At 42.8% G+C, this 72,089-nt stretch overlaps 1 protein-coding gene and 1 non-coding gene across 3 annotated transcripts; one reads left to right on the top strand and one right to left on the bottom strand.

Annotated features, from left to right (window-relative positions):
* Positions 1 to 6,153: 6,153 nt before the first annotated feature.
* On the top strand, positions 6,154 to 30,167 carry jcada (junctional cadherin 5 associated a). Of its 2 annotated transcripts, XM_038723913.1 has the most exons (6): positions 6,154 to 6,420; positions 6,522 to 6,731; positions 14,882 to 15,412; positions 20,721 to 21,662; positions 22,522 to 26,081; positions 27,825 to 30,167. In XM_038723913.1, exons 3-6 carry the CDS (start codon positions 15,039 to 15,041, stop codon positions 27,857 to 27,859), a joined length of 4,911 nt encoding a protein of 1,636 aa, XP_038579841.1. In that variant the 5' UTR covers positions 6,154 to 6,420; positions 6,522 to 6,731; positions 14,882 to 15,038; the 3' UTR covers positions 27,860 to 30,167. The 2 variants fall into 2 exon arrangements, with proteins under 2 accessions (XP_038579841.1, XP_038579848.1); XM_038723920.1 differs by lacking the exon at positions 6,522 to 6,731.
* A 1,678-nt stretch (positions 30,168 to 31,845) lies between these two features.
* trnag-ucc lies at positions 31,846 to 31,917 on the bottom strand. Its single transcript has one exon. It is a non-coding gene; the product is annotated as a tRNA-Gly (tRNA).
* Positions 31,918 to 72,089: the final 40,172 nt, after the last annotated feature.

Raw genomic sequence — 72,089 nt, forward strand, 5'->3', positions numbered from 1 at the left:
TTTGCAGTCCCTGGCTAAATATCTAAGATCCACTGAAACAAGCAATTAACTACATTGTATTGATGCAAACTGCTTCCTCAGTACAGTGCTGTCTTTTTTTCCCCAAGCCATGCTTTTTTCCATTCCAGTCCCGGGTTACATGACCTTTTTTCAGAAAATACTTATCACTCTTTCTCACTGTGAATGGAAAATGTTCATACCTGGTCCTTAGACTATGGTTCCCAATCTTTTCACATCCAACGTACCACACGACAGATGAGCTCATGTTACGCCTTCAGTGACTACTGAATTGATTTTAAACTGAATATTGTTACAGATGTTTCTTCATATGGGGCATACTAATCAATATGCAGTTGTTGAAGTTTATGGTTGGTCTCTTTTGCACTGGGTCTGATGACATTTTCAATTATACAACTATACTTTTTCACCTCTTTATCCATCACTTTTAGATATCTACTTCAACTTCTCTGCACACATGCTAACTAGTTTTCACACAGATTCTCAGTTGCAGCATGAGGTGTTATGGTGTTTGTTTGAGGCGTGTCCGCTGCTGTCAGCCTATTTTCAGTGGTAGTTTATTGGTTGTTGTCACAATTAGAGCTGATCCACTGGCTGTAATCCAAAGCAATAAGCTGTTATTAGCTTATTACAGTATCACCTTGTACGTCGGACGAGAAATGACAAGAAATTGCATTACAGAAACGCCAAAGAAATGCTTGAGGTTGTTTAGAATCAGTGTCTCCATTACATAATTTGTCTTCCAGAAAGCACAGACAAGTTTATTTTTCAATTCTACAGTGTCCCTGTATTCTAAAGGTCAGCATCACAACAATCTGTTATCTTGCTTCTGGGTTTATTTATTGTGTACAAAAATCATTTGCTTATTCGCTCATTCCATACTAATATAATACAAACTAGAATTTATTCTATAGTGAGCAATAAATTCAGACCCTTTGCATCATGACTGAGAGTGTTAAGTTGTAAAATGGTAATTTTTGCGTCCATAAAACGCAACACATTGCATTGTAGGATTTTTAGAAGAAAGTAGCATGGACACTATTTTATTTCATTTAATTGTGGGAATCTTTGAGGGCACTATATAGTGCATAACGTTTAAATCTCTGAAAGTAAATATAGTGCACTATATTTAAGGACTGATGTGGCCACACCCATCGTATCAGAAGTACCCCCTGGTTTACACACACCCCTGGTTGTGAATCACTGCTTACTGTTTAAGAGGATTTTTGTAAGGCTTTCAGGGAACTGTAGGAAGTCACTACTTAGTAGAAATAGCCAGTTTTGGGGAAAGTGAGATGACACAAAAGTGAAACTTTTAATCCCAAAATAACTGCTGCAATGCATGGTTCATGACAAATTTACGTAGTTGTAAGAGTATCTTTTGGTGACAAGGCTTAATATCAGCTGATAAAATCTGGCAACTTCCCTCGGGACTCAGGTTCATTGTGTGAAAATTTGTTCCCTTTTAGTATAAACTAAAATGGGAAGGGTTGAGGTGGTGATGGAGCAGTGGATAAGACACATACCTTTGGTGTTGAAGACCAGGGTTCGAATCCCACTGTGACACGTCCACCAATGTGTCCCTGAGCAAGACACTTAAACTGTAGTTGCTCCAGAGGTGTGTGACCTCTGAATTATTATTATTTCAAACTAAATGATCTTTCATATTTTAATAGTAATAATTTGCTTACATGGTGCATATTTACAAAGAAATCACATTTAATTAGCCTATAACCAAACTAAGTTGGGGAACATGGGGTGCTCTGTAGGGGCTCAGAGCTAATTTCTTGTCCCATGGTCGGCCAGCAAGTTAATCCAGCCCTGGTGGGAGAATATTTCATTTAAACAGGTAGATAATAAAAAACAGGTGAACATCATGTAATTTCCAAAAGCAACTCCCCAACACAATAGGGATACAGTTGTCTTCATGAATCCGGATCAAGGTGGATCAAAGTGAATCTCTGCATCAACACAAGGCAGCTGTTCACACCAGTGGTTCAGAGGTGAGGGGGCTGTACATGATCCTCATGTGTTGAGAGTGGCCCGCGTGCCCTCTTCCCCACAGATCTCTTACCTTATAAAAATAACCACAATCCACAGCCGGACCAAAATGCACAAAGAATCCCCGGTCGGCCCCTCAGATCTCCTGAGCAGATGCCTGTGGGTGGTGCGATACTGCCAGGGAGGCTCAGAGCTCATACAGTCAGGCCCTCTCCACATCTGTCCTGAGTTATGGTAGCCACTTTACTCCGTCAAAAACCAGCTGTTTAGAGATTTGCTTTGTTGTTGTGTAGAGCTGGTTTGCTCATGGCTGTGTTACATGGGGAAGAGGTCTAAAAATTAGATTTGAGTAGATTCAGTGCTTCTGTGTGTGTTAGTATGAGACTGAATGCGTTTCAAAAAGCCTGAATAGCAGTGCTTTTTCTCCAAATTTCACTCTTTCAGCTAGTAGCTGACCAGTTGCTTGGATCACATCCTAGAGAAATAAAAGCTTTCCGGAGGAAGAAACTGAGTAGATTAGATAACCAATGTTGGGACATGATGTAGTGACCTCACTCCTTCTCAGAGTGTATTTGAAGTAATCATCTCGTAGCATGCCATGGCTGAATAACACATTTTGTTTTCAACAGAGTTTCGTACTCAGACATTTTGTAACAGACAGACAACAGTGTCACTGAGCAGTAAACAAGGAGCATATGTTCAGAATCACTGCCCAACAATACCCCCAAATGTTGACAATGGTTTCCTGCTGTTGATTCACATTTTCAATTGAGGCGGTGGTGACAGATAGAGGAATGTAACAGAGAATCAGTTTTGTGTTTATGTTACACTGTGGTGCAATTGTTTGGGTTCAGAACAGCTCCTGTGGCTCTGTGAGATAGATTCAGAGGATGCAGTGACCACTGGATACTCTAGCGTTCCTAAAATAATCCTAATTATAGGTCTACAGATGGATTCTGATGGGAAATGGACAATTTTGGTCCACAAGGCCCACAAATGCGCAGTTATTATAACTGAGCCAAGTTTAGCACATTCTTTCTGTATGAAAGAGCATCCAACTTTTGAAATCAGCTAGATAGACCAGAAGCAGCATAAAATCACTTTCTTTGAGAGTGAGCCATCACAATTACATTAAATAAAATCCATGTAGAAATGGTTTCACATCCAGTGCAGCTTCCAAATGACCTGGCAAGTTTTCTTTTTTTGTTGTCAAGAAAGGTCAAAACATCATCAGATATTTGTCAGAAGTTAACTCAAAACAAATACTGAGCCTGTGAGCCGGCTCCTGGATGACCAGTGACCGTAAATTAGACCGATCACAGAAAGGATCACGTTTGCCAGGTGGCACCGTAGCCCCCGTGTTGGTAATCTGTCTGGCCCATGCCAAGCTTTAAAAGGTGGCCACACGTGCTACTTTAGGATTGCTACAATTACAGCCTTCCAAAGCCCATTACCTGCTGGACTATTTAAAGCTACTGTAACAAGCCACTTTCCACAGCCACCTTTGATGTGAGCCTCACCTCAGTAGAGGTAATTTATACAATATAACATATATTTATACAACACTGATTGGACATAATTAAAAGGATGTCTTTTCAGTCCTCTGTTTTCTTTTTCAGTTTTTCTGTAATTTGTGAATTTTAGCAACCTGGAATAACAACGTTCTAATATTCTGTTTTTAAAGAATCCCTCCAGTATTTCTTTAGACTTAATATGTTTAAAGGTTTCCTACCATTGGGTAGGGAAATAAAAAATAGAGAAAATAACATGTAGGCGCTAATAAATTGAATACAGACAAAATCTAAATGAACTCAATATTTTACATAACTTTTTAACAGCTGGCAAATGCTCTCAGTATCATGAACATCCTCGCTATGTCCCTGTTTTCAGACAATAAATCAATTATGTTAATCATTTACCTACTAAAATAGTAGCTCAACATTTTTGGAAATACACTTGCAATGATTTAGATGAGGTGACCACTATCTATTCATTAAATATGAAACTACAGCTAGTGGGTGGTTAGCATACAGTTTATCAAAAAGAATGGAAATGGGGAAGTAGCTAGCCTGCCTCAAAACCTGCTTTCCAGCACCTCTAAAGCTCACTTTTTATCACGTTGTAGCTTGTTTGTTTAATCTATACAAAAAAACGTGTAAAACGACAATTTTTTATCTTCGGACTGAACCAGGTTAACTTTTTCCCCTTTTCCAGTCTTTATGCTAAGCTACAGTACCCGTCTCCTGGCTGTCAGACAGAAGAAAGCAAATAAGTATATTTTCCCAAATTTCAAACTATTCCTTTAAATCTGTCCCAATTACAAAGGAGGTGATATAAAGCAAATACAACAGAGTAAGAGGAGCATGTTCAAGCTTTGAAACAATTAAAATGCAGGTCTCAATCAAGATGTCCCTGCTATTTCAGTTTAGTTTCATGCATACAAAATGTATAAAACATTGTCCAGGATCAGCTACTCTAAATCCAGCTCTTCTGCCCTGTATTTACTGTCACTCTTAAGATTCATGAATTCAAGTTTTCTTCCAGGTTGTTATTGCTCACTGACTAGAGGAGCAGAGCGATATCCACATAAAACCCCCACACCTCCAGAGTCAAGATGTTAGACCAGAGTTCGGGGGAATTGGGGAGTGGCAACTGCGGCAGCCCACATCGGGCAGCGATACTCACCAAGCTCACAAATGTTCAAACTCAAAACCACAACTGGCAAACGGAGCGGTGACATCAGCGTCTCTGCACCACATTTCAGTGTGTTGCACATAAGCTGCATATGCAACGCACAATTGAAAACAGGCACGACTAGATTGCAGCAGAAGTGATGACCTTCAGTGATACTGAGCAGATGCCAGTAAGTCACAGGCCAAATTAAATGATATGCCTTTTTCAAACTACTGTAACACAGCAGTTACAGTATCTCATATCCCATCTCATCCCAATTGTTCTTGTCAGGTTCGTCACTTTTCTCAGTTTCTTAATTCAATTTCAGTTTCTCCTTGCCTTATCATGTCATGCAGTCCAAAGTCATACCCTCTGCTATCCAAATGTTTCATTCTATTGGACAAACTGCGTTCAAGCTCCGACGAGAACTAAAACATCACCTTTTTGTTATTAAGTCATTATGGAGGGTTTTTTCCCATATACTAGTGACCACGGGATATGTAAAGTCAACAAATGGAACAATGGCTAGCTTTACAGGAAAGGAGATAATCATCAAGTAGGTAATTCAAAGTTAAGGTGACTTCATATAAACATGATTATTACTGTTACAGCTAATTGCCAAGGAGACTCATTACTAGCTGTGATCAGGCAACATGAATAGACAAAGATGCCATTACAAATGAATAAGGGGATGAATTTCTATGGTCACCTACTAGGCAGTCCACTGAAATCATTTCCACTGTGGGAATACACAAGCCTGGGCCGACAGAAGCATATCAGCCTGTCTTAGTTTCAGGGGAATTCAGTTATATGCAACATCTGTGTCAATATTATGGAGGTTTTAGGGTCCTCTGTTCTTTTTAAGAGGTGGAAGGGGTGTACAACTTTCAGCTCTGAAGGCCTGGAGCTTAAAGTAGGTTTTGGCAAATCTTACAGGAGAACCAAAACAAAAAGTGGAACAAAGTTTGATCAACTGCTGTAAATAACTTTTTATAGTATGCCTAATGTTATAAAAACACACATAATTATTTGTGATACATGGTTCATTTTCACTTTGATTGTTTAGGGCTGCAGTTAGCAATTATTTTCATGGTCAGTGAATCTACTGATTATTTTTTCAATTAATAGATTAATTTGATCTAAGACACATCAGAAGACAGTGAAAATGCACTGCTTGTGTTTGCTATGTTTCTTGTATCATTTCATCAGTCTCATTAATCCGTTTGTCCCTGTTATTTGTATACCCTTTATTCCCGTGTATCCCCCCCTTCAGCATGTCCTCTTCTTGCCAGGCCATGGTTGTAAATAAGAATTTGAGATATAAGAATTTTAAATAAATGTGAAATAAAAAACACAAGTTGCTAGAGCCCAAGTGGTGTCAACAAATGTTGATTTGTCCAACCAGCAGTCAAACCCCAAAGATATCCAGTTTATTGTGATGTAGGCTATTACAAGGAAAATCAGCACATTGTCACAAACAACCTGGATGTGGGGAGATGATGGTCAGACCTACATTTTTATTAGCAAGTAGCCTGAGTGTGAAGTGACCTTATCACTGAGCAGCATCCAGCTGCCTCCCCGCTGGAGAAGAGGCATGTTTCCTCAGTGCTGTACTGTGGTGTAGGCTAGAGGGGCTGTTCCTTCAGCAGATCCCAGCTCAGTCCGTCCAGAGCAGCGGCGCGGATGAGCGCTGGGGACTAGGCGGAAAGGCAACAACGCATTTTACAGGTAAGAGTGGCCCCGGGTCGAGCGACATACCGCCTTTAATTCGGGCGTGCGTTTATGGGGGGCTGTTTCCTTTTTTCTCTCTTTCAAATTTCGCGACACAGGCGGTCTGCCGAGGAGGCGAGCAGCTGCTGTGAGGAGCAGACAGAGGTGGAGAGTCGCATCTGCTCTGCGTTCAACATTTCCAGCGGTCCCTCAACTTGCAGCCAAGCCAGCTACCTCGGCGCTCTTCTGTCCGGCTGTCACTGCCTCCTCTGCTGGGATTAGAGGATTTAGGACAACACTGTGCCACTTTAAGGACGCGACATTAGAAGGTGAAGGAGCGACAGGATGGCGGTCTTTATTTTTTAACTTGCAGCGTGTGCGGTGGCGATTGCCACTATCTGCGGACGCGCTCCTTCCAGCTGAAGGTTAAAGATTGCTGATGGAGCTAGCCAGGCTAGCGTTAGCCCCGTTGTGTATGTCGTTCTCTGTGATGAGGAATAGAGGCCAAACTAAAACGCAGTTTTATATGTTCTAGCTTACCAGCAGACTTATATCGAGAGAAACACTAATTATGGACTTACTCACTGCGGCCGTGGCTTGTATTCGGTAGGCATTCTGTGTTACTCCAAACAGCTAATACAATTTTAACTTGTAGAATTGCTTTCCCTTACATTTCCACAGCGGTATTATTTCCACATTGTGTTATAATAGGCACTATTAATCAGTTGGAGTTACAAAACAAAGCTATCACTGAAATGCAGCCTGCAGGCATTCATCCATCGAATTTAACCATTTAACCACTTATCTGTGTAAGGTCTTCAGTCTTGTTGAAACAAGTAGCCTATGCATCTCTTGCTCACTGTAAAGAAACACACAGATGTTGGAACAGAATTTGGCTTGGTTTCTCCCTGCGTCTTAGTGCGGGACGCATCGGGGCTAGGCTAGTAAGCTACGGCAGCAACCTGCAACGGGAACCAGCGGAGCTCCCGTCATGCCAAGCCTGTCAATCATTTCATAACGACATGATGACAACACTCGGGTCCTTTAATGTAGCTCTCGGTTCTGGTCGGATGCTTAGGACGACCAAATGGCGATGGAAATGAGCTGAAAATAGCCTTAGCAAATGGCATGCCAAGTTTAGGTAGCTTTGATGTTGGAATGTTGTCACTTTGTCACACCTGCTGTTTGCATGAAGATGCCGCCTCCCTCCCCGCAGCCTCCTGCACGCACTATAAGCTTGCATGACTATACTGCCAGCTATCCTGCCGTCAGTTTCCTGAAACTGTTAAATAATGACATGTGCTTCAGATTTTCCTTTTAATATTGACCGGGAAAGTTAAAAGGTTTTCCCAGCCTACAAGATCAGATGGATGAAACACTCGTCTATGCTCTGATCTTTAATCACACCTCAAGCTATGTCACAGTGTTTGCAGTTGCTTAATGCCTTTAATTTTAGAAGGTAATAAATTGTGACTGTCACGTAGGGACCTCTAGAGGCCAGGAGCCAAGATTTCACCTGATCACTTAGTTATTGGAGTGTTGCTGCAGTGAACAAATGGAGCACCATCTTCCCATTTTATCTCACCAGATTTGATTAACTCACTCATATTTGGGCCGGCCTGTCATGGCCTCAGGTCTGATTATTTTAGGTAGTGTTATTTATGGATGTACTATTAACATTGCCCAGAAAAGATCTGTTCCCTCTTGCCAATATATTTCATAGCTCAGTGAGCTTACATCAAAAGCTGTTAGCAAAGTTCATTAAGTAGCATTTTTTAGACAGTGTGCAGGATGTATAGATAACAGCAGCTGATTGGTAAAAAAAAAAGGCTAACTAATGGAAAACATAGTCCAGACTAAGATAATGTGCATTTTCACAGGAAAGGGTAAAAAAAATAAGTGTGCGTGGGCGCATATGTGTTATGTAGTAGGTCTTTCACACATCCTTGAGACCGGGATGGTGTGTGAACACAAGGCCCTGCTAAATGCCCTGAGAGGGGGTGTGGATGGGAAGATGGGGAGTGTATTAAGAAGGGAAGCAGCTCATTAATTCCTTCCAGCAGCAGGGGAAAAGGTTGGTCAGCTAAAGTGGAGGGGCCCTCCACGGCCATGAAATGAGTCATACCAGTTCAACTTTCTGGAGTGGTCCAATCAGCCAGCGATAAGTATGGGCTGGGATAACTTCCTGGTGTTGCAGGCAGTGTGGTTATCTCAAGGCTAGACTTTCCCTTTCCAGTAATCGTATGTGTGCATTAGTTGTTTTAGCAGGTTTGACAGACTCTCTTCTTCACTCCGTCTGTCTTCAGCTTTATTTCTAGGTCAAGTGCATCAAGAAAATTAGTTTTTCTGCCATTGGGTAGATAGCCGAATCCTTTGAAAGTCATCTGATGTTTGCCCGGCTACAGGGATCCCCTTCGGAGGTCCTGCCTGATGTCACATGTGATGTCAGAGCAGCGGTGACGCAGGCAGGAGGAGGAAGGAGGCTGGTGGATGAAGCCAGCCAGAAATGTGTGAAAGCTACTGACATCTGCCAGTGTGCCTCTCAGAGCGAGAACGCAGGGCATTGAATCTGAGGCCTGGAATGGAATGCAAATTCAGCTTATATATTGTTATGTCCTAGCTGGATGCAAGCCGGTGGATGTTCATGTGTTTGGCAAATGGTTGAGCTGCCTGCTTTTTGATTTCTGTGTGTTACTTTTATGCCAGTGCAGTGATTAAGCCTTTGAGATAACCCTGACCATTCATTTTCATGTGTTTACGTAGAGGGTTTCCACGTTCATCAGGCCATCCGCAACAACAACACCTTAGTTAAATTGTGTGTGAGAGCCTTTTGAACCCACCTGTGATCTGCAGTCATCAACATAATTCTGATGTCGCCACGTCATTCTTGATGTGTTTAAGCTTTCCTGATGAGGTGTAGTGAGATTGTACGTTCTTTTCTACAACACTGTGCAGAAGGCATGCAGAGTCCATCTGATTTGCAGAAAGCCAGAGCGTGCTTACCCTTTGATCACTGTGTTTCTGTCTGATAAACTATGCCACTGTCATCTCTAGCAAGCCCCGGACCTTGACAGACACTAATTACCATGAAGCCAGTTTGGCATGCTCAGAAGCAGCATGGGTTGGGAATAGTTCAGTGCAGGTGAAGCCTGCTGTGTTGCAGAACATTGCCTTGGTGGATTAATGTGCCTAATAACTTCTCCTTCATGTTTTTTTTTCTCATATGAAATGATCATTTTCAAATGTTGACATGAGCTGTGGCGTTTTGGAGCAAATGCATAGCACTGAATCTAACTCCACATACTGTATGAGTGTTGGGTGCATTCAACTGAAAGAAATCTCATTACGTCAAATTGCTAGATTTCAGCTGAACTGAGCTAAGCCTGCTATCCAATGAAAAATGAGCCCATTGATGTGTGTCATACTGGTTGCTGCACATTTTTGTCTTGTGCGTTAGTGAGCTATTAGCTGTAGTATTCTTGTACTTAAGCCACATTTTCAGTGAAACACTGATAGTGCATTAGACAAATGTTAGACAAATATTTGGCTTGACTACTTTTTACAGTATGGTCTGGTTCTGAAATGAATCAGAACCAGACCATACTGCTCAGACTGTGATGTGTTGGAATATAGTGGAGAAGAAACAACCCCCTTCCACCACACACACACAGACACAGACACACACACACACACACACACCCTCCATTCCATCCTGTCTTTGATTTCGCTGCCAGTGGTGTCTGACTGTAATAAGTTTTGGACTGAGGCAATGCAGCGGGAATATCTTAGCAGCCCACATGCTATTGTCTGTGAGCTGCCATTCACAAAAGCAAAACAACTGTTGCCATGGGATATGCTCAACAAAATAACGAAAGTGGGTGTTTTTTGGATAAACCTTTCCACATGAGCTAATTGGCTCACAATGCACGGGCCCTCCCTGTTGCTACTCTCTCCACCAGGAGGGCGTGGATGCTGGAGAAAGGGCATGGGTTGCAATGTGATGATCTTTTTGTTGTTACCCATCATTAAAACAGATTAATTTGATAGTTTACCAACCTTAATTTTTCATTGTTGCAATAGGTCATATTTACCCTAAACTATAGTTGCATGGGTCCTGAGCCCGGTGGGATTTATTTGACGGATGGCGAGTGCACAGAGGGCAGGTAGCTCCTCCAGATATGCCCACGCTTTATATTGCTGAGTTACAGTCTACCTGAAGTGGAGAACAATGTGCTTCCTAGAGGTCAGCGCAGGGTAAAATATGGCCTGCGGCTGTTTATTCCTCCAGGCCCAGCCAAAAACAGGCCTCCAACTTCTTTCCCCAAGCCAAACAGGAGCCTGCAGAGAGCCTGATTGGAAACATTTGCGACACCGTCGGCTCTTCTCCATCCCCACAACGACGCACTTCCTCAGGAAGAGCGACGGCCCCTCCGCTGGACACAGTGATGTCACATAGATAAACAATCTGCGGACCGTTGCTGTTTGTTGAATGTGATGGGCTGTCATCCCGGAGAAACCCCTGTGCGTGCACAGTCCTAGCAGATGCAGGCCAGAGACAAGCCAAGTACACACCCACTCGGGTCAGTTGTTATAGATCCAAGGAGACTACGAACAATGTGTTGGAGAGGTGCGGCTCTTGTGGAATATTTTAGGAAGCAGGCTAATCGTATTTTGGTTCCAGGCTCTGGTGTATGAGATTTCTTTTGTTGTGGTGTTTTTCTGCTGGAGCCTGTTAAATCCAGATTTGTTTTTGTCTGTAGTTCTTCACTTTAAGGAGGACTGTGCTATTTTAACACATCTGTGTCTTCTTCAGGACAACATTAATCACTGTTACTCAATTTGTTTTGACCACAGTGCAGAAATAATAAGAGCAGAGCACAGACGAGTGTTTCAAGAAGAAGATAATCTTATGGTTATTACAGTATATTTTCATAGTCTTTCATGACTTCTTACTATCCACATAGTCTGTAACCTATGCCTGCAATCTGGACTGTTTACGAACACCCTCTAACTCTGCATTTCTGTACTCCCCGAGGCCTAATCTAGGTCTCTGTCTTACATTGTATGCCACCCATGCTGTCCCTCTGCTTGCCTTCCTCCCCACCTCCCCAGTATGCTCTCATCTCACTTGGCCCATGAATAAGGATCTGACACCAAACTGCCAACCTGCAAGCCGTCAGGCCCCTGCAGCCTGCTGCTGGTGTAACCACCAGTAAGGGCACAGGCCGCCCTAACGCAGCTAAAAAATGCTTGTATCTGTTTTTTTATAAACAAACCGTGACCTTAACAAAAGTTCACATGACCTCAAAAGCGGCGAACTTGCATCTTTCACTGCATAGTAAATGTAGAGTAAGTGAGGTTACAGTAGTAGTGTACAGTGGCTGATTAGAGAAACTGTGGAGGCTGGTGTGAGGGTCGTCTGCAGGGAAATGCCAGCCCTCATGTGGTTCTATTTATTTTTAGCTTACTTTGCAACATATGGTATCCATAAACTATATAACTATATTTCTCTCTTTGAGTGAGCCGTGTCATTAAAATGCAGCAGATCTGCACTTTTTTCCCAGTTGCCAAATTCAAGAGCCTACAATGCCAGTCTTTTTCACACAAGAAGGCATTGTAGCGAAACACAATGTTGTTGTGTTTAGGGGAATGAAAGCCAACCATTGTTGCATACCGTTGCTTGAATCCGAGGTTTTATTTGATATAAATGGGTAATTCCATTGCGTAACAGCATTAGCAGTATTTAAACGGAGCTTGTCATGGAAAGGAAGGACTGGGGGTGGGGTAGAGGTAGGGGACTGAATGAGAGCCGGTCACTTTACAGGAGGAAATCCTCACTTTTACTGATGATGGCGATAATCCTCATTTAGTGATGACACCAAGAGCAATTGCCTCGGATTAAGGGTTTAGCTAGATTAGACAGCATATGGATGAGCACTTAAAACAGGTTCATGTGCATATATCATAACAAAAATGAATTATTATATTAGTGAACATAGTTACCTAAAGCTCACTTAATTAAGGCTTTGTCTGGTTGGAGGGATAGGCTTCATCTTCAGGAAGAAAAGGTGGTGATACTGATCTGACTTTGATCTTGAAGTCTGATATGGGCTTCTCAAATGTTGTAGGGACACGTGGTGTTGCTTCTTAATTTAAAGTATAGAAGCATACTGTTAAAAAAATCTTGTACATCAAATTAGTGTGGTTGAATAATATGTAGTGACAAATTGCCACAAATATGACCATCTTGGATTCCATTTTGCTGGCATTTACTGTATTACGAGGACACTGTGTGACTTATTGAACATCGTCACTGGCCTGTTGCCCAGCACAAGATCAACTACAGATCATGAAACAGCCAATGCTAACCTGAATTTAAAGTGTTCACATGAGCCTTCCTACAAAACTCAGAACTAGCCTCTCCTTGAGGAGATTACTCAAAACGTAAATGGAGAGAGTTCAACTCAACAAAAGTATTAACTGGCTAAGCGCCAAGAGTCAATCCTCCAAAACTAACAGGTTTAAGGTTTTAAATGAAAAAGATAATCGTATTAGGGAACCACACATACAAAGAGAGCAGCATTTCACGGTCTTGGATCCTGTTAATCACCTATTAGGCTATCCTAAGGTTCAGGTATAAGGAGGAGGGGGGAGGGAGCAGGAGGGACTAGAATGGAGTAGTGATGCTGCCCTCTGAGTCAGGACTCTTTTCATAGATGGATTTTAGGAGCTCTATGGGACTATCATGGCTAAACAAATGCTAAGAAGCAAAACAAATGCTAATCTGCTTGCAGCTGAATACATTTCGGTGAGGCTGTGTCTGTTTTATAGAACAGAAAACACGCAATTTGGCTGTGCCATTAAACAATGATAGTGTGATTGGCTTTTAAACTGTCTGAACAGCATTTGATTCTGGCAACGAGTCTCATGCTGCTGTCCCTGAATGCCATTTCTTATTAGGGACAGCCAGGTTGTTGGCAGTCTGTTCCAGTGGAGAGTATTGAATGAGTGGGCTGCAGCAGCATCTGTCCTGTTGACAAGGCAGAAAGCATGACTTCATCAAGGGCATTACATCATGAGCAGATGCACCCTGGGTATCATCAATTCAGTTCCTCATTAGTCTTTGATAATAATACGTATAGTCATGTTTTGGGCCATAATGCTATTTTACCTTTATAATCATTGTTGATTATTTGGATATACTCAGTGTTTACTTATGGCTGCAACTAACTATTATTTTCAGTATTGATACTTTATTTGTGACATACACATACATGCAGCTAAATTCATTCTCTGCATTTAACCTATCCCTGAAGGGAGCAGTGGGCAGCCGCTGTGCAGCGCCCGGGGACCAACTGGTGTGTCTTGTTCGTGGCACTGGCTGAAGAACTTAACATGTTTTTTGATGGTGGTGACCGGGGTTTGAACCCGGGAGCTTCTTACTGTGAGGTCACAGTGCTATCCACTGTGCTGCCCTAATTAGTTTGTCGATTGTTGTTTTCTCTATTAACTGAGTAATTGTGTAGTCAAAACTCTAAAATATATTCAAGTGATGAACATAGACGACAAAGAAAACCACCAGAATTCACATTTGAGGATTAGGAACCACAGAGTTTTTGGCATTTTTGCCTAAACAAATTACTTGCTTATTTTCTGTTGTTCGATTAAGCTGCCAATAATTTGAGCTCTACACACAGACACACACCATACAAGAGGGCATGGTACATGTTGAGTCATTAGTTCAGTTCCTTTCGATTCAAAAAATATTCTATACTTTTTTTCTACAACTTTCTCAACGATTCAGAAAGGAAGGTAATAGTTTTGGAATAGACAAAACATTCTCCAAGCCAGCCATTTTTAGGGCATATAGCTAAAAAAAAATCTTCCTTTTAGACTAACCACAAAAAATACCTTTGAGATGAAGAGAAGATGTCGAAGAGGATATGGAGTTGAGCAGAGAGGAGTACAGTCCCCCAGTTGCCTCATTGATGCAGAACGTGAGCAGTGGTTGGCTGCTAACAGCTACCTGACAGCCACTGTATGGTAGTCAACAGGGAGCCCACTGTAAACAGTGACATTTCACTGCAGCACCACCAGCCTTCTGAAACTCACGCTGCTGATCATCACGATATTGAGGGTTTGCTGTTTACCTACAGTCCTCTCAGTTCTGGAAATGGACCACTTTAGTGCTGGTGATCTCCGAGTGAGATGGAAAGAGGGTTGTTGCTAGGAGGACTGGAGAAGAGAGGAGGGAGGGACAGGCTGCTGGGTAGGCGGGTGATCTCGGTTTTGTTGTGGCAGCTCAGAATTTGGGTTTGGGGGTCTTTTTTTGTTTCGTCCTCTCAACTGTCCACATGGGTTAGGACACTTGACAAAAACTGGACACGGGTAGCGGGGATAATGGTTTTACCGTCACATTCTTTTCTCTGTCTTTCTTCTTGTCTCTTCATGTCATCCCCCTCTTTCTTTTTTTCCCCAGTGATGGCCTCAGCTGCGCAGCTGTGCCGGTGATACTGCCGCTGCACGTAGGGAAGAAGCAGAGACGCCTTGACAACCGACCTACCTTCCTCTCTCTCAAAAAAAAAAAGGGAAGAGAAAGGGAAAAAGAAAACACACCAGCATAAACAAATGCGACCATGTACAGCGTGGAGGACCTCCTCATTTCTCATGGATACAAGCTGCCCAAGCATACCACCTCCTCCTCCACCCCTACCACAGTTCCCGTGTCCTCGTCCTGTCAGGCTTCCTCGTCCTCACCGCCGTCCTACAGCAAACACCATGAAATCTTGGAGAACAGGCCTGGTCCCAGGACAGTGAATGGCTATGAAAGAGGGCCCGGGATGCCCTATGGGAAAGGTGGCGGAACCAGGCTGCCCCAAGCATACAGCGGCGGTTGTCCCAACAACAACAACAACGAACACAAGGAGAGGAGCCAGTCCAGACGGGAGGGCGAGAGCCGGAGTCAAACTGACACCCACTCCTTGGGAGAGTCACTGACCTCAGACAGCGGGTAAGATGTAGTGTGTGCTGTGCCTTGAGACCAGTGATGTACTCCTGTCTGACTGACCCTTTTACATGCCCTATCCTGATTATGGTCCTCATCCTTTACTGAAAAATGACACAGTTATTCATTATTATGGTGCTTTGATGGAGCATATTAATGAAATTAAATAACTCATCAAGGAGTTTTGCATGGAGATTTTGGATCGCATCTCAAATGAAACACTGCAGCTCAATCCCTCCCACCATCTCTCTCTTGCTTCTGTCATTCCACTTGTGTGTAACCTCTCATTTCATCTCTATTCCCCTCTCTCCTCCTCTTCCCAATAAAGTCTTGGGCATGGGAGGAGGGATAATGTGTGCTGGATTCTTAATCTGCCACATGGGACCTTGGAGTTGTAATCAAAACAGGTTTTGGGCAAACCTATATGCCCCATTTGGGAATGCCCTGTCTTACACACACAGGGTGCCAGGTTTGTCAAGATACCCTTTCCCCCATTCTACCCCAAATGTAACCAATATGCCTAACAAGCTTCTTCTGTTTCACAAGCATTATATCTACTTATATAATGCATACCCCATCAATGATACAGATTCATGTAGGGTTTATTTAAATATGTATATGGAGGATAGGCTATATTTAGCTTAGTCTGGAGTTATGCAATTGAAACCCTCTTGGGTAGGGACTGTTGGAACGTATGATATTTCCAGAGATATCGCCAGGCTGCAGCCAATCTGTTTTTTCCTGAAAACAAGACTGTTTAGTTTGCCTATTTGCACCAGTTCCGGGGGTTGGTGTGCTGTAACTGAGACAAAGTCAATACAGCTGTTCCCATGTCCACACATTTAGGCAGACTTGTCAGATTTTTTCCCCCTTTCTCCTCACATTTTCTTTTGCCCACTTTTTCACTAATGCCATTTTGCCACCTGCCAGTGACAAAAATAGTCAAATGACCTTGAATAATGTCTGTGGTTGTGTTAGTGTTTTTTTCACTTTTCGGTTTATTCTTTGAGACGAGTAATCCGCATTTTCATGTCGCTGCTCTGCCAGCATTCTATTGGGAATGGGAATTGCTAAGACATATGTTCTGTGATTTCAGTCTGTTGTTTGTTCATCCTTCTATTTTTCTTCTCATCCAAATCCGTTTTGCCTGGCAGCTTTAGTTTAGATAAGGAGCAGGCCTATCTTGGCTCTCCCATTAGGCAGTGCTACTTAGACCCAATTAGACTAATGATGGTAACTCATCTTACATGAAATGCCCTCAAATTTAGCAGATTGGCATAAGTAGCCCCCCTTCCCCCTGCAAACATTTCTGGCCAGTGATGATCATGGATGGAAATGTCAAGGACGCTCACTGGCCTCGGCCTCGGGGGGTGTACACATGTGCTTGCGTCTTGTTTGCGTTGTCCGTCAGTCAGTCACTCTACAAATAGCCTGGAATGATCAGGCTGTATGCAGAGACCTATTGCATCTTGTTGTAGCCCATCAGGTCTGCCATCAAATATCCTCTCAGAAATATACTGGGAGCTTTCCTTATATGGGTTTATTGAAATGCTGCTCGTTTTGTCAGATTAGGAGCTAAAGAAACGTGCAACAGAAAGATTGTCAATGAAGCGTCCTCTAAATTGTTGATCCGTCTTGGAGGACATCCGGGAATAACAGACACTGTGTGTCGTTGTGTAATGTGTTCATTATGCCCCATAGAAAGTCACAATTACCAGACACTGCACTGCTACTCATGGTCATCTGTCTCCATCTAGTGGGAAATGCTTTAAATTTTTGAATCTGTCCACATGGTAGACCTCTTATCCAATTTGTTGTTCACCTATTTGTTGTTCAGGCCCTGAACAATTGTATTTCAGTATTTTGATTGCTTTAAAGGTGCAAATAACTTTGCTAAAATCTTTCAGTGTGCGCAGCATACCGCATTGCTTGGCTCATCTCTAAATCAGCTATGAACTAAAGGATCTTAAAGGTTGGGTTATGCTTGAAACAAACTGGTTTGCATGACACATACTCTGACCTTTCGTGGAAGGAATTCATAGTGTTGAACACAAAAAGATACAGACATAGTGGTGTAAAGAATGAATAAAGCAAGCTTGTGAGTAAGATTTTTGATAGTTGATTAATCTATCGATTATTGAAACAAATGATCGACTATTATGGATTACGGATTATGAATTGCAAAATTACAGTTTTGTTATTTAGCTATCAGATTTTCAATTAAACTTGAGGTTGTTTCACGCATGTGTGAATGAACAGTCAAGACAGTAAATCTAACATTTCTGCTGCAGCAACAGAAAGTTCTGCTGAAATCCAGTCCTTTTATTGACCAAACAGGTAAATACAGTAATAAATAACTGTGTGTGCAGTAGGGCTGCAGCAAATGATGGTTTTAGTGCCCCCCTGGTAACGGGATAAGTTGTGCACATTTATAGGTGATAGATATTTATTAGTCCTTTTGGAAATTCATAGTGTGTCATACAGCAAACATCAGACCGACAACCAGACAGTTGCTTTACAAACATCACCCGAGTGCTATACAAGATATGCTAACAACTCAGTCTTGAAGTCGTTGTGGCGTTCACACTACGTGACTAATCGGTGACAGGGTGTCACACACTACACGAGCTGACAGCGGCTGAGGACTGCGGCATACTTTGACTAGCCTTCAACTAAACAATCAATCGTGATTTCAGTTAAATGCTAAAGTTGCTGTTACTGTTACCTTGTCTGTGGTTGGCTGCTTTCTGATCAGGCGCCGCCGTGCTGTTGCCGAGGTTTTATGGTGGACGGACGGTAACATTACAGAGTTGTTGTTTTCTTTAGCTTGAAATAATCCCATACTTTTGACACTTTCTTCTTTGTCCCTCGCTATTTTCTCTCTCTTCCTCCACTTTGCAAACAGCTCCATTATTATCATGTTGTGTTCACAGAGTAAGCGCAATGTGCGACAGTAATGTCCCTGCGAAACACTGTGCTGTATAGTTATATGGATCAAATGAAGCATCGATGCAAAGAATTTGCGTCGATGAATTTTATTAATCGATTTTATCGATGAATTATTTAAGCCCTAGTGTGCAGCGCTGTGCGAGCACTCATCTGAACTGCTGATCTGCTGTCCAGTGACGGAGCAGCTTACACGCCGGTACTGAACACATACAGTGGGTACGGAAAGTATTCAGACCCCTTTAAATTTTTCACTCTTTGTTTCATTGCAGCCATTTTCCAAAAATCAAAAAAGTTCATTTTATTTCTCAGTAATGTACACTCAGCACCCCATCTTGACAGAAAAAAACAGAAATGTAGAAATTTTTGCAAATTTATTAAAAAAGAAAAACTGAAATATCACATGGTCATAAGTATTCAGACCCTTTGCTCAGTATTTAGTAGAAGCACCCTTTTGATCTAATACAGCCATGAGTCGTTTTGGGAAAGATGCAACAAGTTTTTCACATCTGGATTTGGGTATCCTCTGCCATTCCTCCTTGCAGATCCTCTCCAGTTCTGTCAGGTTGGATGGTAAACGTTGGTGGACAGCCATTTTCAGGTCTCTCCAGAGATGCTCAATTGGGTTTAAGTCAGGGCTCTGGCTGGGCCATTCAAGAACAGCCACGGAGTTGTTGTGAAGCCACTCCTTCGTTATTTTAGCGGTGTGCTTAGGGTCATTGTCTTGTTGGAAGGTAAACCTTCGGCCCAGTCTGAGGTCCAGAGCACTCTGGAAAAGGTTTTCGTCCAGGATATCCCTGTACTTGGCCGCATTCATCTTTCCCTCGATTGCAACCAGTCGTCCTGTCCCTGCAGCTGAAAAACACCCCCACAGCATGATGCTGCCACCACCATGCTTCACTGTTGAGACTGTATTGGACAGGTGATGAGCAGTGCCTGGTTTTCTCCACACATACCGCTTAGAATTAACGCCAAAAAGTTCTATCTTGGTCTCATCAGACCAGAGGATCTTATTTATCACCATCTTGGAGTCCTTCAGGTGTTTTTTAGCAAACTCCATGCGGGCTTTCATGTGTCTTGCACTGAGGAGAGGCTTCCGTCGGGCCGCTCTGCCATAAAGCCCCGACTGGTGGATTGCTGCAGTGATGGTTGACTTACTACAACTTTCTCCCATCTCCCGACTGCATCTCTGGAGCTCAGCCACAGTGACCTTTGGGTTCTTCTTTACCTCTCTCACCAAGGCTCTTCTCCCCCGATAGCTCAGTTTGGCCAGACGGCCAGCTCTAGGAAGGGTTCTGGTCGTCCCAAACGTCTTCCATTTGAGGATTATGGAGGCCACTGTGCTCTTAGGAACCTTAAGTGCAGCAGAAATTTTTTTGTAACCTTGGCCAGATCTGTGCCTTGCCACAATTCTGTCTCTGAGCTCTTCAGGCAGTTCCTTTGACCTCATGATTCTCATTTGCTCTGACATGCACTGTGAGCTGTAAGGTCTTATATAGACAGGTGTGTGGCTTTCCTAATCAAGTCCAATCAGTATAATCAAACACAGCTGGACTCAAATGAAGGTGTAGAACCATCTCAAGGATGATCAGAAGAAACAGACAGCACCTGAGTTAAATATGAGTGTCACGGCAAAGGGTCTGAATACTTATGACCATGTGATATTTCAGTTTTTCTTTTTTAATAAATTTGCAAAAATTTCTACATTTCTGTTTTTTTCTGTCAAGATGGGGTGCTGAGTGTACATTACTGAGAAATAAAATGAACTTTTTTGATTTTTGGAAAATGGCTGCAATGAAACAAAGAGTGAAAAATTTAAAGGGGTCTGAATACTTTCCGTACCCACTGTATTTATATACAAAGAAAAGAATAACTTAATACATTACATTTGCTGAAATTTACAAGAGGGGACCAATAATAATGATTTTGTAGTAGGGAGTCTGAAGCGGATTAGCCGCTGCCTTGCACATAGAAAGTTTTTTAAAGCACATACTTGTCCAGTGTTGTCTAATCTTGTGCATTGGCCAACAATACGTTGTCCAGCTGTAAACATTGAGCGGTGCATTGTTTATGATTGTAAAGTTAGAGCACATCTGGAATGTAAACAGGACCTTTGTGTATCATAATTATTTGCTACTCTCAGCACTATTAACAATACTTTTACCGTGGAAATATGGATAGAAAGCGTTACAGCTCATAACGTGAAGTAACATGGCTTGAATTTTTAAGCTAGCTTGCTAACTAGCTTACCAAGCTGAGTCTTCATCATCTGGCCAACTTTACGTGTCTCCTCTTCAGGTGCAGACACTATTCCGTCCAACAAGCACTTTGGTTGAAGCATATTTATGTGTTATGTGTTTCCTCACAGGTTCTGTGATGGCACCAGAGGTCCTCAGTCACAGTCCAAGGATGTGTCCTACTGGAGGAGAAGAGGCCAGGACTTCACTGTGCTCCTGGACTATGCTGACTTCAGAGAGCCCCATGGAGGAGGGCAGGGCAGTTACAGCAGGCCGGAGGGGTCTCAACAAGCTAGAGGCCAAGAGTTGTCTGCAGAGGAGCGTCAGAGGGCAGCTCAGGAGAGGCAACGTTGGGCCGCCCAGGCTCAGGCCCAGGTCCAGGCTCAGGCCCATGCTCATGCGCAGGCCCGCTCTAGAGAGAGGGAAGCCGCTCTCCACCAGTGGAGAATGGGGACTGAGAGGAAGTGTCAGAGCCTGGGGACAGATGAGTGGCGTCCAGCTGTGAGCTTTAGCCGCCAGCTGTCACAGAGTGAGGGTGAGCGTTGGGCACAGGAGCAGCAGCGGCTCCATGCCCGGACACCAGAAGGCATGGTAGTCCACCCCAGGACCAAAGCCAAATCCCAGTCCCTGCCCAGGATGCTGCAGCCTGAGAGCCTGCAATATGTGGACATAGCCTCGTCCGGTCAGGAACTGTACAGGCGGGTCAATGGCCACCCACTGTCACACCATGACCTTTATAGGGCACCCCGCTGGCCGGAGAATGGCAGGCCGGCTAGTGCCAACCAACTCTCAATGACACCAAAGCCCCGCTTCACCAGACCCCCCAGACCTCCCTCCTATGAGATGCACCAGCAGATCAGGGGAAGTTGTGAGATGTTGTCTGGAAGAGACTCAGTGATTTCCCAGGCCAGGGACAGAACACCACTTCCTATATCAAGGACCGGTGACTCCCAAATGGAATTTTTTGCACAGGACTCTGGACCTCCAGGATACATCCCTCCCCCATCATATAAAAGAGCTCCTATCATGGGAGGGGGGCGTCGGGGATATGGTGAAATTGCTGTTGACTACAGGTACAATTAGTCTCTTTCTTTGTCTAAATTTAAAAAATTCAACAATTTTTTCACTTTCACATTAATTACCTGTGCTTTTAAATTGAACGCTGAGTTTGTGAGAGCCAACCCCTGGATTTACGTTGTTATTATTATTATTATTCAGTTAGAATTAGTTATCTTCAAGAGGCTGTAATGTTATGTGTTGTAAACTTGAGACTAAAATAACTATTTATTTTAATGAAAGAAATTTACAGCTCAGCATCAAAAAGTTACACATACACCAATCATTTGAATAATTTTCATACAATTATTTCTAAGAATGTGAAAGAATGCTTCAAAGGACAGTATCACTGAATAAGAGCATTCAAGTTATGTCCTGCTTGAAGGAAAATGTACTCAGTATTTGTGACCAGAGATGGTACAGCCACTTAATACTGCATTTAATGTCAAACCTATACATCTCAAATGATACTCAACTTAAAAGTTAAAAAGTGTTACAAAGCATAACGTGAGACTGGCCCAGGCCAGATTATGATAGATCTCTCCAAATGGATTTGTTATGCCGTTACAATGGAGAGGCTCCAGTCTTTTCAGGATCATCGTCTGTTCTTTGTTATCTGGTGATATTTGTTGATATTTATAATTGTATCTGCACAGTGCAACAAAGGTATATTATATGTTGTATGCTGAAAGTGATTGAAGCCATTTCACTTCAACATTTGCAAAAGTACTTCTTAACTCGCTTAATAGATAGTGGAGTGCAGTTAGGTTGGCTAACATCATTTCAGTTATTTTTGAAGCCTTCAATCTCTTTTTGTTCCCTTTTGTCTTGTTGATGTCATTGTTGCTTAGATAATGTGCAACTGTTTGTTTGTAGGTACAGAGGTGATGTATACCAGCAGATACAAGTGGCTCCAGATGGATCTCACTGGTTCACCAGACATCCAGCTGGTTCCTGGCCTGATCCCCAGAGAGAAAGGGGCATGTCTGGGCAGAAGCAGCTTTACCCAATGTATACTACACACGAGCACCCTGGTGGAGGGATCCAATACATCCCCTTTGACGACCCCCGTATCCGTCATTTTTCCTCAGCCCTGGGTGGCAACTCCCTGACGGACGCAGACAAGATCCGCCACATTCGCAATGAGCTTCCCAGCGTCACCGTGTCGGAACCTGCATCCGACGACAGTGCCTTTTTGCCCCCGCCATTGGGGCCTTTCATCGCTGCCAAACTGGCCGATGATTCTAACCAGACATCTTCTAGCGACTTCGACAATGACAATAACAGGTGGCACAGTGACTTGCACAAAGAGACTGTTGATAACTTCCCAGCAACTGACCAAAACTGCAACAACAGATATCCCAAAAACCATTGTCCTCCTCCATCTCCCTCTTCAGCCTTCCAGGTCCCGTTAACAAGGACTTCTTCTCATCAGGGGTCCAGCTCAGATCAGGTCTTTGCAGAAACCATTACCCAAGTGAAGAAAATTGTCCCAGATTCAGGGCCAGAGAACAACAGGAACACAAAGAGAAGAGTGAGTGAAACCATCTTCTGCCTTGTATCTGTTCCTGTTCACACACCGACTAACATTAACAAAGACTTAGCGGCAGATCAGAACAACAATAAAACAATACCAAGCCTGACTGTGACCAACACAGACACTTTCGCTGTAGGCCTCAAGGAGAGGCTGAATGTGCGGAGCAAGTCAGTGAATGAGATGCCCATCAAACACCACTACTCTCACTTTCATACTTGCAGCACATCCTCAATGAGGAACTACAAGAGGGCACCTTTAAGGAAGGAGATAATAGATGCCTGGGCACTTCAAGCCAGTGAAGACAAAGAGATGTGCTATGCTGGGTCTTGGCCTGGAAACCAGTACCGAAACCAAGAAACCCAGACTGGCTCACCCCTGACAGTGGTGAAAAGTCCAGATGCTCAGAGTCCTCCTGGGGGACAAGAGCCTGTTCAGTCTGTCTCAGACACAACCACAGACAGTGGTGTGGGGACAGACAGTAGTTCATCTTATGGTTACCCCATGGCAGGACAGAAAAATCTTCATCTTTCTAGCAACAGCGCCTTCTCCCGTCTCAGCCTCAGCACAACACAACTGCCATCTCTAAATACTTCACAAGACCCATCCTCCACATCAAAGGACCAGGATCAGGGAGACCTGCAGCCATCCTCTCCCAGGAAGAGCAACTCCAGTCCGCCAGAGAGTGCAGAGCAAGTGGCCTTTGGTCAGTTTCTCTTAAAGCCAGTGAACCGACGACCCTGTGATGCCATTGATGAACTGGAGATCATTAATAAGGAGATGGAAGACACAATCAGTAAGAGACCCAGCATGGGTCCGTGCATTGATGATCTAGATGGGGTGAATAAAAAATTAGAGCAGTTTAAATCAGGAGAACATTTCACTGCTGGTCCAGAACCAGGCAGAGAAGCAATCAGTCTTCCACCAATGCACATAGAAAAACCCAACAATATAAAAGTCAGATCAAAGTCCTTTGCTTCTACCACTGATCTAGACTCCATGAACATGAGGAGTGCTTTCTCCAGGCCAAAGGCCAACAACATACCACCAACCAATGACAGTTGCCTCTTGCCCTCACTACCCCAACACAATGAGTCAAACCAGCTCTATAGACAGGACATCCCAGTTCCTCAAGAGTCTTTGCTGAGGGATGTGGGCTTAACTGTCTACACAGAGACTCCTGGTGGTCCCGGGGAGCCAATGCAGCGCTCCCTCTCAGTCCCATCTCCACTCGATCATAAGGAGCTTAGTCAGTCAGTGCAGCTCTCGTGGGAGAGCAGGACAGCACTTGTTAAATATAGTGGTAGCCCTGAGCACAATTCAAATAAAGAGCTTCATGCTGAGGTAGAGACAGAGAGAAAGGCTAAATCGGACAATGTTTTGCCATTCAGGGGTGATGTGAATTTAAGCCTCTGTAGAAGTAGGAGTGAAAGCAGCAGATCACCTCAGAAAGAATGTTCACCACATGCCACCAGACTGAGCAGGGAGGTTTCTTTTGTATTTGAGAATGATGATGTCGATGAGAGATACACCATTTCTGAGCCTCTGAAGTATAAGAATGATTCAACCATAGCAGATAAGCACCTGGAAAACTTACTGATTCAGGAAAAAGCCAATTCTTTACCTGCAGAGGACCTCAGCAATCTGTATGAGGTGAAATGCGCAAAAGGTATTCCTGAAAATGAGTCCATTGAGCAGAGGGCTGCCAGAATCCTGGGTATAGAAGTTCCAGTTGAGGCCTTGGGTATGGCTGACAAACAGTCAGAGGACAACCAGGATGATAAGGATACCACTGTAGCTAAGAGACTACAAAGTCAAGGCGAAGAGACACAGCATGTGACAGGAGAGTGTGAGCAAGTCAAAAAGGAGTTCCTGATTTTCCAGGGAGCAGAGGAGGTCAAAGAGACAGGATCAGGAGTGGACCACGAAGAAGGAGACAGACAGAAGCACAGGAGCAACCACAGTGATGGTGAAGACAATGAGGATACTGACATTCAATCCCAGGTGGTACTGGACCTGCCTGAGTTCCCACCCAGTAAGCTTCCCCTATCCCTGCCTGTCACCCCTGATGAGAAGCTAGCACTTAGCATGTGCAGTGTGGAGAAGAGGGGGCGAGGAGGAGCATGTAAACTAATCGAATCCCTGCAAGATAAGCTAAACTCTTTCGCTTCGTCATCTGCTACATCTTTGGGCAGGTCAAGCACAGAGAGAATGGCCCGTCTGAAAGAGCTGGACTCAGTGTCTCGAATAAGACACCTCAGTCTCAAAGAGTCTGGAGGAGAAGTTTATACTGAGGAGAGGGATGGTGACAGAGAGGAGAGTGAAGTTCAGGAAGATAAAAAGGATGTGGAGCAACAAGAAGAGGAAGAGGATAAGAAACTGGAGGACGAAGGAGGGAAGGAGGAGGAAAACCCAGATGAACATGAGAATGCACATGAAACACATGACAAGTTGGGGGATCCTGAAGAAGACTGTAAACCTAAAGAAGAAGTGAATGAAGTTATATGTGAGGATGAGCAAAGACCAGAAGAGGAGGTAGAAGAGATTAATGATGAGATTGCACTAAAAGTGGAAAACGAAGCGAGTAAAGAAGTAGGTGTTGAAATAAAAACAGAAGCACCAGGAGAGGTGAATCTGGAAATTGTGGAGGATTACAAAGAAAACCCTGCGGAGAATGTGAGAGATGGACAGAATACAGCAGAGGTCAGTAGAGCTGAGGCAACACAAGAAGGTGAGGGAGAAAAATTGCCTAAACCGAAGCAGCGCACCAGGCTCCAGAAGCCTCCTCTGCTTCCTAAACCTCGCAGCGTTCCCAAGAGAGAAATAACCCTGCCACTCAGCTTCAGCACTGGGACCTGTGGCCCCTCGAATACGGAGGATGAAGAAATGCTCTCTGTCTCAGGTGGGTACAAAGGAATTAACATTTGATATCCTTGTTTTGCCTTCAAAGTGAAGCAGCATCATTAGTATAATATATGGTTATTAGCTATGTACAAATACTTTTGATTGTGATTCTACTGTTATAGAGGTTAAACATTTTTCAAAATATTATTTGCTTTCTTTTGTGAGTGTGAGTTGATCGAATTGAAGACTCATGTCTGTGCATTAAGTGCAAAGCTTGAGTGGGTATGGGGTTTGTCTATTTGTGCATGAGCAGAATTTAAAAATTACACTTCTTGGATTTCGGGTGGTTATGTGCTGGAGCTACCGTATTCCATAACGAACTTCTGTGCAGTACTTCTAGCTGTATTGGTGGTTGCCCGATATGGTCAGTTAGCAGAGGTTTTGGTTTTGTCTCTGTCTGAAAGCTATAAACCGCCAGGGTTTTTCCTTCAAAATGAGGCAAGTGAAATTAAATGTCACGAGAGGCGATTTGTTGCAGGAAAACGATCAGTGGAAACAGTGAGTCAGAGTTGGAGAGAGGAGTTTGTTGTGTTGAACAGCGGACTCTTAAGCTTTTGTAGTGGGGCTGGTTAAATTTACACAGTGCAGAGGGTTCGAGTCACTAGCCTGATTGGCAGGTCGCCATGGTAGTGACTTGTCAATCACAATGTAGTCCCGCCGTAAACCATACGCTGCTTTATCGTCTATTTTCTTCTAAATTGGACCATATTTTACCAGATGAACATCATACTGTATTAACGAAGACTTGAAACTAGCTATTGAGACCATAAAAAAGTGTTTACTGAGGTAATAAATCAGGTGAGAAGTAGGGTCTTTTAACCATTATTTCTAAAGGAGCCGGACTTCTTTTTCAACCAGAGGAGTCGCACCCTGCTGGCCATTCGATAGAATGCAGGTTTAAGGGACTTAAATGCTCAGACCCAGAAGTTCTAGCTTGCTAGTCTCTCACTCGATTTCAGAGTGATCATTTTCCTTGAGCAAGACTTCTGTTTCCTGTTAAAAACAAAGGGTGTCACCAGGGGTCAATCTTAGAGATCCTTTCCATGATGTTCTCAGACACCTGGTATAACAGTCTGAGCCTGTCAGTGGGAAAAAGAAGCACATAGGTGGACGTAATTTTGACAGGCATAATTACCCTGAATGAATATGTTGCAGCCATTGCAGCCAGTTGGCAGCTGCCAGCTGAAGCCATCTACTGCACAGATTCCAAAACTTTTTGTACCTACTAGTAATTTGGACCCCAAAATCGGTGAATATAGGCCCCAGGTTTAAAAAAAACAATATTAATTAAATTAAATACAACACACACACTTAACAAACATTTTTACAACATTTTATAGTTAAGGGCCACTTGCAGTGAAGCTGATGAATTCCTGGATATGAAATGTTCATCTGCAATTTTCTGTATTGGTCCCACTAATATTTGTTTTTACTGAAGCATGTCACATGACATGGTTAAGCTCAATTGCTTGTTAAAAACAAATAGCTAATCAGCCAATCACATGGCAGCAACTCAGTGCATTTAGGCATGTAGACGTGGTCAAGCCAACTTGAAGTTGAAACTGAGCATGATACAAACAAAACAGTGACCTACTTGTACAAAGATTGCTTTATAGCTTTACTGGTGGTCAAGAACACCACAGGGTACCTTTAGTTTCCACCTTTTCAAGGGCAAATAATATTGTTCTGACTTGTTTTCGATTGTGTTCTGATCATTTTTCTTTCTCTCTTTTCTCATCAGACTCCTATGACCCCAGTCGAGTGGAGAGAGTATAACATCTGACACTGCCCTCACCACTGTGGAAATCTGTCTTTCTCAAGTTAACAGCTTTTTCCAACAACAAAGGCTTTCATCTCACCTCATGGCTTAGTCAGCTGTGACCCCTCCGATATTGTTACACATTATTTTCACAGAACTGACTGTTCTGGTGCTGCGAGAGCATTTTTACAGCCAAATAAAGGCACCACCGGTGCCGTTTCTCCAGGCCTTTTCAATCTCGACAACCTCTTCCTTCCATTCTCTCCACTTCTCAAAAAGATTAATTTGCTCAAGGAAGCGGACTTCTTGCTTTTGAAGTTGTCTTGTTTTGCTTTTGGAAAAATGCATGTCATTATTCCTGTCCAAACTTGGGCTCCTTATTGAGCTTAGGTGTTGAAATATGAATGTAAAAGTGCTTCTGCTCAACAAACAAAAGAAATGTAACAGAAAAAAACAACAAAAAGGCAACAGTATTGCATTACAATCAGTATTAACCTACACCAAATGTAAATAAAAAAGAGTTATAAGATTTTATTAAGAATATAAAAAATCAATTTAAGACATTTAATTGCTGAAGAAATTTATATTTTCTTATCTATGTTAAGAAAGAAAGATTTTTGGTAGTGTAGTCTTTGGGTGTATTACTAATAATGAACCCCCCATGGTCTATATTCTTATACTTGTGTGATAGAGAATGTACTCAGAGAGCCTGTAATGCAATGAGAAACACTGTGGTCTTTCAATAGTTTCACTCAAGAGCAATATAGTCGTCGTATACGGGACATTTGTGGCATGTTTTGAGTAGCGAGTGTCCATTTCAACCTTTTGGTACAAGTGTTAGATTTGCACTGCTGAGATTATTGGCTTTATGTTATCAGTGAGAACCTGATAATCTCTTCAAATACTTTGAGATTACAGAAGGAGGGATTCATATTTGCACCCTCCCTGTTCTCCTTTGCTGTCAGTGTCAGTGTCAGCATCAGCAATCGCAGCGTGTATCAGAAACGTCTGATTTAAGTGTTATTTTTGTTAATCCTCATATTGTTGAAGAAGAAAATCTATATTTTGTGGCATTAACAGAAGTCTATATTTAACTGTGGAATTTTTCCTTTGTTCACATCTTAGTTTGTGTGGTTTCAGAAGTGCTTTTTTGCAGGAAATCATAGATGTAGCTATATTGATCGCAGTGTGCCTTGTACACACTGTTTCTGTGGAGGACTTCATTTGTGTGTAACACATTCAGAAGTGTCGGTTTTCGGATCCTAATTTAAACTGTACCACACTATGTAATTATAACTTCAATGAAAACTGAAACATTTGAAGTTGTTTTGGCAATAATAATAAAATTTAGCTTAAGAAGCATAATATTGATGCTGTACAGAACATGTTCAGTCATTTAATGTTGACATATCAGTGCTTTATAAGTTGTGGGCATAACTGGCAGTCGGTTTACTTAAACTCACTTCATTTACTAGGGTAGCAATACAAGAAATTAAAAAACATACCAAACCAAACTTTATGCTATGCATTGGACATCTACATTTACTGGGTTAAATACCAAAATTCATAGTTAAAACGGCATCTTCTGGTTAGCTTGTTTGACCCTATCGCTATGTGATCCAGCTGTATTTAATGTGGAACCTGTTGGATCTGGTTATAGACATGCATGGAAATGGCTCTGTCTGGAGTTCAGTGGAGTGGAAGGTCCGTGCGAGGATTTGTCCTGTTACCAGCCCAGTACCCGTACCTCTGTGTTCTAGGTAACGTGTTATCTGGTCATTCTCATAGGTCTTTTTGTACTAAAAGTTCTTTGTAACATGATATAGACTATTGGTGCACATTCTTGCTTTGATATTTTCTATTTTCATACATGTACAGCTTCTTTTGTACGCGCGCAACATCTTTCTTTTTTTTCTTTTTTGTGTGCATGAAATGCGTAAGAAGTCACAGAGACAAGGTGTATTTGCATATAATTGCATTTGGTACTATATAGTCTATACAATAAACAACTGTTATATTTCATAATAATGTATATTTTATTTTCAAAACGTTATGCTACATATTTAAAACAGAACAAGGTATTTTTAGATTATTGTGAAAAGGGAACTGTTTTTGAAGGCACAATATTTGTCTATATTTGAAATGATCATCAAAAAAGATCATAAATAGAGGCAAGTGTGTGCTATTGTACAGTACTGCAGAGTATTCATAAATAAAAGTCTTTGCATGAAACATTTTGTCTCTGACTTTATTACATTCATTATTATTAAACATAATTTGATGCAAAGAGAACATTTGGAAAATAATGCATATATTTAATAAAAAGATCTGCAAAATAAAGAACTACTGTATTTTTTTTTGTTGGAAAGTAGTCTTATGACCATGCCATGTTCACATATGGGGAGCCCGGGTCAACAACTTTGCTGTTGGACCTCCCATCACCTTTTCGTAAACTGTAGATCTACCCCGTCACCACCAAGTTCCCATTAAGTACAGTGCACAAGACCACACATAGCTGCTTCATTACCAGTATACTGTATATGCCCAGAGACCTACGAGTACTCCTATGTTACCTGGCACCAAGGTTACTTTGAGACACAACTTTAAGATTATGCACAATGTGAGCACTATATACAATAAAATATCTATTTGAGCTTGAAATTTGATATAAGTGTTTTCTGGAGCTTCAAAGTTTTTCCTACCAACCTGTATATCCAAATGAGAATTTGGACTTCAAGGGTTGTTCTTCACCACTCAAAGAGTCAGGTTTTGCTGAATAGTTAAAATGAATGACGGACATTGCCTCTTTTGAAGCTCATCACATCAAGACTGATGATGATCAAATAATTTTTTTTAAGTTTGATGTAATTTTTTAAAAACTTATGTACAGAAGGAATAGGGATAAAATCTTATTCTTACTGTAAATGTGCAGCCTCATTTTTGTTGTATTTCATTTGTACTTTTTTATGCTTATTGAGCTGTCCTTTATGTCTATTACTTTGATGTTCTTTAAGGAGTTACTTTTTTCGCTTTGACATGCCCTTTAAAACGGACTTGGACGGAAAAATGAACAATGACACTATACCTGGTTGGTGAAATTATTGGTATAAGGAAATGTATTAATTAAAAATTGATTGACAAATTGTTGTGTTATTATGATACCCAAAGAGAAAATACCATTTTCATGGTTACAGCATTTACAGTGTGATTACTTTGAGAAAGACACATCTCCATCTTGGGTGGATGAACACTGACATACATCATTGTATCATGATATGATCATTGCATCATCATCATAAAAACATTTTTTTTAGAGCTCAGTAAATCAAAGGCACTTTAGCTCTGTCTTCACTATGAATTTGTCTAAACATGAGAAAAATTGCAAACCAGTAAACGCAATTTAGAGTAGCCTATAATCTGAGGAAAACGTAGTTTTGATATGTATCCTGGTGCTGGAAAATTAAGCAGTAAGTATTAATGCAATATGCTAAAGTCTCAATATACCTGATCACTTTATTATCACTGTATCAACGACAGAAAAGCGCTCCTTTTTGTATATGGTACACTATACTGATAATAATAATAATAATAATAATAATAATAATAATAATAATAATTAATAGCTAATAGTGACTTATTAAACGTTTACTTGCAGGAGTAATTACACTGATCGTGGAAAAGCCAAAACCCTCCCTGACAGGCGTCTTTACGCTCAGAAAAAAAAAAACGCGCAGGGCTGTACATAAGCTCAACAAATATTTATTAGTTCTTGTTTATTTATTTGTTGATAGGCTACTTAAGTAATTATTCGTCCTCCATACTACATGGCTTGTCTGCCTGCTTTGCTGCTGGTCAGAGTGATAATACATACATACATAATAACATAACTCAGACCTCACATTTCCAACTAATGATAAAAAGATGTGAGCTCGACTGATTCGCAGTTTGCAGCGCTGCTGTTCAGAAGCAACTCGATGTTTGTGCTACCACACAGGAAAAGGTTTGCGATGGCCGGGAATCGAACCCGGGTCAACTGCTTGGAAGGCAGCTATGCTTACCACTATACCACCATCGCACTATCTCTACGAACAACTGGAACACAGTATGTATCGGAATTCCGCATGGAAAGGCGGGAGACAGAAGAGGAAAAGCAGGGAAGGGACATCGTGAAAAGCTGTGACCTCTTTACTCAGTTATAACACCAAGACTAAACTTTACTCTTGAACAATTTACAGCAGAGTGTCAGGTAATTTATTTATCATACAACACAAGGTTGTGTAACGAAATGAAAGATGTCCCTTCATGATTGACACACAAAACATAATGGATAATTAAACTGATATAAGACTAGGGTAATGTATACAAAAATAGCCGTAAAAAAACAATCTATAACTATGGATATTTATATAGTCAGGAAGATTGACCCTTCACTAAGCCACGCTTAAAGGAAAATCCAGGAGTAAAGGAGAATCCATAAGGACTTATGAAAAGAGGACCGCGGGACTCAACACGCGGCTGCTCTTTTCTAAGCGACGTAATTATGCTACGGCGGATGTTACTGACGTGGCTTGCCGTGATAAAACTACAATATTCCGAAGATGGACTACAAAAAGCGCATCTTTGACACTGCGCCCCATGTTGTTGTAATGCAGGCCATCTAAAGGTGGACAACACGGTGGAATAGGCCTATATTACTAAATACCCAAGATAGCAAAAAGGCAGATAAGGTAGCCTACCAGTCACTAAATAATGGACAGGGTTGTTACATTGAGAATGCTTGCTCACACTCACCCTCCTGCCCACCCATAGGCGTATTTATCAACATGAATCCCAATTGTATGTAAATACAGTGTTTCCCACTGAATGACAGCCTAACTGTGCCGAGAGAGAGAGAGAGAGAGAGAGGGAGAGACGGGGCAAGAGGAGATGCTGAGAGAATATATGCACTGCGCGGAGCTCTGTCATCAAATACGATTTTACCCATTTTAAATAGTAACAAAATCAATCGAAAATCAGCGTTGATAATGTGGCAGGCCGCCACAAATAAATCAGTGTGTGGGAAACGCCTACTGTAGAGGTTATCTAGCTTGTTATTTGCCTTTATTAAGACAAGGGTGTCAGCATCTGTGAGTGAAGTAAAATGAATTTGCTGAAGGCTGGTGTACCTTATGCTAAAGGAGATATAAAAGGAAGCATTGAGGCACCTTTCCTTAGCTTTAAGATAATTCGAACAGCTCTTATCATGGCTGCCACTAAAATACTTCTGGTTCACTTCACTCAGTTATGAACCTTCCTTAGCAAAAAAGACTTTTCAAACGCAGCCTCAGACTGTCCCACACTTTCAAGCCTGCTCCATTGACTCGTATGCTGCAGGAGTCGTTTTCTAGCTTTTTATTTTTTGCTGTATTTTTGCTGTATAATAATAATAATAATAATAATAATAATAATAATCCTTATTTGTAGAGCACTTTTCAAAAACAAGCTACAAAGTGCTGTAACAAGTGTAAAGAATAATACAAAAAAAACAAGATAAGAGCATGAAAAATTAATATAAAATTAGTAAAATACAATAAAATAAAAGGGATAAAATAAAGTCAAATAAGATCGGGAAAAGCTCTCCTATAAAAGTATGTTTTAAGAAGGGACTTAAAAGAGTTCACTGACTCAGCCGACCTGATTTCCTCGGGCAGGCTGTTCCAGAGCCTCGGGGCCCTGACAGCAAACGCTCTGTCCCCTTTAGTTTTCAGTCGAGACTCTGGAACAGACAACAGACCTCTGCCCGAGGATCTCAAGGTACGTGCTGGTGCGTATGGGACTAAAAGGTCAGAAATATAACAAGGCGAGAGGCCATGAAGAGCTTTAAAAGTGATCAATAGAATTTTAAAGTCAATTCTAAAACATACTGGGAGCCAGTGTAATGAAGCTAAAATAGGAGTAATGTGGTCATATTTCTTTGTTCTGGTTAAAAACCTGGCAGCTGAGTTCTGGACAGTCTGGAGTCGATCAATAGATTTTTGGGTTAAACAGGTGAAAAGGCTGTTGCAATAATCCAGGCGTGATGAGACGAAGGCGTGTAAAATGGTCTCGGTGTCCTTAAAAGTTAACATAGATCAAATTTTTGCTATATTTCTAAGTTGATAAAAACATGATTGAACAAGCTTTGTGGTGTGCTGCTCGAAATTTAAATTACTATCAAACCAAACACCAAGGTTCTTTGCCACAGGCTTAATGTGATTTACTAGGGAACCAGCAGATGGCAGTATTTGATTTGCCATCTGCTGAGACCCGATGACCAGGATTTCTGTTTTGTCTGAGTTCAGCTGGAGGAAATTATTTGACATCCATTTTTTAACTTCACAAAGGCAGTTGTTAAGTGAACTCAGCATTCCAGGGTCTGTAGATCTGATGGGCAAGTATATTTGTGTGTCATCAGCATAAATATGAAAAGAAATGCCATGTTTATGGATAATATGTCCAAGGGGAAGCAGATACAAGGAAAACAAAATGGGTCCTAAGACCGACCCCTGAGGCACACCATATTTAACTGGACAGAATGAGGAGACATAGTTGTTTACAGACACGCAAAACTTCCTATTTGACAGGTAGGATGAAAACCATTCTAGGGCAGTACCAGAGATCCCCACCCAGTGCCTCAGTCTGTCTAACATGATGATGTGATCAATGGTGTCAAAAGCAGCGCTAAGGTCCAGGAGTACCAGGACTGAGCACATGCCTTCATCAGCAGACATTAAAAGGTCATTGGTGACTTTAAGCAGGGCAGTCTCAGTGCTGTGGTACTTCCTAAAACCAGACTGAAACTTTTCAAATATTTTGTTATTTTCCAGTACAGTGAGCAGCTGTTTGGACACAATTCTTTCTAGAATCTTAATAAAAGGCAGTTTTGAAATTGGTCTAAAATTATGTGGGAGGGAGGGATCTAAACCAGGTTTCTTTAAAAGTGGGTTCACGCAAGCCGTTTTAAAATAATCAGGGACACAACCAGTAGATTATGGTCAAACGCTGTTCCTGGGGCACTTGTAATAATTACAATCGCTACCCAGAGAGGTTGAAAGGAGAAGTATGATTTATTCCCTTTCCAAAACCTAAAACAAATCCAGAAAAATGTAGGCTGTGGGCTGTTTCTAATGTAACATTAATGTTAGTTGGCTAACGCCAGCTCGTTGGAGGAGCGTAGCGGCCGAGAAGGAATGTAAGTTTGTATTATGGAGTTTAGGTAGATGGGTGCAGACCCAGTAGTCACTCTGTATGAAAGCATTAGTGACTTGAATTTGATTCTGGAGGCCACGTGGAGCCAGTGGAGGTCACTGAGTAATGGAGTGACATGAGTCTTTTTGGGCCGATCAAAAACCAGACGTGCTGAACCATTTGTAAGGGTTTCACTGCACAAGCTGGAAGACTTGCTAGGAGGGCATTGCAATAGTCGAGGCGAGAGATAATCATGGCCTGTCCCAGAAGCTGGGTGGCGTACTGAGTGAGGTAGGGCCTAATTTTCCTTATGTTGTATAGAGCGGCATGACCGAGAGACTTGAAGAGAGGTGGCAAGCCTTCATCCATGCAGATATGTCCGAGAGACAGTCCATGATCCGCGCCGAGATGGTGGGATCACCTGGCGGGAAGGATAGGTAGAGTTGCGTATCGTCTGTGTAGCAGTGGTAAGAGAAGCCGTGCAAGCAAATGATCGGCCCCAGTGAGGTGGTGTAAATTATGAAGAGAAGGGGCCCTAGCACTGAGCCTTGGGGCACCCCTGTGGAGAGGCAGTGGGAGGAGGATAATTGTCCTTGCCACAAAACATTGTAGGAACGCCCCGAGAGGTAGGATTCGAACCACAGGAGTGCTTTACACGAGATGCCCATTGCTGAGAGAGCGTATAGCAGGATCTTGTGGTTGACTGTGTCAAAGGCAGCTGATAGGTCAAGCAGGATAAGAACTGAGGATTGGGCTGCAGCTTTAGTTGACCTTAGGGCTTCTGTAACAGACAGAAGAGCTGTTTCAGTAGAGTGGCCACTCTTAAAACCAGACTGGTATGGATCTGGGAGGTCATTCTGTGAGAGGAATTCTGAGACCTGTTTGAATACTGCCCGTTCAATAGTTTTGGATAAAAATGGTAGAAGAGACACTGGTCGATAGTTCTCAACTTGAGTTGGGTCAAGTGAGGGTTTTTTGAGCAAGGGTGTAAGGCCCTTTTGAATGAAGCCAGAGAAGTATTTATCACACGAGTGATTGTCGGGACCACGGTAGGAGATATGGCTTGGAGGAGATTCGTAGGAATCGGGTCCAGTGGGCATGTAGTTGGACGGCTACGGGTCAAGAGTTCTGATACTTTGCTCTCTGTGAGAGGAGTAAACGAGGAGAGTGAAGAACCACTGACCTGGGAGGGCAGAGGAAAAGATGTAGTAGGACTGATACAATGGTTGAGTTTGAATGTTTCAGAGAATTGGCTAGTTATAGCCGCCACTTTGCCAGTGAAGAAGGCAGCAAAGGTATCAGCAGACAAGTTTGTGGGTGGTGGAGGTGGAGGAGGATTTAGTAGCGCTTTAAAAGTGGAAAATAATTTCCTTGAGTCAGTGGCACTGCTAATTCTGTTATTATAGAACGCAGTTTTAGCAGCACTGATGCTTGTTGAGAAGGAGGATAGGAGCAATTGGTAGGCCTTAAGGTTGGCGGGGTCTTTGGTTTTTCACTGTTTTCTTTCAGCCGTTCTGAGATCAGTACCAAGCCCACGGATGGTATCAGTTAGCCACGGGTGGATAGAGGACACAGGCTATCCAGGCATGAGCTTAGTATAGAGCACAGAGATTGTGTGGCATCATTGACCTCCAGCGAGGAAAATGTGTTGAGGGAGGGTAGAGCGGAAGCTACCACTGAGGCAAAGTGAGTGGGCGACAGGTTGTGGAGGTTGCGGCGGTGTGAGACCAATGGTGTTGGAAGAATGGGCTTTTCCTGTAGGCATACCGTGAACTGAATGAAATAGTGGTCAGACACATGTAGAGGTGTGACTGTTAGGCACTCTGTGGCACAGTTTTGGACAAGAACGAGGTCAAGCACCCTGCTAGCTTTGTGGGTCGGGGGGCTGAGAACCCGTGTTAGATCAAATGACTGAATCAGAGACAGGAAGTCTGCTGAGTTTGAATTGTCTAAGTAGGGGACAGTCATGCTCTGGGATTGAAGACAGCAGTGTGTCTAGCTCCTCCATAAAGTTACCCATTTGTCCTGGTGGACAGTATATGACAATCACAGAGACCTTTACCGGAGCGGACACAAAGACAGCATAGTATTCGAAGGAGGCATATTGATTCGGGGGTAGCAGCTGTGTGAATTTCCATTTGTTGAAAATTAAGAACCCAGTCCCACCCCACCTCCCAGACGGCTGGGGGGTGTGGGTGAAAGAGTAATTGGTGGACAGCGCAGCGAGGGTAGCAGAGTTTTCTGGTTTGATCCAGGTCTCAGTGAGCGCGAGTAGCCCAAGAGATGTGTTAGCATAAGCAGTGATAAAGTCAGCTTTGTTGACTGCCGACTGGCAGTTCCATGACCCAACAGACAAGTACAGATGTGGGTGGTGCCTGTTTTAAGTGCTTGAGGAGTGCCTGGTTTCTGTGCCTGATGGCATGATACCCCTTGCGTGGACCGGAGACAATAGGAATAGTATGGTAGCACATGGCCTGAGTGTAGTTGTAGATGGCAGTCACTGTGTACACCAGACAATGAACTCCTCTCTGTATCCTTACGTCCTTTTTATCTTCCAAGGGAATTCCCCCAATTATTTGTGACTCATGTTTATATTCACCCGAAGGATAACGTTGACATGGCCACTCAAGCCATGACCAGATCTATGCAGTGGCTACAGGGTATTGCGCCAGACGCGCTGATCCTAATAATGGATGATTTTAGTCACGGTAAACCAGGTAAGTTTCTCTGTAATTTTTACTTGAATGTCACTTGTCCTACTTGTCACTCAAAGTGTCTGGACCTTTGTTTTTGGACGGTTAAGGGGGCTTACAAATCTCTTTCTAGAGCCACTCTTGGGACATCAGACCATAATGTTGTTTATCTAATTCCAATGTACAAATCGGTCCTGAAGAGGCCATTCTCAGAATTGGAAAACCGACCTGGACTTTTCTAATGAACTGAATGTTTTTTTATAATCGTTTTAATGTCCATGATTTTAGTGAGGAGATGTCTGTTTTTAAAAATGTTGATAAATTCATGGTCTTCCGTGGTGTCAAAGAAAGGAAAAGTCCAGGTCCCAATGGGATTGGGGGTCGGGTTTTGAAGAACTGTGCTATCCAGCTGGCAGACAACTTCTACTTCATCTTCCAGTTGTCCTTACAGCTGCATAAGGTCCCTTGTCTTTGGAAGGATTCAATAATTGTTCCTGTGCCTAAGATTCAAACTAAGACCGTCAGTGTCTTCAGACCAGTGGACTCACATCTCTTCTCATGAAAACTTTTGAAAGGCTAGTGAAGGATGCACTTTTGGACACTGTACAGGAGACCCTCTCCAGTTCGCCTACAAAGGCGTGGATGATGCAACAGGGACGCTTTTAAACATGGTTTTTAAACATCTTGTCAAGAGTTATGCTAGAACCCAGATGCAGAGGAGACAAAGCAGTAGTTAAACAGTTTATTGACTGAGGCAGGGTGAGCAAACTAGGCAGGGTGAGGTGGCAGTGAGTCTCTTTCCAAGCAGTGGAGCGTGAGGGCTGGCTGGCTGGCGTGGCTGGAAAGTTTGGATCTCGGCTTTGAAGGACTTGGAACTGGCAGGCAGGCAGAGCAGGCGATCTGGAGACAGGCAGAGAGAAGTTAGTAAAAGCAAACTGGTTGCTAGATTAACAGGCTTAAGGCTAGATGCTAAGGTAAGACCTACTGTACGTGACTTAACAATCTGGCAGGGAATCGAAGTCTGGTCTCTTCTTAAGAGGTAGGGATGGCTCATCAGGAACAGGTGTGTGATTACCAGCAGGTACAGCAAGTGCCAACTCAGGAACCCAGACACGCCCAGGATTCAAAAACTGAGAGAAGAGAAAACAGAACAAAAACACACCAAGCATGCCTCCCTCACCCAAAGGAAAAAAACAAATCAAAACACACTCACTCAGGACCAAACTTAGGTGAGAGATGCAGGGTTCATGACACATCTTGAGGGGGCCAAGTCCCTTGTCCGTCTACTATTTATTGACTTCTCCTCTGCTTTTCATCCCCATGTTTTAGCAGACAGGTTGAAGAACATTCATAACATTGATACTAGACTGATCTGCTGGCTGATGAATTTTTTAACAGGGATGTCACAATGGGTGAGAGTGAACAGTGTTTTATCAGATGCCCTTTTATCTTCTATTGGTCTCCCCCTTTTATTTGTTTTATACACAAATGAAGGCCAAAGCCATCATGACTGGCGCCACATTACTAAATTTTAATAATTCTGTGTGTAAAATTGTGTCCCTCCTCAGCAGTGACGACTCCTACCACAGCATGGTCCTGTAGTAAATGATTTTATTAATTGGTGTAAATCCTCCTTTTTAAACATAAATGTGGCAAAAACGAAAGAGATGTGCATCAACTTGAAGAAGAAAGAAATCCCACGGTCATTTTCTCTGTTGTGATAGACAATCAGCCAGTTGAACAGCAGCAGTACAAATATCTTGGGATTCTGATCGACAGTAAACCGTGCTTTGAGTCCCAGGTTGATGCTGTGTAAAAATGTACATTAGCGCATGTACTTTCTTTGTAAGCTTCACAGTTTTAATGTCGACACGGTTTTTATGAAAATGTTTTATTCCTGTTTTATCGAATAAGTTCTCACTTTCTCTTTTATCTGCTGGCACAGGTCACTTTCTATTTAACAGAAAAATCGCATGTAAGGTATCGTGAAGGTATGCAGCAAAATTGCGGGCATACCCTTAGATGACCTACATGATCCGCGTCATCCCTTGTGGGGTGAATTAATGCAGAACGAATAGATTAAAAAATCATTCATCTCGGCTGTTATCCCCATTGTTAATAATACCCTGGAAATTCAATTTAAATTATGTTGTAGTTTGGTTGTGGTTATTTGTTGTTGGTTGATACATATATTTGTTACTGCTGGCTGTAATCCAAATTGCCCCTCATAGATAATAAAGGTACCTTGTACACCCCCCACATTTTTGTAAATAAAATCATGACTGAAGAAATGACACTTTGCTACAATATAAAGTAGTAGTGTACAGCTTGTATAACAGTATAAATTTGCTGTCCCCTCAAAATAACACATCAAACAACCATTAATGTCTAAACCGCTGGCAAAAAAGGTGAGTACACAACTAAGTGAAAATGTCCAAATTGGGCCCAATTAGCCATTTTCCCTCCCGGGTGTCATGTGACTCGTTAGTGTTACAAGGTCTCAGGTGTGAATGGGGAGCAGGTGTGTTAAATTTGGTGTTATCGCTCTCACACTCCCTCAAACTGCTCACTGGAAGTTCAACATGGTACCTCAAGGCAAAGAACTCTCTGAGGATCTGAAAAAAGAATTGTTGCTCTACATAAATATGGAATAGGCTATAAGAAGATTGCCAGGACCCTGAAACTGAGCTGCAGTATGGTGGCCAAGACCATATAGCGGTTCAACAGCACAGGTTCCACTCAGAACAGGCCTCGCCATGGTTGACCAAAGAAGTTGAGTGCACATGCTCAGCATCATATCCAAATGTTGTCTTTGGAAAAGGGTTGATGGGTGGGGGGTCAGCCTGTCAGTGCTCAGACCATACACCGCACACTGCATCAAATTAGTCTGCATGGCTGTCATCCCAGAAGGAAGCCTCTTCTAAAGATGATGCACAAGAAAGCCTGCAAACAGTTTGCTGAAGACAAGCAGACTAAGGACATGGAATTCTGGAACCATGTCCTGTGATCTGATGAGACCAAGATAAACTTATTTGGTTCAGATGGTGTCAAGCGTGTGTGGCGGCAACCAGGTGAGGAGTACAGTCAAGCATGGTGGTGGGAGTGTCATGGTCTGGGGCTGCTTTGGTGCTGCGGAGACTGGGGAGCTACAGTTCATTGAGGGAACCATGAATGCCAACATGTACCATGACATACTGAATCAGAGCAGTATTCCAACATGATAACGACCCCAAACACACCTGCAAGTTGACCACTGCCATGCTAATGAAGCTGAGGGTAAAGGAGATCCTTTAGCATCCACAAACGGAAGGTGGAGGTGCGCAAGGTCTCTAACATCCACCAGCTCCATGATGTCTTCATGGAGGAATGGGAGAGGACTCCAGTGGCAACCTGTCTGTTTGTCTATTGTCTGTTTTAATTGTGTTTATTGTAGTTTTATGATTGGGAGTCTGCACAGGGTATTTTATTTTGAAAATTGAACAGATTCTCCATGCCGTTCTGTGTCTGACTTCCTGTCCGTTTCGATCTGCAAACATAAATAGACCCACTGGGAAGCCTCGTCTGGGTTGCTTCTGGGACGAGTCTAGTGGACTCACGAGCATTGTGAGTACGGAGAGTACACCCTGGCTGTTACACTTGCAGTTTCAAATCGCTACCATCAAAGAAGAAAACGCAAAGAAACGCCTTGTAAGAAAGCAACAAACAATGTCATGATAATATGCCTTTGCCTACTTTTGTCGGGCGACATCCACCTGTGTCCTGGTCCAACCGGCCAAACAACAGACCTTCCTGATGCACCTACCTGTGACTCCGGTGCATTTCCAGCAGAGGTGCTCCTGGGCGGTGTCCCCAGGGATCCGGCGTTGGCTCAGGTGAATCCCAGCATCGAGCTGAGATGGACCAGTGAGGTTAGCTCCTGCGCGGATGGTGGGCTGGATCTTCGGCGTGATTCATCAGCGAGGCAGCAGTTCACGTCTGCGGAGAGTACATCAGCAGCTGCCGTTGTCAACCCTGAACTTGGTGGTGCTTCTGTGCGGCGCTTGAGTCCAGACGGTCCGGGATTCACCGTGGTTTGCTGGGTGGACATCCTGCAGCGACGGGAACGGCTCACATGGATTTGAACGACATAATGGGGAGACCCAGCGGCAACAGTCTTCACAGAACCGGCGTGGCAAGCACCGCTAACACCCACAAACGCTTTACAGTAAATAAAGCAATACGCATGAACCGGAAGTGGAAGGTGGAAGGTTCACGCTGTAAACAATGCACGGATAATCTGGGATCAAAAAGTCAAACCAAAAGATCTCTTTGGCGGACATCTAAATATCCGAAGCTTAAAATCAAAAAGCGATCAAATTATCCACATGTTGACTGAATCAAATCTGGATTATTTCTGCCTATCCGAAACTTGGCTGCATAAAAATTCCCCCACTGCTGCGCTTTTAGTTCCAGGGTACGTCTCCTACAGGAGAGATACAGCTGACGCCAAAGGGGGAGGGGTAATGATCTATGTGAGAGAGAACATACAGTGCAGTGAAATCCAGTGGAAAACCCCAATTGATTTAGAATGTGTTGGGTTAAATCTATCTCTTGCACCTCAGATGTCTTTGACATTAATAGTCTTATATCGACCACCATCTACTAACATAGACTTTTATGATAAGTTCAAGGAAATGTTAAAGGACCGACACGGATCACAAACAATTGTAGCACCCAAAGTGACCTAATCTTCACCAATCATCCTGAACGGATCACAAAATCATACAATATGTTAACTGGTCTCTCACGTAATAACATGGTGCTGATAACAAGAAAACTAACCAGAAAGCGATTTTCAGCCTATTCCAGAAAAAGGAGTTCATTGGCATTCCTAGGAGCAAACAGGAACAATTTCACACAGCAATAAGAAATATGAACTGGGACACTCACTACTATTGGACAATGAATTGGAAATAATTAAAATTAAATAAAACAAAAATTAATGAATTTGCAGTGACAATTAAACACAAAAACAGAAAGTGTTCTTTTACCTGGCTCAGTGATGATATCAAACAATTGATGAAAGACAGAGACAATGCCCTTAAAAAAGCCAATAAGTCAAAACTATGTTGTGACAGACAAAAATTTGCTTCGTTACGGAATAAAGTGACAAGACAACTACGAAAAGCAAAGGCAGACTTTTTTATCACACTTATTAAAAACTGTCACGGAAACTCAAAAGCTGTTTGGGAACAGATCAGTAAATTAACAGGTAAAACTTCTTCCAGTAATAATTCAATACAGCTAAAGAATAATGGCATGCTTTTGCAGGATCCATCTGCTGTGGCACAGACACTAAATGATATATTTTTTTGACCATAGCCAAAAGTTTCCCTGTGAAATATAACAACCTACCTGTCATTAGTTCAGATTTGCTAATTGAGCCCCCACTACATCCAAAATTTGTTTCCATATCCGATGTAGAAAAGGCAATTACACAGCTTAAGTCTTCAAGAGCAAAAGACGTGTAAGGGATGGACACACTCATGCTAAAACAAATAGGTCAGTCAATTATGGGTCCACTAACACATATCATTAATGTGTCACTAGATCAAGAGAAATTTCCTGAGCCATGGAAACTTGCTATTGTCATTCCCATATTTAAAGGTGGTAACTCCCTTCTTACATCTAATTACCAACCTATTGTGTGTGTGTGTGAGATTTGGAGCAGCGTAGGGTCACGCCACCTCGTTAGTGGTGAATGGCTACGGATGTGGGTGCAGGAAGTCTGTTGCCCTCCTTCCCTGTTACTGCTGACCACTGCCAAGAGGAGGAACGAGCATCGAGAGCAGTGGAAGAGAGGTGGTGGGCCGATGGACTGAAACAGGGATTTTAAAGACTCACTACTGAGGACCGGACGGATTAAAGCTTGCCCAGTGACTTTTATTACAAGTTTTATTATAAATGACTGAACTTTTTTTTTTTTTTTTTATCATTTTAGGTCTTTTAATTGAGGTGTTTTTGTGGTTCATTATTTTATTGTTTTAATAAACACATCGGCATTGGTTAGTACTGGTCTGAGCCTGGTTTTGTTGTTTTGGTGCAGCCTGTTTCCTAGCAGAACCTTACCTAAATTTATTTTTTATTTTTTAATTTTATCATAACTTGACGACCCGCGAACGGAGGCCGCGGGCGTCACATTAGCATTTTGCCAACAGTATCTAAAGTTTTTGAAAAACTGGTTGCTAAACAAATCACCAATCATCTTAATTGCAGTTCTTTTCCTTTGCACTGAATGCAGTTTGGATTTAGGGCTAATCATTCTACAGAGACAGAGCAACATGTTATTTTCTGGAAAAGGTTAAATCAAATATGGACAAAGGAGGGATAGTGGGAGCAATCTTTTTAGACCTTCGTAAAGCATTCGATACAGTCAACCATTCAGTTTTACTGCACAAACTTCATGCATTTAATTTTTCCAATTATTATACTATTTTTAAAGTCTCATTAATTCATACCTTTCATCTCGTTCACAAAGTGTACAGACTGCCCTACACTGCTGGAATGAGGCATGTTCCACCCCATTCAAGCAGGGAGGCGTCTGTGATGATGAGATGTGGGATGAGACCCTGCCAAGCGGAACCCCGACAGACAGAAAGAGGGGGTCAGATCTGGGCCGCCAGTAGGCCAGATCCGGGCCTACCGACAGAGGAACGGCGACCAAGCACCGCTTCTGTCTCAATGGGTCGACACGCAGGCGGATGAACCACCACTGTAGCCTCCTCATGTGCAAGAGGCCCAGAGGAACCACCACATGAGCTGCCGACATGAGCTCTGGAAGCCTCATGATTGACAGAGCCCTTAGTACCGCCCGTGGAACTACACGGCGGAGCAGCTCTGTCAGAGCATCCACCTTCTTGTGAAAGCCGCGCTCTCCAGTGAGAGGAGTCCAAAAGGACTCCAAAATAGGCAAGCCTCTGGAAGGGGAGAGGAATGCTTTTCTTCCAGTTCACCGTAAAAACTCAGGTGTGACGTGTGCGACGAGCCTGGCACCACCACCTCATTCTGGGACCGCACCAGATAAAACAGGACCCTGATGCCCTACCGCCGCACTGGCTCCAGAGCCGTCTCGACACACTTGGAGAAAGTGCGCAGTGCCAGTGAGTAACCGAACGGCAGCCCGTTGTACTGGTACTGGGCTCCCTAGAAGGAGATCTGCAGGAACTTCCTGTAGTCTGGGATGACGGGAACATGAGAGTACGCGTTCTTCAGGTCGATGGAGGTGAGCCAGTCTCCCTGGCACACACACTCCACCGTCAACATGCAAAAAATTCTTTCCGCCCACAATGACAGAACAATGACAGATCTAGGATGGGCTTCATTCCCCCCGTCTTCTTCCTGACCAGGAAGTAACATGAGTACAACCCCTGATTTTACTGCACCAGAGGAACTCTGGAAATAGCTTGCTTGCTCCCGCTGATGCGCTGGGGAGCGGGGTGGGTGGAAACAGCCTACTGATGCTCTCCACCCCCTGAGCCGCGGACGTAATGGTGTCCACCATGGTCTGAAAATGAGGCCCGAAGAGACCATCTGTGCTCACCAGGGCCTCAATGAGATCCTTCCTGGTGGCTTCAGGGATGGTAGACTGCTGGAGCCACAGAAGCCGGTGGATCTGGGACTGCCAGATGCTGATCCATGCAGCGGTGTGCTGGCCGCTTTACTGATCTCTTCCTTCTCCTTCTCCGTCATGGTGGTGGAGTTGGCTGCTATATTGGTGAGAGAGGAAGCTAGCAGCGCCACATTGTTGGCGGAGGCAGAATTCTGGAAAGCATATTGCTGGGACTTGTCAGTGATACGAGCCACCAACTGCGCGCCTGGGGAGGCCAGGATAGCGCGCTGTCCAGCAACCGTCTGCCCTGGCTTCATGCCAAAGAAGTTTGTGAGGTTGGACTGCTAAGGGGGTACTGGATGAAACCCCAGATCCGTGAAACCCTCCACCTTAGTGATTGGAACATAGGTGGAGACAGGAGCCCGGGGAACCCTCGGGGGGACAACCAGATGACAGGTTGTCAGGATGACAAGGGTGCTAGCTCTCTCACGAGGCTGCCCATGGATGGAAGGGAAGTGGCAGCAGAGAGCAGGATGGTAATATCCCCGGAGAGAGCTCCCTCAAGGCTGGAGTCGGCAACATCGGAGGTTGGGACAGCGGAAGTTGGGAGACCCATGGATGGAGAAGGTGGTGTAATCCGACTCCTTCTCCGCCGGTAACAGCAGGTCGAGCGCTTCGTCCAGCTAGTGTCCACTGAATGGGTGGACCACCACACCTCGACCTGAACCGCAAAATGATCCACTCAGCGCTGCCTCTCCTTGGGAGAGAGATGGGCACAGAATGGACAGTGTGAGCCGGGGGAATGCCTCACATCGGGGATGTAGGTGCTACGGTTGGATGAAGCCGTCTCACAGAGGCCGCACACCCATGCAGATGGAGTGGGGTCCCACCCCGCTCTGGCTGACTTGCTGGAAGACATCACTGGCTGGTGATCTTATGCTCTTTAGACAGCTCAGTGCTGATGAAAAATGGGAGCTGATGGGAAAGTCTCAAGGTCTACAAGGTGAGGACGTATGAGAGGCCCACTCTATAGACAAGCTTTTCTTAGTACTGCGCATGCGCGCATAGGGGTAAATCCACAAGCGATAGCCTTAGAGGTACGAAGCCTATATGAAGAAGAGAGGGAGAAGAAGGACACTGAGGAAGAGAGCAGCAGTACTCTGTCTGCACCAAAGGAACACCTGAGAGTGTGATTGACTTTTATCCTCGTGCTGACATGAGAAACCATTAGTTTTATTTCTCAGGGCTAGCCTGATGGGCTGGTGAGGATCCTGGAAGGGTCTTACCCATGTAGACATGTGTAGCTGCACCTTATGCAAGATATTGTTGGCCAAGGGGTTAATATTGTACATTTGTACATAATTTGTTCATCACGGATGTAGCATACAGGTCAGTGTTTTGGGTGCATCGTGCACTGGTGCATCTTGTACACTTCTTTACTTCTTGGAGTTGCCCTGTGTGTGACATGGTGAAACTACAGGGAGCCACAGGGAATTCACTTCTTGAGGTATGAGCTATTGAAAGAAGATGAGAAGGAATTCTAGTGTCATCTTTTCCTCTTGCCTCAGTCTCCCCTGCAGCATTGAACAGCAGAAGCATTGTAGATGGATTTCTTCATTCTTCTGTCCAGCAATAAATACTGTTGAATTTGTTTTCTTGAGCTAGAAACACATCCAAATTTATTTAATATTGCTTTATTATTTTCAGCAGCTCAGATCATGCATCAGATTTCAGTTTGAGTAAGCAAAGAGAATTACAACAAGTAACAGCTATAGGGACAGTTAGAGCTGATCTGCCAATGATAGGCAGCACGAGCAGAGAGAACAGGCTGATGGAAGAAGAGGGAGAGGACACAAACATCTTGATAGAAACCAAGGATGATATTAACTCCACCTGCACTTCTCTCTCAGCTGGAGTAGCCAGCTGTGGACAGAGACAGAGAATGATGGAAACCTGGGAGACAAGAATGTTTTTGCTTTCAAATGAGGCCACCAAGAATGAACACATTGCTAAGTTTGTAGAGAAGCCAAATGTTCAATATATTGAGTTCAAAGGTTGTTCTTCCTTTCCAGCTGTTTGTCTTTAAGAGAGAGAAGACGAGAGAAGACAGCATGCACTGTTAAGTCTCTTATTTCAAAAGGTAAATTTGCATATATTTACCGTTATATCAGAATACCTATTTTGATCAATTGTTATTCTGCGTGTCTCATTACTGGATTCATGCTTATTCTATGGATCTGCCATTTGACTTTTAGAGAAAAAAGAGGTGAAGGACTTATTGTCAGAATTCTCGTATAGTGAAATAAATCTTGTTGTTGCTGTAATTTAGAAACTATTGTCTCTTGTTTGTCTTTTAGAAAGAGGAGAGAGGGAACAAGGAAGAAACAAGTCCAGACCAAGAGCAGATGACATAAGAGACAAGCAGAGGAGACAGACTAGAGGAGCCAAGGATTAAACAAATCAACTTTCTGATTAGTGAATGACCTGCTCTACCTCCTGAGCACAGCCTAGCCTCCCTATTATTTAATTATTAATGTTATTCTTCTTTATCTGTTATTTGTCTTTTAGAGAGAGGAGAGGAAACGACATAAGGAGGATAGAAGAAAAAGACCAGACGAGACAAGAGACCAGCAAAGGAGACAGCATGCACTGTGAACGCTCTAATTTAAAAAGATACATTTCTAAACTTTAACATAAAATTTATCCTGATCAACGGTTCTTCTGACCTCAGTTAAAGTTGTTAAGTATAACTCCCCCATGTCTTTTGAGAGAGAGGAAGAGAAGTTTGGAAGACAAGGCAAGGCAAGATGACATCTACATTGGTCAGCTTTTACATGTTTGACATTGCATGTAATTGCATGTCCTGACTGAATTTAATTTATTTTCTTTATCCATGACAACATGTTGACGAAGATCAACAATGGGTTCTTCTAGTAAGTCTTGTCTATGTAGTAGCATGATGAATTGTCACGATTCTGTCCTGAGTTCCCTGTGTGCTATATTTTGATTCTTGTTTCTCTGTTTCTGGGTTTGGTTTTTGATTCTAAGGTTGTTTTTTTATCTGCTTTATAGTCATCTGTTCTGTTGAGTTTAGTTCTCTGAGTTTATTGTTTGGTCAGTTCAGTATCTGTTATTTAGTCTTTGTTTTGGTTCCATGTCTTTGTTCCTAGTCTTGTGCCTTAGTTCTTGTCTTAGTATTTACTTCTAGTTCTTTTTCTGCACTACTTTAGTATAGTCTGCTCTGCATTCTGTGTTCTAGTTCTGTGTTCTGGTTTAGGTTTTGTCTGTTAGGGTCTGCATTTCTCTGTTTACATGGGTTTCTGTTCTGTTATTGTCTGAAGTTAGATTCTTCTCTCGTATTTTGTAACGTGTTCTGTCTGTTCCCTAGTAATCTGCCAGTCTCTCTGTTTTCCCCCGCTGTCTCTCTGCCTGCCTGTCTGTCTCGTCAGTCCTGATTCCTCTCACCTGTGTTTCTCCCGCCTGCTCGTTAGTCCCTGGTGTTAAATGTTTGCTGTTTCTGTTCAGTCTCTGTCTGGTCATTGCAGTGTATTGTATTGTAGTGTGTAGCCTGCAAAGCTCTGTCTTGTTGCTTCTCCGTGTTTCCCTGTGTTTTGTGGATTTTGTATTTTTTCTTGTGTCTTCCCTTGATTTTGGATTTTGGCCTTCTGTAGGTCAAATAAACTCTTGTTGAACTTGACCTGCTCAGCGTCCTGTGTTTGGGTCCTCGTACCTGCTCTTTCCTACAAACCTGTGACATTTGTGTTTCACATGAAGTTAATAAAGGATGACTTTTTTTTTTTTCTCAACATCAATTTAACCAGACAAAGAATTCAAGAACTGTGCATTTGAATCACAGCTTTTTGATAATTTAAGCAGTTTTGACTGCTGAATCTGAAACCTAGTTATCGCCATACATTTATTTTAAATAGTTCACCTCAGTAGTTCTGTAACTCCAGTGAGGTGAATCGGCTGGCAAGGCTATTTTATTTGCTTTAAACATCGGGTAATTGTAAGTGATTTATTTCTCTTACAGATGATGCTGGGTCATTAATAAATTAGTCATGACAAAAATTATGACAACTGATGTATTTTTCACGAGTTTGAGCATGAGCTTGTTTGGTAGCTTGTTTAGTAGCTTGCTGGATAGTAAGTCACCCACTACAACTAACACAGCGATGTGTGAACTTATATTAGGCTAAGTATTGTAGATCTACCGTTGTGATGGGTTTTGCTAAATATAATGTTAAGTGGCAGATCAGTGGGCTTACTGCAGTTGAATATCTAAGTAAGAGATGTCCTCTGTCCCAGACAAAACGTCTCGGGTTACGTATGTAACCCTTGTTCCCCGAGAAGGGGAACGAGACACTGCGTCGGTGACGACACTATGGGAACGCCTCTGGGCGTGGCAGGGCTGAAATCATGAATGAAATTACTCCAATCCTATTGGCGTTGCTAGAACGGTAGCGTGTGACGGCGTAACTGGAGGCGTATATATGCATGCCGGCACACCGGACACATTAGCTCTTTACTATGAAGCAAGGCACTCCAGGCGGTGTGTTGCTAGAACGGTAGCATGTGACGGCGTAACTGGAGGCGTATATAAGCACGCCGGCACACCGGACACATTAGCTCTTTGCTATGAAGCAAGGCACTCCAGGCGGGGCGAAATGTGGCCGACGTCCCGGGTCCCAGGGACGTATGTCGCTCTGAGGGACAGCAGTCTCTGCTGGGACCACAGGAGGATCTGATGTGCCAATTTGCATAACGGGCGTGAGCGCAGACCCCCCTGGTGATTCAAATAGGCCACCACCGCCGTGTTGTCGGTCCTGACAAGGATGTGGCGACCGCGGAGAGCGGGCAGAAAACTCCTCAAAGCAATGAAAATGGCCAAAATTTCATGGCAATTAATGTGCCAAGCGAAAAGATGCTCCTGCCAGGAGCCTCTCGCAAAGCAGCCGTCCATGACCGAGCCCCACCCTGCGAGTGAGGCGTCTGTCGAAATAATTGTCCGGCGAAATGACGCTCCCAACACGGGACCCTGGGACAAGAACCAAGCCTTCCTCCATACTGACAGGGAACGAAGGCACCTGCTCCTAACCCGTATCAGACGGAACAAATTTCCCCTCGGGGAGAATCCCTTGGATTTTAGCCACCACTGCAGGGCTCTAATGTGCAGCAGGCCAGACGGGATCATGCTGGACGCTGCCGCCATGAGAGCCAACACCCTCTGAAAGTGTTTCACAGTGATGGTGCGGCCTAGCTTAACTCTGGTCACCGAGGACAAAATGGACCCGACGCGTGGAGGCGACAGGTGGGCCCGCATCGTCGTCGAGTCCTACACCACCCCTAGGAACGTAGTCCGTTGGGCGGGCGTCAGCACGCTCTTCTTCGCATAGAGCCGCAGCCCCAAACACTGAAGGTGGGCGAGGACCACATCTCGATTCCGAACCGCTAACTCCCGAGACAGCCAAGATGAGCCAGTCGTTGATGTAGTTTAATATGCAGATGCCCTGGAGCCTCAGCGGGGCCAGAGCTTGATCCATGCATTTGGTGAACGTGCGAGGAGAGAGTGCTAGGCCGAACGGAAGAACCCGATACTGGTACACCGCGCCCCTGAAGGCGAACCTCAGGAACTTCCTGTGAGAGGGACGGATGGAGATGTGGAAATATGCATCTCGTAGATCTATCGTGACAAACCAATCCTCGGATTGGATGTGACTGATGATGGCGGGGATGGTGAGCATCCTGAACCTGAATCTCTTCAGAGATTGGTTACACGGACGACATGACACAACCAGTGTTTGAAGACTTTAAGTCTTAAGTTCAATTCAGTTCTTCTTCTTCACACTGTGACAGATATAATGTAAAGTTTTATTTTCTAAAATAAGGCATACTGGCTAGTAACCCAAGTTAGGTTATTTTTGACCCAACTCCTGGGTTAAATAGGTACCAAATAATTTCTGGGTTATTTCAACCCAGATATTGGGGTTGTTCTTTTTGACCCAGAAGTTTAGTGTGTACAGAACAAAATATCAGCTGACAGTCTACCGGAGCTCAGAGCAGAGTACCTCCTGGTAGCTCTCACATTCAGTGTTCCCGGTGAGTTGGTCTTTTCTCACGTCAGTTACATGACTTAAATAATGAAAATAGCCCTCATTACTTTCCCTCTTCGGAGACCAGACTTGATAACCATTAATGCTATGCTGCTGACAGACGTGATTGTAGTTTTTTTTCTGAAACAGTGTTGCAGTTCTAGCGACCGGTCCTCATTTCTCTGTAATTTATGACTTCTAAATATATTCTAACATCACAACAGCAGCTAACACTGCCCGTTGCTAAATTAGCCACAAAGCTAATGCCATGTTTATCAGTGGAGGAGGCTAACATTAATGAGCAATTAAACTGTAGTGTCTCTAGTTAAAGTCGGCGTATCAGAAATGAATAAACCAGAGGGGACTTGTGAATAAATGTGAACTGAACAAGTATCTAACACACAGTTGCAGGTCCTCGTTGTAGACAGTCATGTAGTATTGGATTAATTCAAGGGCAGTGTTTCCTCTGCATCACTTTATCATAGAGCCAGAAGGTGGTGAGGAAATTGTTTCTGTAGCATTGGATAGAATTAAGAGTGCAGGTGATAAACTAGATGTAGAAAGTAGTCATCGTGACAGATTATATGCAAGGTAATAACTACTGTGTGTGTGTGTGTGTGTGTGTATATATTAGCAGTAATATTTGTTGACAACAAGTGATCAACCAGATTGTTGGTGTTGGAATCAGACAGGTGTTGGCTTTGGCTCTGAAAGAATGTGCAAAACTTTGAAACACTTGAAACACAGGCGAATCGCAGCTAAAAACAATACATCTGTGGTCGGATATGGTCATGTCCACTAATTCCACAGAGGAAATGCTGGAAAGGCAGTTTTGGGGGGCGATAAATTATAACAAATATGATAGGTTGCAGCCCTCCAACTTTAAGAGTGAGAACTTCAAAGGAGTTAATTTCATCACAGCGTACTTGATGACATTAAAAATTGTTCTTATACACGCTCACTTTCCCACCACCACGACCACTGACCCTCGGTTGACTAAAACAATCATATTGAGGTGGACACAGTTCAGCTTGCTGGCTATAGTCATTCATTTGCAACCATGATTCAGTTAAAAACATAAAATCTAGATTTGCAGACAAGTTAAAATCATTTAAGATAAAAGTCTTACTTGACAGTGATCTCACATTGAAGAGAGCCATTTTAAATGAGTTTGTTCTGGGTGCTGGAGTTGGTGCAGTTGTCCTAATCCTTATAAGATTACTAATATTTCTGTGTGGGATGCGCACATTTCGGTTTACTGGTCTATGCGTGATGATGACAGGAATAGAAGTCTTTGGAACAGTGCTGAGAGCAGATGGCTTTACATGCCAGCAGGTGGAGACAATTGTTAGTGGCAGTGAGGCAGAGTTCTGTTCAGTGACCGGTGGTGTGTCCAGGTGTGCTGCATGAATTATTAGTCATTCACGTAGGCCTAAGTCCTGAGGGGAGGACCGCACCACATGCTGTATATGTGAGCAGCTAACATTTCTGATTTGTTTGGGTGAAGTCCGTCTGTCTTAAAAAGAGATATTCTTTGCCAGAAAATATTAAAGTTATTGACATAACACACACCGTGAGCCCTGCAGGCGGACTGGAGCCAGTCGTGGAGGGCAAGGAGTCTACTTAAGCGGCCAGCACCGCAAACAACTGTGGGAATGGGACCAGAGATAAAAACAGACTTTCCACACTGCTTTAAAAAGTTAAAAAGACAGTTAAAATCTGATTTTGTCAGCTCAGAATGCTGAAGAGCTGTGTCATTTGTTCCCACATGGACTATCACTCTTGTGATGCAGGACGGGAGCGATGGCATTAGGTCCTGGAGTTTTTTTAAAATGTCAGCTCTGGTGGCACTGGGGAAGCAGTGAGTGGTAGCGTTAAAGAAACGGATGTTTCTGGTTATGAAGTCACCAATTATTAGTGTGGTTGGGGAGAAAAGAGGACGAGGAGATGCCGGCTGTGGGGTTCCAGAGCAGGACTGAGCAGAATCTGCTTCAACACTGCGTGCGGACTGAGGATGGAGTGTGTGAGCTGCCGAGTGTTGTGTTGAAGTAGCAGTAACATACCTGAGAGAAAGGCTACCCGACGGTGCAGGGTAGAGACGGCCTCTGGAGCGTCTGAGCATAGCCTCTTTCAGGATCCTATGTCGGGAAGCGGAGGTTTTTGACCGGGATGACGGCCGCCGATCAGGCCCAGCGGCAGACCGGCGGCCCAGCCGATCACTGTTTGCCGCCAGTGCAGGAGATGCAGCCGGTGGAGGAGATGCAACAGTGTCGGCAGGCACTGTCCACCGAAAGAGATCTGTATCAGGGAGACTCGAAGCCACAGGTGCATCCGCTGGATGCCCAAAGTGTCGTCAGACAGGGCTGCATAGCGGTTGGAGAGGCCGATGTGCGGAGGAGAGGCAGCCCCGTCCGAGCCTCTCTTGCAGCCACGGACCACCACTTCAGCCCAGATTGACTGATGCTTCGGAGTCGAGCAGGAGGAAAGCCCTGGAAGGGTGAGAGGGGTCCCATAGCACGGTGTCTTGGATGTTAGCGGTTGCGCTAAGATAAACAATCTATTTGGCTTGTACTGAAGCCACATCCATAAAGCCAGTCAGCAGGGAATCTTTCTCTTTGAGTTCCTCTGAAAGTCGTCGGATGTCTTCCATAAGGTCAGCAATCTTTTTGTTCGCTTTCTTAGGGAGTATGCAGTCCTCATGGGGCAGAGTTATCTCGGCTAGCATAACGTTAGTCGCCGGAGCTTTGTTGTGATCAGTAGTGTTGTTAGCGTTTTTACGGTCATCTAGCTTAAAATCTATGTCGGATGACTAAAATCCTTAACCCACATAAAACTTAAGTTAAAAACTTCAATAAAAGGATATAAAAAATGTAACGTAAAAGTGTGGATTAAAACTGGATAATAGTCAGGTTTAAGACGGAGCTTCCGACAGGTAGCTACAGAAGCAAACGCAGAGTACAGATTATGTCAGCGATTACGTCAGCGATTACGTCAGTGATTAGTGTAGTCAGGTGGGTCTAGTTGTGCATATGCATGCATGCACATATATATATATATATATATATATATAAATTAGCAATGATATATGGTATTATTTGTAGTAGTACTATATTGGTATTTTTTATGGTTTCTGTTTCACTTGCCCCACAATAATAAACTATTTAATTTAATGTTCATTAGTAGTAATAGTACTCTATAATTTATAAAAAAATGTTTTCTGTAGTTTTATACATTTGACTCTTATTTATCTCAACTTTTTTGCTGAACTTTGTTCAAAGAACTATTTCTAACAATAACAAAGTTTCTTTCTATACTGCATTATGTAATGCTATCTTGGTATGGTTTCAGCATAACAAATTATTCTTTTTTCCCTTTATTTTAAGAAACACATATCGGCCGATATATCAGCTATCGGATTTTAAAATCCTCAAATATCGAAATCAGTATCTGACTTAAAAATCCCATATTGGTAGGGCTCTAGTCCCCATATTAAGGCAATTTAGTATTATCACGGTCTCTATGCTACACTACTAATAGTAGTTAGGCTTTCCTCAGTGTACACATATCCTATACAGGTACACTTTTGGCTGTATTATTTGAGACCCTTTCAAACATTTCTATTGAGAAAATGTATGTTTATTGATTGCAAAAAATTAAATACATGGAAAAGGTATTGCGTGTTGTATTAGCAAATGTTAATTATAATATTACACTTACATTTAAGTAACAAAAACAAACAAATTTACTTTGATGTAGGTCTTGACTTAAGAGTTACTATTTTAAACAACTAACTTATGCCATGTGAATTTTACTTTGTGTGTATTCACAATTCACAATTACTTAACTTGGGCTAACTAATGTGACATTTCCTGCAACTGCAAACCGATTGCCTTGAAAAGACCAAAAGACAATATATCCAAATTATAGTTGGAACTGGTTATTCCTTGAACCTCAACCATTGTCATTTAATTTAAAATGAACTGAATCTGGTAAAAATGTATGTATTACCTTGACAATTGACATTTTATTCTGACTTTATTTAATCAGCTTGAAAATTATTTGTTTGGACTGTCCAGATAAACCATGTTATTTCAATCCATCAAATCTTGGCATAGGATTTCTCTAATTTTGAGTTCTTGACTTGATTGATTTTTTATTTTTATTTTATTATTGTATTTTGAGTCAACATTTTCATGCTTTTGTACCCTCTACTTTAAGCACCATTAACATTTACACATGGACTTTCATCTTATGGGGAAGTCTAGTGTTAAGGATAACGCTTAACAATCCAGGGTGTATCTGTATATTTACCACAATCTCCTACAGTTTACATACACACATGAATTTTGACATTTGACTCTTTCCTTTTAATAAGAGTAAAAGGACTGAATCAATTGTGTAACCCATAACTGCCTCAGTTCTGATCATGAAGGATCCCCAGAAGGGAACAATCACATCCAAATACCGGCCAATAACCTGCCTCTGCACAACATGGAAGGTCCTGTCAGGCATCATAGCGGCTAAGATGAGTAGCAGAAGGGAATGGGCAGTAATACCAGGGGAGCCAAGCACCAACTACTGGTCGATAGAGCAGTCACTCGAGACTGCAAAACCAGTCTGACCAACCTGTGCACCACCTGGATTAACTACAAGAAAGCCTACAACTCAATGCCACATACATCGATACTGGAGTGTTTGGAAATGTACAAGATCAATAGGACACTAATCGCCTTCATCAAGAACTCAGTGGGGCTGTGGAAAACAAGTCTGTAAGCCAACTCAAAGCCAATCGCACAAGTCACCATCAAGTGCAGCGTATAAGGTGATGCGCTATCCCCCCTGCTGTTTTGCATAGGCCTTAAAGGAGAACTCCGGGCAATTTTTAAGTTAATCTTGATCGTTATACCTTTGTGAGTACTGTCTATACTGGTGCTTGCAACACGGAGCTGCTACAGCTAATGCCCAGAGCTTCCACTCAGCTAAAACGGCAGTTATGGGGGCATACACATAAAGAGTGTCTTTGTGCCTCTTAACAGACACATAATACAATTAAAATGTCTGTCCAACAAGAACAGGGCCCTTACATGACAACAAGATGCGTTTAGCAACTTAGCCATTGTTTAAATTCACCTAAATAGTGTTTTAGACGGCTAGCAGTAGTCTCGCGCTGAAGTCCCGTGCGAACTCAGTTGTTGCTGGAAAAGGTAAATAGCAGTGTGCAGGTGGGAGGAGCGTAGTGTGTGAAGAGTGAAGATTGGAGTTGCTCACAAGTGAAGAAGAAATGGTTTGCGTTTGTGCCGTTCCGAATTGTGGCAACAGAATGCGAAAATACAAGAACTTAAATTTTCATCGTCTTCCTTTCCATGACCTTGAGATTCTGCAGTTGTGGCTAGTTGTACTTCAACTTGATGTGCAAACTCCCATACAAGTACTACGCGCTAAAGAATACCGCATTTGCAGCGAACACTTTGACAAGGATGACTACACAGGCACAACACAGCGGGGCCGGTTGAAGAAAAATGCCATTCCGTGGACAAAGAGGGGTGCAACCACTGTGGAGGTAATGTAAACTTTATTTATCCATTTGGGCACACACGGCTTGAGATGTGCAGTAATACATGTTTTTGTAGTCTTATTTGCAAAACTATAATTATTTCACTAGCTTCTATGTCTTCAATTATATTTTTGTTGTGCTAATTTCTGTGAGAATACAATGGACTTGCTAGAGAGAATAAAGTGTGTGAGAGGGTGCAGTATGGGGGAGGGGGAGGTGTGTGATGATCACACAGGCTACGACCTGTCTGGGAAAATACTGTCCGAATGACCACACTAAATGATAGATATACATACAAATAGCAAATGTTACTGTGTTATGCAGTTGAATAAAGCTATTATTTTCTTTATTATTACTTCCTACTTATTCAGGAGACTGATGCTACTGGTGTGCCCCTGAACGAATCACAATTAGCTGGAGTGCGACAGTCGACTCCAAAGAGGAAGTGAATCCAGATCAAGCCGGTCTGGTCGGTCCTCCTGCTTGACCCTACTTCTCTCTAGTCCAGAGACATCATCTGTAAGACCTCGCACAAAGCCTTCACTAACTGGGACATATATAGCACAACCTTTTTCATCAGTGGTAAGCCTCGCAATGATCAAACACATTTGCCATCACTAGAGTGTAATATTATACATTTCTAATATCAAGGACCAGGGTGCCATGCCATCATATTTGTCTGTCCCCAACACAGCCAGTGGAGATGTGGCACAAGTGAGTTGAATGGCTTTTCTTTTGAGCCTGTACTACTGTTTTTTTTTACTATTTTTTGTGATAATTCTTATTGTTTACTAAAGAAATAAATGTAAATGTATTTACACAACAACTACATTGTAAATTTCACAAACAGGACGATAAAGAACATTCGGCAACGTTGGATATGGGCAGAAGCTTTGGGGAAATGCTTTTATCCGACACAAGTTTTTCGCCTTCTAGCGACACCCCAACATCAAGCTCTGGTTTGGGTTCTGGCTCTGGAAAAGAACCGGAACACGAAAGAAAGTGGATTGTGAATGAATCCAGACTATTAGAAGTGTTCAACACATGCAAGACCTGCGGCTCAGCTGTGGAAAACAAAAGGATTATAACCCATGGCAGCCAAATCAGTAGCAAATACTGTACATATTCATCTCAAGATGATGCCAAAAAAGAGATCATTCATTTTGAATTGGTTCAGGTAAATTATCTACTATGTTTTGTAACACCAAATTATGTAAGTGTTTTCAAAAACAAATGTAGACATGCTTTGTCTGATCGGTCAATATTATTCTCTAGGTTACAGAAACAACCAGCTCGGTTGCTATGGAGGTGTTGGTATTTCAGAGGGGTTTGGATTATTTGCTTGACAGGGGAGTGGTTGTTGGTGTTGTGACCACTGACAGATCGCTATCCGTCCGCAAACTCATGAAGGAAAACTACACTAGCATCCAACATGAATTTGATCCCTGGCATGTCAGCAAAAGTAAGTAAATTTAGTGGAAAAGACACTCAGTTGTTTGTACCTCACAAGATAAGTGTATTCTCTTTCATTTTATCATTAACTTTTTAGACGTAATTTTTGGCTGTTTTGTACAGGTGTCAAGAAGAAACTTATATCCAATAAGAATAACAACAAAGACATGCAGCCATGGATAAAGTCAATCACTAACCATCTGTACTGGTCATGCAGCACAAGCAAAGGTGACAAAGAGTTAAGAATATAAAGTAGTACATAACATAGATACAGTATTTTTGGTATAGAATATTTACTGTTATGTCAACGATAACAAAACATGTTCCTGTCGGTGTAATAACAGTGGTAGTAAATATTTTTAATAGTATTTACCTCGCACATAACGTAATATTTGCACCAGGAAAGAATTTCACCAACTATGACTTCAATCTAATTTTTATAGGACTGTGTACGAACATGGAAGTCGCTTCTGCACCACATATGTGGCATTCACCGGTGGGAGGAGGATGGTGCTCAGTACACCTGCCATCACACAACCCTGACAGAGGATGAACAGAGGCGCAAAAGCTTTTGTGGCACTGAAGGGAGTGATGTTGGACAAAAATCTCCTTAGACTTGAGGCAGATGTCACTCTTCAAGCATACTGGTATCTATTTACATTGATTCAAACATTTTTCCAGTCATGATGATTATTGTTGCAACATCTATAAATTTTTTTGAGAAAAGCAGTTTTGTTTCATTACTGCCTACAACGCAATAATACCAGTTACACTGGGTCATTGAGTGTGTGATATTACATTTATACAGGATCTTTGGAGGTGTACCATCAGGTCATGCTGAGAAGCGACTTCACTTCAGTTATTGACAGCATGAAGGCTCGTACCCAACTTGCAATAGCTGACTATAATAACGTTGGGAGACCACAGGCGAAGACAAAAGAAGGTATCATATAATATATGCTCATTTATACCAATATGTTTTACATGACAACATCACATTCATTGTATACTACCTAGTCTCTTCAGGTTTTCCATGGAGATGCTGTATTTAATTTGTAATTTCATGTATTTTAGGACAACCACGGTACAAAGCTGTATACTCAAGACAGAGTCAGCAATGGGTTGCAAAACCCATGTTTGACAACACCACACAGGCCTTTCGTTATGATCTTGTTGAGCGTGTGCTAAGGAGGACTGTGAGGGACCAAGCAGTTAAGCAAAAGGAGTCACAAGGGAAATTCTAAAGTAAGGGTTTTTATTTACCAAAAATTATTACAATAAAATAAAGGTAAAGTTTTGGGCCCATAAAAGAGGCCCAATAAACAACTAAAACACTGAACATAAGAGACTCAAAAATACAACTGACCTACTACACGAGAAACAAAGGGGACTTATATATTGGCTGATCAGACCAATTTTGATACACAGGGGAAGACTAACAACAACAGCACTACTACATAACTACAAACAACAACAAAACCTACCTAAAAACTTATTCCAAAAGAGATGTACTTTTACTTAACCATAACTCAAAATACTTATATATATACATATAGTTCGAGTAAAAATACAGGAGCTCAAGGACTTTGATTTACTATCATTATTATAATGAATGACATGCAATCTTCTTGAACATGCACAATGTACAATTCAGACTAAACATTTAGAATATCTCCTCTGCCTCCTGAAATCCAATATAAGTACCAGTGGGGGAGGGATACTTTCTTCTGATCACTGATACAACACAACTAGGTAATGGTCTTCTACTGCCATGCCCAAGGCACTCTCCTTTTAGTGCCCATTCTAGCACAACATGGTAGGCCACCAGTATGAATGGGGGTGGGGGCAGAGAGAGCAGACGTTTGGTCATTTCACTAGCGAAGTGGCTAATGTATTTACAGCAAAAAATAAATTAAATACTAATAAAATGACTAAGGGAAAGGTATGTCATGTAATCAGATATTCAACTCACACTATGGATAGCTGCCCATTTAGTCCCTCCGGTTTTGGCCGTCTCTTCCAGTGTCCAGGACTGCCTTTTGGATAAGAGCAGGCAATTCCTCGGTACATGTGACACATTTTTCGTTACCTGGCTGTATGAGATCCCACTCTTTACAGCACAGGCTTTCTTCCTCGGTAGGCATTGGGTCACAACACCCACACAAACACCACCAGTTGTCCGAAATGAATTGAAGTATATACTCCATCTGCCAGTTGCCCCTCTGTGTCTCCTCCTTTCAAACTGTTGAGGCTAATTCTTCGTCTGTATACTCGGGTTCAAATAAATAAGGACGACCATCAAACTCAAAAGCCTCTTCCATGTGTTCAAAATCTTCTATATTCTCCATAGTTACGTTACTCCAAGCTTCTTCACTTGTGAGCAACTCCGATCTTCACTCTTCACACACTACGCTCCTCCCACCTGCACACTGCTATTTACCTTTTTCCGGCAACTGAGTTCCCACGGGACTTCAGCGCAAGACTACAGCTAGCCGTCTAAAACACTATTCAGGTGAATTTAAACAATGGATAAGTTGCTAAACGCATCTTGTTGTCATGTAAGGGCCCTGTTCATGTAGGACAGACATTTTAATTGCATTTTGTGTCTGTTAAGAGGCACAAAGACACTCTTTATGTATATGCCCCCATAACTGCCGTTTTAGCTGAGTGGAAGCTCTGGGCACTAGCTGTAGCAGCTCTGTGTTGCAAGCACCAATCCGGCTCTTTTTTTTTTTTTCTATAATAATAATAATAATCCTTATTTGTAGAGCACTTTTCAAAAACAAGTTACAAAGTGCTTTAAAAAGTGTAAAGAATAATACAAAAAAAACAAGATAAGAGCATGAAAAATTTATATAAAATTAGTAAAATACAATAAAATAAAAGGGATAAAATAAAGTCAAATAAGATCGAGAAAAGCTCTCCTATAAAAGTATGTTTTAAGAAGGGACTTAAAAGAGTTCACTGACTCAGCCGACCTGATTTCCTCGGGCAGGCTGTTCCAGAGCCTCGGGGCCCTGACAGCAAACGCTCTGTTCCCTTTAGTTTTCAGTCGAGACTCTGGAACAGACAACAGACCTCTGCCCGAGGATCTCAAGGTACGTGCTGGTGCGTATGGGACTAAAAGGTCAGAAATATAACAAGGCGAGAGGCCATGAAGAGCTTTAAAAGTGATCAATAGAAAAGTCAATTCTAAAACATACTGGGAGCCAGTGTAATGAAGCTAAAATAGGAGTAATGTGGTCATATTTCTTTGTTCTGGTTAAAAACCTGGCAGCTGAGTTCTGGACAGTCTGGAGTCGATCAACAGATTTTTGGGTTAAACAGGTGAAAAGGCTGTTGCAATAATCCAGGCGTGATGAGACAAAGGCGTGTAAAATGGTCTCGGTGTCCTTAAAAGTTAACATAGATCGAATTTTTGCTATATTTCTAAGTTGATAAAAACATGATTGAACAAGCTTTGTGGTGTGCTGCTCGAAATTTAAATTACTATCAAACCAAACACCAAGGTTCTTTGCCACAGGCTTAATGTGATTTACTAGGGAACCAGCAGATAGCAGTATTTGATTTGCCATCTGCTGAGACCTGATGACCAGGATTTCTGTTTTGTCTGAGTTCAGCTGGAGGAAATTATTTGACATCCATTTTTTAACTTCACAAAGGCAGTTGTTAAGTGAACTCAGCATTCCAGGGTCTGTGGATCTGACGGGCAAGTATATTTGTGTGTCATCAGCATAAATATGAAAAGAAATGCCATGTTTATGGATAATATGTCCAAGGGGAAGCAGATACAAGGAAAACAAAATGGGTCCTAAGACCGACCCCTGAGGCACACCATATTTAACTGGACAGAATGAGGAGACATAGTTGTTTACAGACACGCAAAACTTCCTATTTGACAGGTAGGATGAAAACCATTCTAGGGCAGTACCAGAGATCCCCACCCAGTGCCTCAATCTGTCTAACATGATGTTGTGATCAATGGTGTCAAAAGCAGCGCTAAGGTCCAGGAGTACCAGGAGTACTTTCCTGCATTCCCTTTTTAGGCTGCGAATGCTGTCATTTATCCAGGGTTGCTTACTAGCTTTAGACGTAGGCCTAACCTTTAGAGGAGCAGTAATATTTAGTGACGACAAGCAGATATGATTGAAGTGATTGACCAGATTGTTGGTGTTGGAATCAGGTGTTGGCTTTGCCTCTGAAAGAATGCGCAAAACTTTAAAACACTTTGTTCATTAAAGATGCGAGAACACACGGAGCTTGGTGAGGCGGCATGAGTAACAGGCGAATCGCAGCTAAAAACAATACATCTGTGGTCAGATATGGTCCTGTCCACTAATTAAATGCTGACAACCAGGGTAAAAACCAAGTCCAGTGTATGACCACGGTTATGTGTTTGCCCTTTGACATGTTGTTTGAAGTTAAAAGAAGTGGCCATATTTAAAAAGTCAGTTGCATTAATATTGTTGGGGTCATCAACATGAATATTAAAATCGCCACAAAGAACAATTCTGTCATAATTTAAAACCAGAGTAGATAAAAATTCAGGAAGTTCTGATAAAAATCCTCCAGGCGGTTTTGGGGGGCGATAAATTATAACAAATATGATAGGTTGCAGCCCTCCAACTTTAAGAGTGAGAACTTCAAAGGAGTTAAATTCATCACAGCGTACTTGATGACATTAAAAATTTTCCCTATACACGCTCACTAGCCCACCACCACGACCACTGACCCTCGGTTGACTAAAACAATCACATTGAGGCGGACACAGTTCAGCTAGCTGGCTATAGTCATTCATTTGCAACCAGGATTCAGTTAAAAACATAAAATCTAGATTTGCAGACAAGATAAAATCATTTAAGATAAAAGTCTTACTTGACAGTGATCTCACATTGAAGAGAGCCATTTTAAATGAGTTTGTTCTGGGTGCTGGAGTTGGTGCAGTTGTCCTAATCCTTAAGAGATTACTAATATTTCTGTGTGGGATGTGCACATTTCGGTTTACTGGTCTATGCGTGATGATGACAGGAATAGAAGTCTTTGGAACAGCGCTGGGAGCAGACGGCTTTACATGCCAGCAGGTGGAGACAGTTGTTTGTGGCAGTGAGGCAGAGTTCTGTTCAGTGACCGGTGGTGTGTCCAGGTGTGCTGCATGAATGATTAGTCATTCATGTAAGTCATGTGTGGACCGCACCACATGCTGTATATGTGCGCAGCTAACATTTCTGAGCCCCGTTTGTTTGGGTGAAGTCCGTCTGTCTTAAAAAGAGACATTCTTTGCCAGAAAATATTAAAATTATCCACATAACACACACGATGAGCCCTGCAGGCGGACTGGAGCCAGTCGTGGAGGCCAAGGAGTCTACTGAAGCGGCCAGCACAGCGACCAACTGTGGGAATGGGACCAGAGATAAAAACGGACTTTCCACACTGCTTTAAAAAGTTAAGAAGACGGTTAAAATCTAATTTTGTCAGCTCAGACTGCCGAAGAGCTGTGTCATTTGTTCCGACATGGACTATCACTCTTGTGATGGAGGACGGGAGCGATGGCATCAGGTCCTGGAGTTTTTTTAAAATGTCAGCCGTGGTGGCACCGGGGAAGCAGTGAGTGGTAGCGTTAAAGAAACGGAGGTTTCTGGTTATGGAGTCACCAATTATTAGTGTGGTTGGGGAGAAAAGAGGACGAGGAGATGCCGGTTGTGTTGTTCCAGAGCAGGACTGAGCAGAATCTGCTTCAACACTGCGTGTGGACTGAGGATGGAGTGTGTGTGCTGCCGAGTGTTGTGTTGGAGTAGCAGTAACAGACCTGAGAGAAGGGCTACCCGACGGTGCAGGGTAGAGACGGCCCCCGGAGCGTCTGAGCACAGCCTCCTTCACGATCCTACGTCGAGAAGCGGAGGTTTTTGACCGGGATGACGGCCGCCGATCAGGTCGGGCGGCAGACCAGCGGCCCAGTGCAGGAGATGTAGCCGGTGGAGCAACAGTATCGGGAGGCACTGTCCGCTGAAAGAGATCCGTATCCGGGAGACTCAAAGCCGCAGGTGCATCCGCTGGATGGACCGGAGTGTCGTTAGACAAGTCTGCATAGCTGTTGGAGAGGCCGATGGACGGAGGAGAGGCAGCCCCGTCCGAGCCTCTCTTGCAGCCACGGACCACCACTTCAGCCCAGGTTGACTGATGCTTTGGAATCAAGCAGGAGGAAAGCCTTGGAAGGGTAGAGGGGTCCCAAAACACGGTGTCCTGAATGTTAGCGGTTGCGCTAAGAGAAACAATCTGTTTGGCTTGTACTGAAGCCACATCCATAAAGCCAGTCAGCAGGGAATCTTTCTCTTTGAGTTCCTCTGAAAGTCGTCGGATGTCTTCCATAAGGTCAGCAATCTTCTTGTTCACTTTCTTAAGGAGTGAGCAGTCCTCATGGGGCAGAGTTATCTCGGCTAGCATAGTCACCGGAGCTTTGTTGCGATCAGTAGCGTTGATCGCGTTTTTACGGTCATCTAGTTTAAAATCCATGTCGGATGACTAAAATCCTTAACCCACGTAAAACTTAAATAAAGTTAAGTTAAATAAAAAGGATATAAAAAATGTAACGAAAAAGAGTGGATTAAAACTGGATAAGAGTTCGGTTTAAGACGTAGCTTCCGACAGGTGGCTACAGACGCCAACGCATGCGCAGAGTGCAGATTACGTCAGCAATTACGCGCAGAGTGCAGATTACGTCAGCAATTACGTCAAGACAGTACTCACAAAGGTATAACGATCAAGATTAACTTAAAAATTGCCCGGAGTTCTCCTTTAACCCCCTCAGCCAGATCATCACAAGGACTGGCTATGGATAACAGTTTGACACATCGACTCATTTATCCACACTACCACAATTTACAGCAACAACACTGGAATGTCATTCGGACTGGACAAGTGTGGTCGGATGTAATCAAGAAGAGGGAAAACGATCAGAACCGAGAGGGTTGAAATACCAGAAGGCAACATTGCAGATGTTTAGGACAGCTTCCGGTACCTAGCTAACGTAAACTATGAAGTGGCAGCAAGGAAATCCACTACAGCAAAATACCGACACCGACCGAGTACGGCAAGTCCTGAAAAGTCAGATAAATGGGAAGAACAAGAACTGAGCCATCAGCACATACACCTTGCCACTCATCAGATAACCCGCTGGTGTAATAAACTGGCCAAAGGAGGAGATAGAGGCCACTTGCATCAAGACAAGAAAGCTCCTCACAATGCATGGAGACTTTCACCCAAATCCAGCACCCTGAGTCTGTACTGCCCTGTAAGCCAAGGGCTAGTGAGTGTCAAAACCACTGTCCAGGATGAAACAAAGATCCAGGAGTACATCAGGAAGATGGCCCTTATGGCATTTATTTGTTTGGAAGGAGAAAACAACTTTATGTGTGAAGGAAAAAAGACACACCAACATCAAAACCTCATCTTAACTGTGAATTATGGTGGAGGTGGAATCATGGTTTTGGGCTGCTTCGCTGCCTAGGGGCCTGGAAGGGTTGATCATTGATGGAAAAATGTATTCCAAACGATGACTGATTGCCTAACTAGGCTTCCTTAACTTTTCTCATAAGTACAAGATATTTTGTCATAATTACGAGATATGGTGTCTATTTTTTTTTCTTTGGTGAATGCAATATGCTTCTGTAGCCATCATTATTATCACAGTTTTTTTTTTTAGTTTCCTTATACAGTACCGTGGCACACCAATAAGACCCAATTTGATCAATTACATTGAGAAACACTAACACTTGAAATACTACTTCTACTACTACTAATAATAATAATCTAATCATAAAAACTAAATTCAAAATTGTTGACTTGAATAAGAAGTCTCACCTAACATTCTCAACTTTGAAATATAAAAACAAAACAAACTAGAACTGCAAGCAGTTGTAAGCGGGGTCCAAGCCTCCCAGCACCAGCCGCCCCACGAGTCGACCTGGGCGCCCCGCCGCAGCTCGGGGGGGCTGTGGAGAATAAATGACCAGAGTTAAAAATTAAAGGGACTTGCAGTTACGGAGATAAAAAATGAATGTATGTCTATGGGAGAGTTATTATATATACGATTAATAGCCCCAATTAGAGGTCGATTGACACAAAATTTTGCACAGCTCATCAGGAAGGCATACCACAGAAGGTCCTCAAGTTTGGTGCCGATTGGCCGTTCCAAACCTTAGAAATAACATCACATTGTGTTTGAAGGTGTTTTTCGCAAACATTTGTTAGCTTATAAGTTTTTCACATATCAATCTGGGGAGCACAAGCCTGTATCAGCTTCATCCACTGATGGTCCGTGCCAAGTTTGGTGCCAATCAGACTTGCGTTTGGGAGGAGTTAATTAAAATAGGTTTTTCAGTTTTCACGATTTAGCTAAATGAAAACGTCATCGCACATAGGCGTGTCCTTTACCATACGGATCGGCAGTATCTCCCGAACATGCAGACATAAGGTTTTTGAATGTGCAATGTAGTGGTGTGTAGTCATGAGGCAAAATGTTTGTTGGTTCAAATCCCATTTAAATGAATGTGATTTTCCCATCACCTTTAAGTCGAATTGCACAAAATTTTTCAGGTGTGATCAGGGGCCCATGGGAAACAAATCACCCAAATTTGGTATCAATTGGACTTGTGGTTATGGAGATATAAAATGCATGTAAATTAATGGGATTTTTTCTGCCGACTTTAATCTGCAATAACAGCGCCACCTATGGGCACATTAGGGACAACTTTGGTCCATGGAGTCAGGCAAATTATTCAGCATGGTCCGCTGAATAATTTGCCTCAACTTTTATGTCAATGCGATTGTGGTTATTGAGGAACTAATTTTCCGGGTTAAATAGCGCCACCTAGGGGCCAGCTGCACAATCCTTTGCAGAGGCCTTCAGGGGGCCATGCCACATAAGTGCTCCAAGTTTGCTGTCGATCGGCCACTTCCTGTTTTTAGCGTTTTTCAGAAATAGTTGTTAACTTATAACTGGAACAGTTTTTCACTTATTGATCTGGGGAGCACAAGCCTGTATCAGCTTCATCCAGAGATGGTCCGTGCCAAGTTTGGTGCCAATCGGACTTGCGATGTAGTGAAAAAAAAGTCTATGCGGAAATGGGCTTGGCCTATACCACAAGATTCAGCTCGATCCCTCGAACGTGCGGATATAAGGTTTTTGATATTCAGGGTCCTTTGTAATAGCGCCCCCTAGAGGTAGAAGTGTGCACATTTTTGTGCCTGAGGTCACTGACAAGAGTTGGACCTACGTTATGAGTTTTGGGTCTGTAGCCTGTCTAGGCCGCAGTAGGAGTTTTCTTCACGGAAGAAAAAAATACTGGGAACCGCGATGCCTTGCATTCACGGGTTCCCAGCCCACTCCCGGGCTTGGACCCCTAATAAAGGACAAAAGAAAAAAGTTGTTACTGTAGGCCTACACAAGTTTTTCCCTAACTAATTTGTAATTAACAGGCAATTGTCAAAGAGTGAACCTGCATTTTTGGATGGGTGTTTGTGGGTTCTTCTTCTTTAGTTCTTCCTTGCTAATCCAGCCTTGGATTTATATTTTCTAAAACATAATTTTACAGTTTGACGCATTTTTTCAAAGTTGCTGGAAGAACAGGGAGTCTTCAATACATTTTTATCTAATGTTTAGAAACCACAGCAAGACATACCAGTGCCACTCATATGACAGAGACTCTGAAAAAGTTATGTTTGCTTTTTCCAGCAGATGGCGGCATTGGCCTGTGTTTATTCATTGAAGGAATGAGTCTGTCAGCCTATGGCTTAAAAAGTTTCATTGTTTAATTCAGCTCATTTACAGCAACGTTTTTAATACATTAACAGCATGTGACACAAGTATTTACCATACCCTCACCAAATACATTGATGGTAGTACCTTGTTTCAAACGGCATGTTTTGAATGTCAGCATGTGTAAAAGCTTTCACACTTGTGGCATGTGGCAAGCTGAGTGAGCTGTCCAGGGCAATGTCTCCACATGACTTCTTTCATGGATGTTTGACACTGTATGGTGTAAAAGCATGTGAGAGGAAATACCCACACATGAGGCGTGTGTGTGTGTGTGTGTGTTTGTGTGTGTGTATATGTTCCAAAGCCCTATAATCTCACCCAGGACTAACAGCGGAATCCAACTGGTCACAATGAGGTCTTTGTGATAAGTGCAGAGCCAGCAGGTGAAAGCTTTGCTTCAGACCTCAGAGAGACCATGTGATGGAGAGTTAGTACAGTGTGCTGTCTTATCTGCATGTATGTGTGTGAGTTTGAGTTTATGTCTGGGGTCTTTGTGACTACGGATGACTTGAAGTCCAAATGCGTGAGTATTGGCGTGTATGCCAACCAAGATGAAGGATTAATTTAAGTGATTTTTAAACGTTCTTTTGGTCAGTTTTCCTTAAATGAAACATAAATCACTAGTTACAATGCATAAAAATTCATCAAAATAATTCAGTCTGATATATCTATATCTCTCTCTATATATATTTCAAATATTGAAGTATTTGACTAAAACTAAACCACCCAAAAAAAAGGGGGAAAAAGCTGGCCATATGAAACAGCGCTGGTCACAGTTTTTATTCAAGCCTGAGTTGCTCCATCATCACATACAAATATGGATTCAGAGCAGGGCCTGGTCTCCTCTGCCAAGCCGACAAAGCTGTGTCTGTGCTACGTTGAAGCAGGCCAGTGGGGCGCAGTGGCCGCGCAGCCCTGGCATGACAGCAACACATTCAGCCCACTGACATTTCAACTGTCGTTTACAGGATGCTCTGCCACGGACACTCCCTTTTCCTTCCATGAAATGAGCAGCTGCACTGACACTGGCAACGATACAGATGAGGATTCTGTGTGTGCATTTAAATGGGTCATGTTTGTGTTTATGGTTTCATCCTAAAGACATTATCAGTGGCTATTTGCAGAATTCACTCAGTCTGTTTATTTGCTCTCACCCAAATTGGTTTGCTCTGTAACTATAAAGTGTGTTTATATACACTTCATGTTGTGTGCTTCTGAGAGAAGAGTATGTGGTCATAAAAGCATATGCATGTGTTAGCATCACTTTGCATTTGTGTGCATGTGCAGCAGTACTGTGCATACATATTCTACTTTTGTTTGACTTGGCCACCTGCTGTTCGCCTGTTTGTGTTACCCTCCACTGGCCTGATACTTGGACCTGTAGTACAGCAGGAATGACTAAGAAGGACATGACACATATTCTCTGAGGTGAGTTTCCCCACACTTTCATGGCGCTGTCTACCTCGGGCTGGGGGACTGTGGGCAGGGATTGATGCCCGGTGGAGCGGTCCGGGGTCTGAACACGACTCCGTCCCTTGAGAACGGGTGGATCGGTAAATTAAAGCAGAAGCCAAGTTGTTCCTCATAAACCATGTGTGTTCCGGCCTCCATCACACACAGAAAGACTTACTAAGTGGTACATACATCTGTAGTGTATGAAAATTACATCAAATTCCATATAACAGCTCAGGAGAATAAGCTGTTATCCTTGCCAAGTTTGCTCTCTGAATGATGAGTAGGGACGATAAGGGGAAGTGAAAGCATAACATGTAGCGAACTAAACCTAGATTTCATGGCCTTACCACAGAAATGCTGTTTGTTTTCAGATGAAGCAACCCTGGTGTTGCCCTGGAATGGCCTCTGTGCTCAAAATTTGACTTTACACCCAGGGGAACGTCAGTACTTCAAAAAGAATTTCATTGCCCTTTCACTTTGAGAAACACAGTAAAACAGCACACAAACATTCAAATAAAAGAAAACAAACTGGGGAAACTTTTGTCACCAGAATATTTTTCTGTCACATTCAAATACACAAGAACAGCGCCGACACGAAACCTCTTTAAACACTCAGTTTGTGGTTTTAACTGACTTTCCACTCAGCATGCCACCATGTAGTAGATTGTATGTTGTCATTGGCAATATCTGGGGTACAGACTTTTTACTGAGACCCCATCCAGTGACAATGGGGTGACTGTCATTTTGGCAAGCCAATAATCTGGATCCCTTTAAAGCCAATAAACATCAGAAAATGAATCCTATGTAAGTGGCAACACAAACACTAGCTGAGCAAATTACGTAAATTTCAAAGAACCCGGGTGGTCCTTCTTACATTGCATTTTTTACTTTTCCTTCTGTATAATGGCCTTTTCCAAAGAAATCACATTCAATCATTTGTGTCATTTTATCAGGACTACCTAAAAACCTTTCATAAACACAATGTCAGGTACATTTAGCATAGACTTGAGTTTGCACAGTGCTGTCAGGTAAACCTTTCTCCATTCACCGCAGACCCCATCTGGAGGATGCTGACAGTAATAGAGGCTGGAGCTATTTTATTGTGGTCTAGACTAGAAGAGGTACGGTTCTTGACATTACAGACCCTCTCATCAAGCCACCAGTATGGATTCCATCTGTATCACATTACTAACTCCTAGCTGCTATGTGATGTAGGTGTTTCTGCTCTGGCTATATTTGCAGAGATGCTCACAAGTCTTTGCTAGAGTCCAAGTCAAGTCTCAAGTCACTCGTGGTTATAATGAACACTGCATAGCTATAATTAATTCTGTAACCTGTTTTTCACTTACAGAGCACAACTATGTAATATGCAATGCCTTTAACGACAGCTTATAAACTACTGGAAGTCCACCCCCCCCAAACCCCCCCAAATCTCAAACCAGTGTAACGTTATAACTAAATAAAATTGTAACGTTACATGATCAACAATAAACCTGGTAAAAAGTAACCTGCCAACATTAAAAATTAACTTGATGGCAGCCAGTGGGACATGAATGATTACGTTAATTGACTACCACACGTTTGACAAGTAAACAAACGACAGTCGGCGTTAACCCTCCGGTAGGTGAAAGCTAAAGCAAGAAGCAAGCTAACGTTAGATGGCCAATGCTGAGCTAAACATATTTATTAACCTCACGTTACTAGGTTACTAACCTATTTTGTATTCTGTGCTTCTTTGTTTGGGCCTTGGTGTATGAAGTTTCAAAGCAAAAGTTTATGATGAATGGAGCAGCAGCTGCCGGTGTTTGTTGTCCTCTCTCATGTGTGGCCGTGCGCAGCTGATACGTAATGTTAGTTGCGTTACGTAGGTCGGCTATAGGTAACACAGGGAGGGGAATAACAGCAAGCTCATCATACGTTTCCTAAGAATAAACATTGTTCATGAGTCCCGCACCATGAGTCCGAGTCAAGTCTTAAGTCTTTCTCAAGTCACTTGTGCGACTTAAGTGTGACTCGAGTCCGAGGCTCAAACTCAGGTCCAAGTCTCTGTACGTTTGTTATCTGTCTTAACATCATAGAAACCAGTAAACTCTCCTGTGCTAAAAGCGACCAGAACAGCACTCCCTCTACTGACCCACAGGAACCCCCTCTGAGATGGATATCACACTAATAAAAATGCTCACACAAAGCAGGATCACTATCACGACCGGCTACTGTAGGGGCCCATTGGCTTGAATCCTGACATGACGCTGATAACTGGTGGAGTTTAGAGGTTCCTTCAACATCCTGGCTCTGGAAAACAGATGGTGTCATGGAGTCTCAGATAAAAAGGAGGAGGACAGTACCTTTAACCAGCAACTGCTACTGTAAAACAGCTGACACTGATTCATCGA

The sequence above is a fragment of the Micropterus salmoides genome, unplaced genomic scaffold (assembly GCF_014851395.1).
Source record: "Micropterus salmoides isolate LMB-PRFRI ecotype aquatic unplaced genomic scaffold, ASM1485139v1 Ms_hic_scaffold_1, whole genome shotgun sequence".
In the NCBI taxonomy this organism is placed as follows: domain Eukaryota; kingdom Metazoa; phylum Chordata; class Actinopteri; order Centrarchiformes; family Centrarchidae; genus Micropterus; species Micropterus salmoides.

Coding starts and splice junctions, on each gene's coding strand:
- jcada (XM_038723913.1), top strand. CDS start 15,039: ATGTACAGCGTGGAGGACCTCCTCATTTCTCATGGATACAAGCTGCCC. Junction 21,663..22,521: donor GAAATTGCTGTTGACTACAG/GTACAATTAGTC, acceptor GTTTGTTTGTAG/GTACAGAGGTGATGTATACC. Junction 26,082..27,824: donor AGAAATGCTCTCTGTCTCAG/GTGGGTACAAAG, acceptor TTTTCTCATCAG/ACTCCTATGACCCCAGTCGA.